The 71,602-nt window shown below is 34.2% G+C and overlaps 7 protein-coding genes across 9 annotated transcripts; all 7 read left to right on the forward strand.

Annotated features, from left to right (window-relative positions):
* The first annotated feature begins 1,626 nt into the window (after positions 1 to 1,626).
* LOC126654424 (transcription factor bHLH145) lies at positions 1,627 to 4,721 on the forward strand. Its single transcript, XM_050348266.2, has 4 exons — positions 1,627 to 1,776; positions 2,184 to 2,758; positions 2,942 to 3,101; positions 3,203 to 4,721. The coding sequence occupies exon 4, from the start codon at positions 3,220 to 3,222 to the stop codon at positions 4,336 to 4,338; it is 1,119 nt and encodes a 372-aa protein (XP_050204223.1). The 5' UTR covers positions 1,627 to 1,776; positions 2,184 to 2,758; positions 2,942 to 3,101; positions 3,203 to 3,219; the 3' UTR covers positions 4,339 to 4,721.
* An 8,892-nt stretch (positions 4,722 to 13,613) lies between these two features.
* On the forward strand, positions 13,614 to 23,255 carry LOC126664313 (protein ALTERED SEED GERMINATION 2). Of its 3 annotated transcripts, none has more exons than XM_050356656.1 (20): positions 13,614 to 13,951; positions 14,676 to 14,744; positions 15,063 to 15,140; positions 15,869 to 16,003; positions 16,104 to 16,211; positions 16,361 to 16,489; positions 17,273 to 17,388; positions 17,474 to 17,591; positions 17,765 to 17,870; positions 18,263 to 18,408; positions 18,521 to 18,691; positions 18,792 to 18,902; positions 19,466 to 19,577; positions 20,462 to 20,808; positions 21,137 to 21,218; positions 21,781 to 21,876; positions 21,972 to 22,042; positions 22,120 to 22,247; positions 22,739 to 22,849; positions 22,966 to 23,255. In XM_050356656.1, the coding sequence occupies exons 1-19, from the start codon at positions 13,877 to 13,879 to the stop codon at positions 22,824 to 22,826; spliced, it is 2,286 nt and encodes a 761-aa protein (XP_050212613.1). In that variant the 5' UTR covers positions 13,614 to 13,876; the 3' UTR covers positions 22,827 to 22,849; positions 22,966 to 23,255. The 3 variants fall into 3 exon arrangements, with proteins under 3 accessions (XP_050212613.1, XP_050212611.1, XP_050212612.1); XM_050356654.1 differs by having other exon boundaries at positions 13,616 to 13,951; positions 21,137 to 21,227; XM_050356655.1 differs by having other exon boundaries at positions 13,617 to 13,951; positions 21,137 to 21,227; positions 22,745 to 22,849.
* Positions 23,256 to 28,064: 4,809 nt separating this feature from the next.
* On the forward strand, positions 28,065 to 29,043 carry LOC126677188 (uncharacterized). The gene is made up of 2 exons (XM_050371696.2): positions 28,065 to 28,366; positions 28,450 to 29,043. Exons 1-2 carry the CDS (start codon positions 28,239 to 28,241, stop codon positions 28,886 to 28,888), a joined length of 567 nt encoding a protein of 188 aa, XP_050227653.1. The 5' UTR covers positions 28,065 to 28,238; the 3' UTR covers positions 28,889 to 29,043.
* Positions 29,044 to 44,312: 15,269 nt separating this feature from the next.
* LOC126665437 (serine/threonine-protein kinase-like protein At1g28390) lies at positions 44,313 to 46,271 on the forward strand. The gene has a single exon (XM_050358259.2). The coding sequence runs from the start codon at positions 44,671 to 44,673 to the stop codon at positions 46,171 to 46,173; it is 1,503 nt and encodes a 500-aa protein (XP_050214216.1). The 5' UTR covers positions 44,313 to 44,670; the 3' UTR covers positions 46,174 to 46,271.
* A 4,565-nt stretch (positions 46,272 to 50,836) lies between these two features.
* LOC130015185 (uncharacterized) lies at positions 50,837 to 52,010 on the forward strand. Its single transcript, XM_056104891.1, has 2 exons — positions 50,837 to 51,933; positions 51,992 to 52,010. Exons 1-2 carry the CDS (start codon positions 50,837 to 50,839, stop codon positions 52,008 to 52,010), a joined length of 1,116 nt encoding a protein of 371 aa, XP_055960866.1.
* Positions 51,920 to 53,554, forward strand: LOC126674126 (uncharacterized). Its single transcript, XM_050368510.2, has 2 exons — positions 51,920 to 52,563; positions 52,641 to 53,554. The coding sequence occupies exons 1-2, from the start codon at positions 52,014 to 52,016 to the stop codon at positions 53,465 to 53,467; spliced, it is 1,377 nt and encodes a 458-aa protein (XP_050224467.2). The 5' UTR covers positions 51,920 to 52,013; the 3' UTR covers positions 53,468 to 53,554.
* A 79-nt stretch (positions 53,555 to 53,633) lies between these two features.
* Positions 53,634 to 55,825, forward strand: LOC126673261 (serine/threonine-protein phosphatase 7 long form homolog). The gene is made up of 5 exons (XM_050367377.2): positions 53,634 to 53,830; positions 53,929 to 54,695; positions 54,784 to 54,871; positions 54,967 to 55,362; positions 55,457 to 55,825. Exons 1-5 carry the CDS (start codon positions 53,732 to 53,734, stop codon positions 55,697 to 55,699), a joined length of 1,593 nt encoding a protein of 530 aa, XP_050223334.1. The 5' UTR covers positions 53,634 to 53,731; the 3' UTR covers positions 55,700 to 55,825.
* Positions 55,826 to 71,602: the final 15,777 nt, after the last annotated feature.

Genomic DNA, 71,602 nt, shown 5'->3' on the forward strand with positions numbered 1-71,602 from the left:
TTTCTATTCTTTCACAAAAGTCTTTCAAACTTTGAACTAATTCAAGAAAGAACTTCCAACAAACATTTAAGAAGATTGTGATATTTTTAAGACCTTGTAAACAATAAGAATAGTTTGAGATAGTCAAAAAGATCTCAAAGTATGATTATCCATAAAAATTATAAAAACTAAAAATGCCATTATTATAGCTGGATGACTTAATTTCGCGTTGCATTTCATTAGAGGGCGGGATTTCAACCCATCCTCTAACAAGAAGAGAATTGTTTTTCAAAAAATCTATTTAAACTATAATTAACTCTTGCTAGCCTGCTAATCATGCCTCACTTAAAAGAATAAAATAAATATACATATGTATAATTAGAGTGTAATCAAATCGATTCATTCAAAATAATGTTAAATTTATATTCAATTTGATTCTAAGTTAGAAAATAAAATTAATTTCAATTCAGAATATTTTGATGTTTAACATGGACTCAACAATTAAATCGAATAATATCAATTCATAAATCTGATGTGTATGAAACTCGATTGACATTGGTAATGTAGTTTTGATGATCAATTTGAAATTTTAATTAAAATTTTATGAATTCAATATTATAGGTTTTCCCCCTCCCTTATACGAAGAAAAAGAACAAAATTATTTTTGTTGATTAAAGGTCGGCAAATAATTATGTTACTATAAATTTATTCAACAATTAATATTTTATATACGACTATTATTTTTTATAATGATTTAGATATTTATTGTAAAATATTTAAGGCATCTCTAACAATAATCCCTTTTTAGACTGTAATAGCATATTCACTCCTTACCCCATATGTTAGGGGCATATTTGCTTTTTTTTTTAATTTTGTAAATTCTTTGTTACTTATTTATACAATTAAATAATAATATTACAAAATTGCCATTATTTTAATAACATGCCATTTTATGATAGACTTGGTCTACAAATGACGTGATGGACTGAGTCTATTTAAATTTTTTTTCATGAGATAAAAAAATGTCGCATACAAATAATGTTGAAAAGAGTAATGCTATATAACCCTCCTTTTTAACCCACCTGACGTGGCAACAAACTAGTGGATGTGTTAAAAGTTGTTTTTTGAGATATACACTTTTGGAGGGAAATTTGACGAATTAAATGCTGCCACGTAAGGAGGGACAACGAAGGAGGTATAAAATGGTGGGTTAAATAGCATTTTCATATTGGAAATTATAGCTGGGAATGGGATGATGAAATCAGACCCTAGAATAAGGTATAAGATTTTTGGTTCAACCAACAAATACTAGTAGTTAACTAAATCAAGTTGTACAAAATTATAGTAGTAAATGGTTTAGTTGAGATATATAGAAAGATAAAATCCAAATCACCATAATCCATAAATAAGTAGAGTAATAATGGCAACACCAGACCACTCCACACGGAGAGAGAAAAATGGGTTATGATACACTACATCATCATCATTCTACACTTATACCTTGCGTGCAATCCTCACGCACGCACGTATCCAAACTATATCTCTCTCTATTTTTCTCTTTCAATATAATTATAAATAAAACATTTTACCAACAGCAGGCTAAGGTCATTTCTGTCAATTTAGTTTCTATATAACTTTAGGTTGCTAGCTTCCGTGCATTCACATCAATTACTGCTCTTTCTCACTCCTCTCTCTACAATTGCAAAGCTAAAGTCTTGTTCTAGAATCTGTTTGTGTTCTTCGATCTGAATTCTTGGTGTTTCATTGGCTTCAATATATAATCTTGGTTCAGTCACTGTATGTTCTCTTTGCCCTCTTTCTTGGTTTTGTGTGCTTCATATTTGTTTTTTCTTTTTGTTGGGCAACTGGGTTTGGATGTGAAAAGATAAGGAATTTATATTCACAGTTTGTAACGTTTTGATCTTTTCTGTTAAGTTAAAAATCAGATCTTTATCTATAGCTGACAGCAATTATCTTCTTGTTTTAGATTTGGTTTCACTCTACAACTTAATAGCTCTAAGCAATGAGCTTTCTTCTTTATTATAATGTCATCAGTAGAAAATTAAAGAAAAAAATTTCATCATTATATTTTCTTTATGGAACTCGCCGATCAAATTCAATCTGAATATGAAATTTAAGATTCTACTTTTTGAGAATTTGTTCATCAGATATGTTACTGACGCTAAAAACCCTCCTTTTTGCAGGTTTGTTGTAGTGGGTGTTGGTTATCCAGTGGCTAAGTGAAACATTATGCGGTGGTTTTTTACTCTTTCTATAGACGTATATCGGAAAATTATCTCCCTCAACCTCTACTGCAAAGTTATTCTCTAAATTATTCTTCCAATAATCAATTAGCTTCCTTCAAATTTTTCACCTTTGTTATTTATTTACTCTACTTAATATCCATGGGATCCACTGTTTTCATTGTTATGCCCTGCTACGTCAGGCAGATTAGCTGAACTAACGATCTCTGTTTGTAATCTTTTTTTTACAAATCACCCAACCATTTACTCTTCTTTGCTTATTGGTCCTCCCTCTAGCTTAGTTTATTGGATATCTTTTTCTCCATAGTTCTGGGTTTCTGCTGAAAAATCATTGTCCTCTGTAAGATCGAGTTTTTGCTGTTATTTTTTTCTTTGACAAATTGAACGTAGTTATGGTGTGTCAAGCTGCTGGCAAAACAAATTTTCGGACATTGAAACACGAAAATGGGATTGCTGGGAGTGCTGCCATTGTAGTTAGAGTTATAGCATGCTTTCAACCTCTTGAAGATTGCCAGGTGAGTTTAATACACATTTTGTTCTTTTCTATAAGAATCTGATACGTTTTGTTATTCTATTGTATTGGTTAATTTCATTGAGATTCCTTGTTTTTCTCTTTAATTTGTGATCGTGGTTAGAAAGTTTATGTGGTGGTGAGTTTTTACTAATATATGTTTGTTCTTTCTTGTGATGTTTACCAGGCTGAATATTTTCGTCATTTGCTCAAACCTGTAACGTAGATTTAGATTTTGCACCTCGTTTTCAAGATTAAGCTGGAGTTTTTGTTTGTTTTATTCTTTTGTTACTACTCAAAGAAACAAGTGAATAGCCACTGTTACTACCACCACAGAAATCCTTGGGGTAAGTTTTGTTTACCTAATTTGTGTATAATATATTGAAATGAATTCTTCATATTGTTTTTACCTTGAGCTGCAACATCATTTTCCCTTGTGGAATTGTAGGTGATTGTTTTAATTGAATGGGTGAAGACCGGGGATCCTGGTTTCCTCGGCATCAATTTGATTGGCTGCAACCCAATTCCAATTGCTTGGGCAAGCCATTTGACGCGGCGGATCATCATACGCTTCCTGCGCTTATGAATCCTGCCAGTAACATGGTTTCGATGAAAGGGGCTTTGCCTGCATATCCATCCCCTGAGCCACCTTACTCACATGTTGAACAAGTGAATGAACCTCATGGTTGGTTTTACTGTTTGCCTCGTTTCCGTCAGGCTTTCACGCCTGCTTTAAACTCTGGTCTAATGGAGAAGTTTAGTACTACCCTTTGCGAAAATGATAAGAAGGCCAGCACGCCCAAGGTAGAGTCTGGGTGTTCTCAGAAGAGATTCCTTATTTTCGACCAGTCAGGTGATCAGGCGACTTTGATCTTTAGTTCTGGGATTGGGGCTCCAGTTCCGTGTGTAACTTCATTGGGTCCAAAACCAATTGCTGCCTATGATTCAAAAAGGGAAAATTTGGGAACTCATGAAAATCTGAATATTAACTCGGGGACAGTTACTGTGGACCAATTCGGTCAACATGATGAAGATGATTTGGAAAATGATGCGCACGAGGACACAGATGAATTGAATGCCCTACTTTACTCTGATGATGATAGCGATTTCACTGATGATGATGATGTTACGAGCACAGGTCATTCACCAAGTACCATGACAGATCACAACAATCAAGGCTGGTTTAATGGAATCGCAGAAGAGGTGGCCAGTTCTAATGGCTTGCCTAAGAAGAGAAAAGTGTTAGACGGAGGTTACACCGAAACACCAGCTCTAAGGGACACTGCTAGTTCTATGAAGCCAATCCAAAGTCACAGATTCGAGCATGATGCTGAATCTATATGTGATGCCGGGACTGCCCAGGAATCTGAATTGAGCAACAAAAGGATAAGAAAAGAGAAGATTCGGGAGACGGTAAACATTCTGCAGAACATAATTCCATGTGGAGAAGGAAAAGATGCAATTGCGGTTATTGACGAAGCTATAAGTTACTTGAAGACATTGAAGGTGAAAGCCAAAGCTTTAGGACTACATGCAGAATTAGAACGACATGATAGCGGAATTAAACCTCCTCCATCATCTTAGTCACAATTGGGTTTGAATTATAAAAATTATGCAGCAATAAAGGTAGTAAAATGATTAAACCGGGGCTTAGGGCCTAGAGAAAGCAGTAGCACTTGAAGTTGAACTTGACTTGAGCGTGAGGTGAATGAGAGGACAGTTTATCATAAAGGGACCCGGCTGAATGCACGCTGCTTCGGGTCCCTCTGTCATTTCATATTTTCTTGCATATTATTTGATGGCCGATGAGTCATTTTGAAACGTATTAAGTGACTTTGCAGTATTGTTTGTTTGGTTGTAATTTATATTTGGTTGGTTGTATTGTTGTCATTATGCATATGTACATACGTAGCATGCACATATTTATTACTACTAGGACAGCGATGTTCTCGCGTGTGCGTGTGATATTTGCTTTCTCTTTTTAGTATGATTACTTCAAAAAATTTAGTATATAATTTTTGAAAAGTTCAATTTAGATTAAATTAAGTTTCTCCTATATATACGAACTTTTAAAAAAAATCTAATATTTGATCAAATTATTAATATCCTCTCCAATTGACTATATTAGTTGATTTAATTAAAAGAATTTATTGTCGCAAATAAAATTTATTTTGATCTTTAAATTTACTTGTAGGATTTAATATTTTAATGACTTTTTTATCATTAAAAAAATTAATGGATTTAAATTGTAATTACAATTATCAGATCATTTGATTAAGTTTATGGAGAGAGTTTATGGGTGAATTAGGATGGCTCAATAGTAGCCGCGAAGTCCACTTTTATTTCTTTGGTAAACGAATGTGTATTTGGATGACTCAATAGTAGCCGCGAAGTCCACTTTTATTTCTTTTGCTTAAGATTGGTTCATCATCTTCAGGAGATGACCTTTCTTCTTATATATTTATATATTGCTATTTTTGGCAAAAAAAAAAAATCTAATTTGAGGAGATTAAATTAGTTTGTTTTAGTTTGGAGGGGATTTTAGTAATTATAATTTTTTTCTTTACTTTTCCGATATATAATATTTGTGGCATTTGGAAAATTTTTTTAGTCTATAATATTTATCATTTTAAAATATTAACAGAGCATTAATTGCTATTTTTTTATGTTTGTTCTCTATTAATTTATTGTAATAATATAATAAATAAATATAAATAATAGTTATAAATATAAATACGTTTCAATTTAGGATTAATTTAGTAAAGATGTTTATAAATTAAGAGATATTAATTGTTCATTTAATTTGTGTTAAAAGCAAATACGATAATGTATGAAATGGAGGTGGTAGTAAATAGTGTATGGATTTTGTGAGGGGACCGCAATTAATGTTTGCATTATTTGGAGAAGGAAATAAAGATAAGTCCATCATGTGACTGGAATTGACTGAATGCTTCTTCCAATCTTACCCTTCTCTCTCAAACTGCTCCCCCCACAAACCCTAAAGCTCCACCCGCCGCACATCTCATGGGAGGTGATTCTTTGACCAATTTTTGGTCAAAAATCACCTCACTACCTTCTAAATTTCTTTATCTTTCAATAAATAAATGGTATCCCCATATATCTATATCTTTATCTTTTTATTCTCTTCTCCCTTATGGTTTCATCTACCCTATATGGGTTTCTATTCACCCTAAATGGGTCATTCTTCTTCAAATGGGAAGCTTTACAAGGTATTTGCTCTTGATTTCAACATGAAATCTTAACACTTATAATCCTAATTTTGCATCCTTCAATCGCTTGGTGGTTCTTCGTTTAGAAGCCGATCAGAACAAGCGCCGACAAAATTTGAATTTTCTTGTGCTTCCTTTTGCAAGATTAGTTTGTAAATTTAATTTTTACAGCTTGAATATTACTCCCGACGATATGTGTAAATCTAAGGATTTCTTGTTGTAATTTTTAGATTTATAAATTTGTACCTATTTATCTAGATTTATTTTTAGATCTAGATTTTTGGTATTTTATTTTGGCTGACACATTATGTAGTCAAATAGCCTCTATATTGTAATTTTCTAGTCCCATTTACGTGGCTAGATTTGAGACTCTCGTAGTCGTTTTCTAATCTATAGATGAAACCATCTTCCGACAAAAAAAAAATCATGTGACTGGAATTAGGAAATCCGGCATTAAGGGGCTTAAACTTTTAATCTTTCAATCGCTTTCACTTTACCTTTCTTCCTAAATTGAACGCATGCCTTTAGAATTGATTGAAACTTGAACAATTGAATTATGGCTATTTATTAATTATTAATAGGAGTGACCTTTTTGAAAATATATTGCTTCATGATGGAAATTTTACTTTTTCAACCTCTTTGGAGATTGAATTTTAGTAATAATTAAGTGGTGGTTTGATTTACTGGATTTTGAGAGAATGATAAATCTTGGTTATCATTCACTTATAAAACCACTTACTTTTATTCTCCCATGTAATTGATTATGCATATGGTAATGCGATTCTCTCATCAGTAAAAATCAGTTATTTTTATTCTCCCATATAATTTTTTTTTAATAACTGGAAAAGAAACATCACATCGCTTATGGAAAAAAAAACATAAAAATATTAGCAGTTTGCTGCCCAGCGTTTATATTATTTGAGTTACATCTTGTTGGTAATGTAATAAATTATGTATGTATTAAAATTTCATTTGTATTTTTCATAGGATCAAACAACATTATAAAATTGATTACTGTTATTCTAATTTTTTTCATTTCACTCCAATTTTTATTTTTGTTTTAGACTTTAAAACAAAACAAATCTTAAATCATGCTTGAATTATATTACGGGTTGCATTTTTATTAAATTATCAATCAAAACAAGATATGTTTATTCAATGAAGATGAATCATAATAGACGTAGACGTCAGTGAATATTTGTTAATGACGTAGATGTGAACATAAAAATTGACGTTTTTATAATTTTTTCACTGTAAAACTTTGAAAAAGTTTTCCTCACCGTACTTACCATTTGACCTAAAGTTTATTAGCATAAATGGTTGGTAAAGTTTTTTTTTTTTTTTAACAAAGGCTAAAATTTTCATTGATGAGAATGAAAATTACATAGATGAATGGTTCTGCAATAAATTAAGAGAACTATTCTAAAATAATGATGAGAGCTGTTAATACAGTCATCGATTAGGACTTTTTCCAACCATCAAAAGGTTACCCAAAACATACATGGTTCAAATTGAAAATACGATCTTGAAACCGCTTGATTCTTGAAGTTTCAAACTCTTCAAATTCCATCTTTAATATAGATCAATAAGTGATCTCCCAATTTTTAGATCTATAAAAACATAGATCTAAAGTTCGAATAGATCGAAGAGGAGATAAAAGACTTCAAAAGTTTATTCAATCAAAATAAAATTCAAACAAACACCTTAAAAAAAGACTTATTGATATAAAAAGAGTAGATCTACGATTAATAGTACTATGGGCGGAGAGAAAATAATTTTGCAGTTAACCAGAAAAATCATCTTCTCCCACCCTTAAAGAAGATGAAGAAGAAAAAGGGCTTTTTGATTTTAGAGAGAAGAGAGAGCACTATTTTTAGAGAGATAATTTATGTGCAATTTGAGTAGTGTTGTTCTTGTTGATTGAGGGAGAGGATGATGGGAAAACATTATGGTTGTAGAGATAAATCATAAATAGATGGTGTGACTTTTGACAAGGGTGTCCTTGTTTGCATAACAACAAATATTGCTTTCCTTAATGTTGAGGTTTGGTTTGTTCAAATTTGATAACCACACCATTCATTTTTGAAAAATGGGTCCAACCCACTTTTTCATATTCGACTTGAACATTTAGTTTCACCAACTTTATAAGTTGCTGCCCATTTTTTGGTTGGTCATACATATAGTTAGGGGTCTATAAAAATCAAACTAAACCAAATTGAAATTGTAATAATCATTTGAGTTTTATAGGATATAGTTTGGTCAGATTTGTATCTTTATAAAAAGTTAATTTTTATTTCGATTTAGGCATTTAAAAAATCTAAATAATTGAAAATCTGAACAAACATATCAAATAATTATTATTATTACAAAATTTAATATCAATACAGGTCTATATATTTTTTTGAGTAATTATTAAAAAAAATAGAATAATAAAGTTAGTTATTATATATATAGTACATTAGTTAATAACTTAATATAGAATGGTACATGTAATAAATATTTTTAATATTTTATTTATAGTATTTTTTTTAATATAGAACCTTCATATTTAATTCATATATTAAAATATTTAATTATGAGAGTCAATCTTTTTTATATATAATATAAAGGATTTTTTTTAGTTAAATAATATTTGAAATTTTAAAATAAGTCTTTATTCCTTAATTATTACTAACAAATATGATAATAAATAAAAAAATGATAATAATCATATATGTAATTAGATAATAATTTTTTATTTTTTAAGTAAATAAATAAAACAAAATTAAAAAAACATAGTTATTTACCTAACAAAACAAACCAAACATTCTAATAAATTTTGATTCATCAGTTTCGGCCGATTCTTAAATAAATGTAAATGAATTGACCGATGCACATACAAAACTATAGTTACTTGACGCCGTCAACGTCTTAATTACAAATTAGATTATATAAACTTTGAGTATCAAAATTGATAATATCTATAAAAATAGATTAACTCTAAACTAATTTACGATCCTTTCATAAAATAATAATTTTATCACGTCTTACTGTTTCATTTATCATTGATTTCTTGTTCGTCCTAGAATTGTAAAATATAATGGACGGTGATAAAATTGTTATTGTAAAAGGCGAGCGACAGAATCGTAATTTTCTATAAAGTTTATGAATTAATTTATAAGTAACCGTTAAAATAAAATAAATGTATTTCACAGGTGGATGTTGAGTTTTTTGTTATATGAAATTATGGTGGCTACGGAATTTGAGATGATGTTAGAATTGTAAAAAAACACTAAACGGTGAATGAAATTGTCACTTTAAAAAGTATGTGATAAAACTATAATTTCATATAATAATCATAAATTTATTTAGTGATAGTTACTATTTAGCTAATGAGTTTAAATATTAGTACGTGACATTTAGAAAGCCAAATCTCTCCGACATTTGATCAAATTCATCATTTCCCTATCCGTCAGTTAATTTTGTTAGTTGAATTGGTCAAAGATTTTATTGTCAAAAATTAAGTTCAATATAATTTTTATTTTTTGTTTCAAAAAACTTCATAATTATTTGATGCTTTAATTCAACTAATGGACTTAATTAACGGAAGGAGAAAATAATGAATTTGATCAAATATCAACAAAAAAATAATTAACTTGTAATATGTCATGGGATAGTAATATTTTGGTACTAAATTTATGGAGTAAATAGATTATTCCATTTATTTATAATTAATCCTAAAAAAAAAATTGTTCCATTTAGTGGTTTGTAGACTCTTTAGCCAACTCTCGTACAGTCGTATGTCACTTCTATGCCATTTATTGTGCGAAAGTTTTTTTTCCACTTTTTGTGGCTTTATAGAAATTGATTCATCTAAAAAAAATCCTAAAAATATTTAAGCTGCTAAATAACTTTGCAATCCTTACAGCTTAGCGTATCGCGGTCTATCTTTACCATACTTTTCTCCCTTTTTGGATTTTCTATCTTGAAAATATAAGAGAAATATGATTATATAGTTATTAAAGAAACGATTTTCATCTACAACTCTAAACCTAAATACCACAATGGATAGACGTGCGTAACACATTTTTAAGTAGGGCTGAAGTAATTTAATTTACTTGTAGTTTTAATTTCGGCTTTTTATATAAAATACTGTTTTTTCTCCAACATTTACTTTTTTACCATCACTTCTAAATATTTACATTTCATACCAACTTTCTTTTCTTTTATACTACTTTTTGAAGAAAACTTTACTTTTTAGATTAACTCCCATTTTCCAACATTTTTTTTCATCATTTTTGATTTTTTTTTCACCATTATATTCCTGCATTTAATATTTATCACATATTCTAATTTTAAATTTTTTTAATTTTTTTGACTTTTTTTGGATTTTGACTTTTTTTACTGTTAATGTTTTTCGCCAGTTTTAATATCAATATGAAATCAACACGAAATCAACATATGTAATAAACTAACTAATTTAAATTTTTCAATCTTCTTTTACAATAATTTTTATTTTTTTAATATTTTTTCAATTTCTTTTATTTTATTTCACATATAATGTGTTCTTTTTCGTTAATGATAAAATCAACTAAATATCAACATAATATCAACACAATATCAACATAAGATCAACATTGTAACATTGCATATCATTATTTTCTTTTTCAACAATACTAAAATCAACAAAATATCAACCGAAAATCAACACAATGTCAACACTGTAACATTATAATAATTCAACTTCATTATTTATCTTCTTCTCCGATACTATAATATCATTATCTAGTCTCAATTTAATTTAATTTAATTTTTTAGTTTATTTCACAGACAATATTATTTTATTTGCCAAAGTTAAAATAAAAAAAACAGTTGATATCAACATAATATCAACACAAAATCAACATAAAATCTACAACACTGTGACATTACAATAATTCAACAATCAATCATCATCAACAAATCGTTCTGCAGAATATAAAAAAACGCAGAAACACAAGAAAAATGTAGAAATAACAGAATTTTATTCCATAAAATCGCAAAATTATTCTACATAACATGAAATGAGTATTAAATTCTTTAAAGATACTCTTTATACATGTTTAATGGTGAAAAAACAGTAAAAAAATTAACAAATTACAGATCTGAAAATGAAAAAATTAACAAAAAATTCCAAATCTGAAATCAAAACGATAAAAGAAAGATGACAGCGAGACGAAGACGGAACGGCGGAACGACGGAGGTGGAAAATGGAAGAGAAACGATGAAAATGGAATGACGGAGGCGGATTGGTGCGAAGAACAAAAGGTGAGTTGAGAGAGAGAAATGAGAGAGAAATTTGAGGAGAGAAAAAATTATTTGGTTTATGAGGTTTTGACTTGGAGCAGTATATATATGATGTCCGTAAAAAAGTAATAATTTTCAGCGTTCATGGTAGTTTTCATATTGAAAACTGTGACCCGTATAAAAGTTATATTTTTACAAAAGATATATGTTTATGTAAAAAGCCCTTTTAATTTTTGATAGAAAAAGTTATGTAATCTTTTATATCATAAGAAGTAATATGATATGAAATTTTAGTAATATATGTACAATTTTGCTAGTATAATTAGTTAAAAAAATTAATTGATATAAATAAATTACAATTTAATCGCTAAATGATTTGAGAGTATTCTCAAACTATTCTATTTTCAGAAAATAATTCTAAATATTTGGATCATGAATTGCTAATTATATTCGTCATCCACTTTCATAAAATATTTATAAAAATACCCTTTTGTTATCTAATGTTTACTAATCGTAAATACACATAAATATACTATGAAAATACTATAAATACACAAAAACACACACACTATAAATACACTGTAATTATACCATAAAAATACCAACAAAAAATATTACAGCATAAAGAGTAGTTTTAAAATTAAAAAGGTAATTTGGAAAATAAAAAAGGTGTGTGATATAATTATTTTCAAAAGGTGGGTACCACTGTAGCTAAAATTTTAAAAAGGTGTAAGAATCAAGCGGTTTTAAGATCGTAGTTTCAATTTGAACCATTTATATATTTAGATAACTCTTTGATGGTTGAAAAAGTCTTATTCGATGACTATATTAACAGCTCTTATCATTATTTTATAATACCTTTTTCAATTTGTTAAAGAATCATTCATCTATATAATTTTTATTATTATCAATGGAAGTTTTAACCTTTTGACAAAAAAAAATAGTTTCATTTATATATTTTATTTTATTTATTTTATACATATATTTTAAATAAGATACTATTATTTATTCTTTAATTGATTTTGTCCTCGCTTGTGAGGTTATTATCCTCTTTTATGGGTTTTTGTCCTCCTTTATGGAGTTTCTGACTTCCGTTGTGGGATTTTTGTTCTCAATTGTAGGTTTTTGTCCTCTCTCGTAAGGTTAAACGTCCCCCTTCATCAGGTTATTTTTTCATGAGATTATTTCTCCTTCTTTATAAGCGATTCAGGTATATTAATGAACGTGCTCATTACCTGATAACAAAAAAGATTAATTTCAAACTAGTTTTTAATTTTAAAAACTGCATATACGTGGTTAGTATTATTGTATATTATTTTAAATTCTATTATTCATTGCATTATTCATTGTTTTTCAGATATAATAACATTTGAAGTTGTTGTAGGAGATGTCTGTAGTAAAAGGAAAAGTTAGATAATTAGAGACAACTTACAGTATTATATTAGATATCATTCGCTTATCATTCATCAATTTTGTTAAACGAATGTAATTCGATGGCCTATTAAGTGCCAAAAATGTCCATGCATTATTTTTAATTTGGCTTACAAACTTATTGCGTACCTTTTTCGCTATTAATAAACACCAATTTTGGAAAAAGAAAAAAAAAACTAAATATTACCGCTTTCTATGTTTTCTTGCAAATAAATTGAGAATGGCACTTCATGTTCAAAAATAAATAAAATTGGGAATAACACTTTATGTTCAAAATTTGGGCCGCCGTTTCTGTTGAATTGCTTTAGTTTAAGTTCCACGGCCCACATTCTTTTAAGAATGCGAATGTCCAAATTTCCTAGTGGTCATGTATTTAGTCTTCATGCTTGAAATCCCACATATAAATCCAAAGGAAAAATAAATTTTAGAAAATCCGAAAGTGTTTTTTCATAAGTATTTTTGATATGTAAACAAAATTAAACAGCATAATATCCATATATTTTTTTATCTAAAATTATTATTACTAGCACATTTGGTTACTTGTTGTTACATCAAATTGATGGGGCAATGCAATTTATAAATTACATATTTAAAATTTATTAATTCAATTAAATAAAAAAAATTGTGTGAGATATAAATGTTGGAAGAAAAATGACGATCCTAACTACATTCCGCCGTTTCTGTTGAATTGCTTGGCATCCAAACGGAATGGGCTTGGGCTTAGGGATCATAACAAATCATTTGGGGCTTTGGCAACCAGTCAGAAGCCCATTACAATCCAAGACCAGCCCACGAAGATATCGCACATGTCACATGTGACATGTCCCACCACCCGTATCTTCTTTAAAAATGACAAAGCACCGTTCATCGCAACATCAACGGTGCTTAATCGTTACGCTAACACCGCCATATCCTGGTCCTTATCTCACTGTACACATACTCACGCAAACAGTATTGTAAATAAAATACAGTAGACGAGAGGAATGTAGAAATGCAAAGAAATTGATGACTGGTGCATCACCGAGCTAGAAAATTATTATTTAAGTCATTGGAAATATAATAGCATTATATTTTAGTTATTTATTTTCTTTGCAAACACTGAACACTAGCGTAAACATTGGTGATCAATCAATTTGTTAGCGAAGTTAGGGTTTTTGGAACATCGTTGCTGATTGAAGAAGAAAACGATCAAAGAAATGGAAACTTGCGGTTTTCACGACGGCAATATTTTTAATTTTCTGGAGACTAGATATTATGATGCAGCTCGTCATGTACACTATTTCTCCTTTTAATTCTTCTGATTAATCTTTTGTATTTGCTTATTTTTCAATTGATTTATTTTACTGTTTTATTTTGGTGCTGTTGTTAAGAGTGCTTGTGTTTTCAATTTCTGAAGTTTAGGTTAATTCTGGATTACTTAATAGGTGACCTGGTAATGTAAATATTGTTTTGGTGATTGGAGCTACCTTTTTTTGAGTCAGAATTGTATTGCAAATGCTGCTGGTTGTCTGTTGAAGCTGATTTTTTTTAATGGTGATTATTGGAGTGTGTTTAATAGAGAATTGAGAGTTTTTGTGCTGTTTCTGTTTTCATTCGGCTGATACCTATTTTTAACTTGTATCTTAGTAATTCAATGTATTAAAAAAGAACTATTTTGGGATTGAGGTTGTCAATCATTTTTATTATTGTTTTTTTAATTAACCTAGCCAGTTTGTTTTATAGTTTTGAAGGGAGTGAAGAAAATGTATTTGGTGTCTAAATTTTTTACTCTTGCAGTATATTTTTGCCTTTAAATTTGAAATGCTGGTAGAGTATTCTGTTTTTTGAGTGATCGTCCAGAGTGATCACTGAATTGTGATTGAAATTTAATATCAATGTAACTTTTTGCTCTCACAATTTTATCCGTGAAGCATCAAATTTTTGAACAATGACATGTAAGGAATGTTCATTTGAATATAGCTCTAGCTTGAGGCTGCTGTTTTATTCTTTATGTAGGATATTAATCGCAGTTTACAAATGCATTCCTCACTGGTTAAAAGACTCTCTCAGGAAAGGGAATTGCAGGTTAGTATATATGCATTTTCATTATTTGTTCCACATGATTTCATTGACTTCATATTACTCTCACAAGACACATCTTAGACTTAGAAAATGTATAAGGAAGTGGACTAGGTTTTTGACTTACATTGTTTAATCAGAAATATTGTTTTAAAATCATTTTTTTGTACATGTAGCAATGTTGCTATCATGGGCCATGATCATTATTTATCTCTTCATACTATGATGAACTCTTTTCATATGATGCAAGGATATTTTCATAAATGTAGCATCTCTTGCCCATCAAATGTCATATTAAGAAACTTTTCTCTCTCCTACAAACAGGGGCATCAGGGTTGTGTCAATTCTGTAGCATGGAATTCTACTGGTTCACTCTTGATTTCTGGTTCAGATGATACTCGGGTATGGTACATCTATAATTTTATTATTTAAGCATAAATGTCGGAAACAAATTGAAGCTATTTTGTGTGTGTTCATATTTTACATTTGAATAAACTTTAAAGTACCTATCAGTCCTGTCCTGATGATTAGGATGGTATGCATAAAGGCTCTGGCATGTGGAATTTTATCCAGTTTGGTGCTGTTGGCAGCAAACTCCAACTTGGAAGACTGTAGCTTATTTGATTTATGTATGCCTTGTTGTGTAAAGTTTCCTTGGACCCGTAACTTTGACCATTTTCAACTATCAATAAACTGACCTGAACATTATATGGGATAAGCTATACTCTTTACGTTACTATCGAATTTATTGTTTAGCTCTTAATTTTCAACTACTTCCCATGCCAAAACTCCAGTATCCTGCTTCTTTCTTTGTATTGTTTTATTTTTTCTACAACTATGACCACCTTTCTCCTCCTTGCTGCACAAGCTGCTAATATTTGGGAGTGGATATGGAAAAACTGATTGAAGCATATCCTTATTCCTTACCTAAAATTTCAACGTAATAGTTTCCCTACTCTGTTGCATAAATGCAAGGTTTGCTTGTTATTTTGTCCTCTCTCTCATACGCAAAGGCTTGGGCACGTGTGCCCTGCCTCGTGATTACTTGCTTGTGTGTCCAAGTGCTCTTGCTTATGTGTAAAATGAAAGCGATTGCACATTGCCATAATGCTTTCAAATTGTTTTTGCAGATGAACATATGGAGCTATAGTGGTCGAAAGCTTTTGCATTCTATAGAAACTGGGCATTCTGCAAACATTTTCTGCGCAAAATTTATCCCTGAAACTTCCGATGAGCTTGTGGTGTCTGGAGCTGGAGATGCAGAAGTAACTTTTTGTTTTACTGAAATTTCTAAGAGTATGTTATGTGTTGACTATATTGTTTAACCTCACCTTTTTTTTTTTGCTATCTTTATCTTCTCTTCAGGTTCGGCTGTTTAACTTATCTCGTTTAAGTGGAAGAGGGCTAGACGACAATGTCATTCCCCCGTTAGCGTTGTTTCAATGTCACAGTAAAAGAGTAAAAAAACTAGCGGTATGGTGTCTTTGAATAGATGACGGAATAAAGTGATTAGATTCTGAAATGAATAAAGTGAACATGAAAAATCAATTTTTTTTTTGGTCTTTTGATATGCTAGATTCATAATTGTTTGCTTACCTTTATCTGCATTTTCTTGCATTTAGGTTGAAGTTGGAAACCCCAATATGGTTTGGAGTGCAAGTGAAGATGGGACACTTAGACAGCATGACCTTCGGGAGGGTTCTTCTTGTCCGCCAGCTGGATCTTCTCCCCAAGAGTGTCGCAATGTTTTGGTGAGTTTCTAATTCTTTACTGCCCTCTATGCTGAGGATTTGGCTTTCGCGCTGCTTTGTGTGGTTTGCATCTTGGCTTTTAGCATATCTAATGTAGCTTTTTATTCTGGCCTGTGAGTTTATTATTACTTAACACCTTTGCTTGATTCTTTCTTTTGTTAATATGGCATCTTTTATTCTGTTGTAACTATTAAACTAAGTTAAATTTCTTGCACTTCAGTATCATAAAAAGAAAGGAAGAAAGACACAAATTCTACTAGCATAATCTAGATCAACATGTTCAGTAGCATGAAACTTGTACTATGATCTCACATCTTCTAAATATATTTTTTCTTTAAGTTTGAAAATTGACATATTAAATATATATACCTAGGCTGCTTCAACTCTGGCATTCTAAGAATAAAAACTCGGAATTTCTATTGTCCATGTCCAACTTAAAAGGTAGTTGACCATAATGTCCCAATATTTCAAGTTTATTCATCATTATTGGCAACTATTATTTAATTTTAAAGAAACTTTCACATGCATGAGTGATTTATTAATTGTCTCAAATGCCACGAGACTAATCTTTTGAGATACTGGATCTAACGCATTTGATTTCTAAGTTATATGGAATTTATTTGCGTATTTGATTTCGGGTAAATTGTCAGTTATCTGCAAGAATGTTTATGAAGTTCCGTTACCCTTTAGCTTCTTGTGCATTTATTCCTTGGCACCCTGTTTATGGCGATTTTACATGTGATCATATTTATAATTGTTTTCACATTTAGTATTCGATGACAGCTTGACTTGCGATATGGCGCGAAGAGGTCACTAGCTGATCCTCCTAAACTGACCCTTGCTTTAAAATCTTGTGACATCAGTGCCAGTCGGCCTCATTTGCTCCTAGTTGGTGGGAGGTGCTAGTTTGATGCTCATTGTGCAGTTGTTTAGCTTTATTACCATCATTGTTTTGGCTAATATATCACTTTTTAATACTTGCAGTGATGCCTTTGCTCGTCTTTATGATAGACGAATGCTTCCTCCTTTGACTTCCTGTCGCAAAAGGATGTCACCGCCACCTTGTGTTAACTATTTTTGCCCCATGCATCTTTCTGAACGAGTTAGTTGTCTTTCAATTTAATGAATTGATATTGCGTTTATTTCTGATTGAATGTTACTATTTTTTGTTTTATCTGTATGTTTTATTGGATGGGTAACAGAATTGGAATAGAAAAATGTATATTTGTACTTTTCTAGTTAAGGATGAGTTAGTTAGTCTCTTTTCCTTCCCAGGGACGCTCTGGTTTGCACCTAACTCATGTTACATTTAGTCCAAGTGGAGATGAGGTTCTACTTAGCTATAGCGGAGAGCATGTTTACCTCATGAATGTAAATCATGGTATGCTTCTTCATGTTGTGAAGTTAAACCTTTTTTTTTTGGCAATATTTTGGTTTTGATATATGTGCAATTTGTTTTTCTTTGGTGTAAGGTTTTCTCATTTCTTGATATTGGTGATGGATTCCTTTTTGCAGTATTTAAATAATATCTGATTCCTGGAGAATTAACCATGTGGTATCGATGTTTAAGTTGGAATGCCAACTTGAAATATGACCTACAACATTAAAATGGGTTTGTTTGTTTGAGATGGATTATATGTATCATGACTGTTTTATTTAGCATTCACTGCTTAATTTCTTATGAGATATCATGAATCTTTTATGGAGCCAAACTGTTGTTTTGTTTTTTTCCACAGGAGCTTTACATGATCTAATAAAACTGTTAATTTGCAGCTGGAGGGAGTGGTATGCAATATACTACAGGAGATGCTTCAAAACTGATGTCCTTCACCCCTATCCTCAATGGGTTAGAATTGCAACCACCGCAATCAGATGCATATAAAAGCAGCTTTCGTTTTAGAAACAATGTTGCTTCCACGGTATTCATCTTTACATGTTCGTTTATTCTTGCTATATGTGTCATGCTGATATTATTGAGAAAGCACATTCTTCTGTCTGTTTATGTATTGGGGTCTAATGTAATTGTTACAGATTAAAAAATGCAGGAAGCTGCTTCAGTTTGCTGATAAATGCTTAGAGGAGGGTGAAAATATTTTCAATGGCATTGAAGCATGCAATGAAGTTTTGGATGGGCATGGTCATGATATTAGTCCTGCGTTAAGGCATGACTGCCTCTGTACACGTGCATCCTTGCTGCTTAAGGTTCTCAAGACTTGTTTTGGACACACAGCTCTCATTTCTTTTATTGGATATCTATTTTGGTTGGACTGTTAAATTGATTTTTTTCCTCTTGTGATTTCAGCGCAAGTGGAAAAATGATGTTCATATGGCCATAAGAGATTGCTACGGTGCTCGTAGAATAGACAACTCTTCGTTTAGAGCCCTTTATTACACTTCTGAGGCTTTCTCGCTGGTAAGATTGTTGTACAATCTTATGTTGCCGAGTTCAAGTACTGCTGGTGTTGGTGCTGGATCACTTCTCAGTGGCTTCCAGTACTTCAATTCTTTTTCATTTTTAGAAGGGCTACAATATTTTCCACTTAAATGAAGCCACATCTCGTTTAGATTATTTGATCATGATTGAAAAGCTACTGGGAAGTGGGAAGTAGTGTTTGGATATACAAGCGTAACTTGTTTGTTTTTTCAGATTTTTGATTATGTTTCCTTTTTAACTGGAATTATTTTGTTGTGGACGTGCTTGTTCTCTTTTATTTATACAACATTTATGTCTGCAAAAATCATGCACAAATGACAATGTTCAAAACAGGTGGTCTGAGTGTTTGTACCTGGCAACACTGTGTCTAATTAGGCAGTGTCTGTTCAGGACAGGGGCTTAGCATGACTGACTGAAGTAATAATGCTTGGGACTAACTAGAAAATGGCTTTCTAATTAGTCATTCAAATATCAATGAAATTAAAGTTGCTCATTATTTTTGGTTAGTCATTATCATAGGTTTTTACTATTTGCTTCTGCAGTTGGGAAAACATAAAGAAGCTCTTGACTTTGCTGTTGCTGCACAATCTGTGGCCTCATCTAATAGTGAAATCACAGAATGGCTGGAGAACATGAAAAAGAACCTTGCTCAAGGTTTGTGTTTGCGACTTATTGTACCTTTCATTTTGCCCTTGTCTCATATCTAGTTGACTAATACCAATTAATAACTAGGCAAAAGGTACAAAAAAAAACCTCGTAGTTTTTACAAAAGTACAAATCAGCCCTTTTATTTTTTTTGGGTATAATTAAGCCCTCTTGGTTTTCAAATAGAACAAATAACCTCTTTCGTCCAACACTATTAGAAACACACGTTAATGGCCGACATGTCTCTCATAATCATATAGGAAAAAAGTTTAAAAATAATTTTATTGTTTAAAATATTTACCGAAAATTTGAGGGGGTAACTGTCCCAAAAGTAAACTATAAGGGTTTATTTGTTCGATTTTAAAACGAGGGTTTAATTGTTCAATTATAAAAACACGAGGGCTTAATTGTGCTCAAAAAAAGTAAAAGGGCTGATATGTACTTTTGAGAAAAAATCAAGGGTTTTTTCGTACCTTCTGCCTTAATAACTATTATGGATTTTCTTACTGATATAGTTATCTATTTTTTGTTCTGGTGTAAAGTGGCAATTAAAGTTCTTTTTGTGATTGTAATTTTATCTTGTTTTCTGACTCTTTTGTCCATCTATTAACCTGAAATATGTTTTGAATTGAATTTTGCTTACTTTAAGTAAACACGTAATTTTTTGTTAGAATGTCATTCCAATTGAATGCTTTGTAACCTTATTTAACTCAAAACTTTGATGAACAAAAGTCTTAAAATCTCGGACCTTCTGTTTTCTTCTCAGTGTTCAGGGTTCTCTCTCCTTCTCTTTCCAGGGAAAGGAGAGGAAAGTTGATCTCTGTTACATGCAATAATTTAAGTACATCTCTGATACTTGGGAAGCTCATCTAATTGCATATTTGCATGACTAGCTGAAGCTGAAAGGGCTAACAAGGCTAATGATGGCGTTCCAAGGTCTGAATCTCGAAGTGGAAGAGCATTGTCATTAAGTGACATACTGTACCGCTCAGAGGCTACCAGTGATGCTTCACAAGATGGGCCGACTGAAAGAGAAGATTCCGACTATGATGAGGAATTGGAGTTGGACTTTGAAACATCAATATCTGGTGATGAAGAGCGTGATATTGAACCCAATACTCTTCATGGAAGCTTAAATCTGAGAATTCACCGAAGAGGTGATTCAAGTAGGGAAACAAGCTGTACAAATGGCTCCTGCGGGTCACCTTCATCATCACATTATGATCGGACGCCTTATCAGGTTAACAATCAGAACTTCAATTCAGTTCTTGCATGCTGTTGTGTGTCATTCTTTAAATGGAATTGATCTTTTGTAAATTTGAACTTGCACAATTGAAATGCTACACTATGGAAAAAGTGATTACTGTCTTATGTGAGATATAATGTGTCAACGCCTGGTAGTCTATATATCCTCGATCATATTCATCAGCTCCCATCATCTCTTTCATGGGCCTGTTGAGTGGGCTATGGAATATTTTATATGGCAAGATTATGGAAAATTAGATAACAAAATAAATACGATCTTCCTGCCCTTTGTCAATTAATGCATGCTCATGTTCACATTGCAGCCAGAGACGGTCATTGATATGAAGCAAAGATTTATTGGCCACTGTAACGTTGGAACTGACATAAAACAGGCCAGCTTTCTGGGTGAGAGAGGTATTTTACTATGCATGCTATAAGAGTCAAATATACCTCAATGCAGAGATAGATTGGCTTACAAGGGCTGTTTGAAAGTTGACCCTGTATGGGAGTGAGTTTGATTTCACATTGCTAAATGTTTGAATTTGAATATTTGTTGTACTGCATTTTATTTGCTTCTATTGGAATTGTGCGAGTGGATTATTTCTATTTGATGTATGCTGATAATGGCCGCCCTTTTTAATCTATATCCTGCATGCATGACCACGATAAAATGCATTTGCTCTTGAAATATTCCTGTCTCCGACCCTTGTACTGTGGAGGGATTCCTTACATGTTCAAAGTTGGGCCTTATGACTTGAGTAATATTTACTACTCAGGTAGTTAATATTTAGTGCACAGTGTTACTTAAATTAATAATGCACATCTGCACCTGTAACTGCAAAAGATTGCTCTATATGGTTATTGATTGTTTGATGATGTCTTTTAATTTAAATGCAGCTGGGAGTCTTTTTACATACTCAACATTTATTAAAAAAGTGAGTCGAAACATCTAATAACTGATTTACAGGAGAATATGTGGCCAGTGGAAGTGATGATGGTAGATGGTTTATTTGGGAAAAACAAACCGGCAGACTTATAAAAGTGCTTCTTGGAGATGAAGCTGGTATTTTCTTGTCCTGATGGCTATAAGTGAGGTTTATTTTGATGTTCTGCACTCTCTTTTTCACCGCCCTTTGATTTATATGTTTCCCTGTACAGTTGTGAACTGTGTGCAGTGCCATCCATTTGATTGTGCCGTGGCAACAAGTGGGATTGATAACACAATAAAAGTGAGTTCGGTAAAAGTTGATTTATATTCAATGGAGCTATCATGATGCAGTATCCTAATTTTAGCAACATGTTATAGATTTGGACCCCAACTGCTTCTGTGCCATCAATTGTGGATGGAGGATCAGCTGGACCTGAAACTTCTAATGTGTTGGAGGCCATGGATAGCAATCAGCGTAGACTAAGCCATAATCGTGAAGTCATCCTGTAAGAATCTGAAATTCCCAAGTTATTCTGAGGATTTAATATTGTTTCTAAAATTTATTTTTTAAATTCTTTCCCTTCCCCGTGTTCTGTTGTTTCCCTCTCTGGCTATCTCATGAAAACTGGCTTATGATTGATTAAAATGTGAGCGTTTGGATTAAATGAGCCTTCAACCTTTCTCAAACAACAGCTTGTACTTGACCTTTCTGTTTTAGCTTATTAGTTGCATGGTGTAGCCTGCAAAATCTTATAATTTTCATCTTCTTATCCGTCTCTAGGACCAGCCACTTGAGCATTAATTGTGCTCTACACCTTGATCTTTTCTCGTGTCACTGCAATTTTAAGCATACATGCATTTACGCTACAGGATTAGCAGTAAGAGCCATTTTTGCTCAAAGTCGGTCATTTCTTTGGTCATTGATTTTGTTTTTTTCATGTTTAAAGAATTTATGTGGTCCCGTTTTCATTGTTTTTAAAAGGATTTACAATGTTAGTTGCAGCCCTTTTGAACTACTGGAGCGTTTTCGGATGCACGAATTTACGGAAGGAACTTTGCACCCTCTTGAGTGTGCTCAGACCTAATCATGATCTTGTTGAAGCATCCAGTTAAGTCTCATTCTCTCTCTTTTTTTCAAGTCTTTTTCTCTTTTTAAGTTTCACTCTCTTGCATGCCGTGATTTTTGACTATAAACCGACCGATTAATTGTCATGCCATTTGCAGATATCATGTGGTGAATTATAAATGGTGCAGTATGTGTATATGCTTTTGTAAAATTTTGAATATAAAGGCAGGTAGTGGGGCAGTAGGAAATTAGTTTACCATGTAAAGCCTTTTGGGTCCCTAAAAATAAGTTAAATTCTGAATAAAGCACTGCCATTGTGAAATCATTTTATAGAGCCTCTTTGTAACTTTTTTTTCTCTGTTGAGAATTTGTTAATATTTATATGTATATATGTCAATAAAGTGCCATGTACAGATGATATTTTGTTATATTATTGATATTGTGATTTTATGGGGCTTTTAGTTGCTGAAAGTTTCTGTTAGGAACCTACTGATGTTGACTGCCTTGTCTTTTTTAATCCGTATTTTCTTGGCCGGGTCCGTCCGCGTTTGAAAACAAGTCATCATTAAATTTGTATTATATAGTGGAGTAACGTGGTTGGTTCGGGCTCTTTTATTTAGTACCTTAACCAATTTATATGATCAGTGATTACTAGCCAGCTAGCTAGATTTTCTGGTTTGCTTGTCATTGATATGATATGAAGCCCAAATTGTTATTGTTTTTCGTCCTTTGCCACAAGAAACTACTTACTGAAGTAATTTAATTCGGCTTGATTTTTGGTCAGAGGTCAAATTGACTTGTGAATAATGGAGGAGTAAGACCTCCATTAAAAAGGTCAATCCAATCCATCTTTCTTATTAATTTTTGTGAGCCTAAAATTAGTGTACTACTTTAAATGTATTTTAAATAAATTGTTCTGGTAGCTAGAAATCATTATCCATTTGAAAATAGTCACTTTAGCTATTTTTACACAAATTAAAAAAGCAATAAATATGTCTAAATTTATAAATATTTTTACTAAATTAGCCCTTCTTAAAATTTGTTGATATTTATTATTATATTTTTCTATGCTTTCAATGTTTAATAAGGGTTATATACGGAAAAATAGCAATAAATGCTTTATTGATACTCTAAAATGACAACTATTTTGAAACAAAAAAATTCTTTTAAAGCGACCATTATTTCAAAACAGCAGGAGTATGTAATTACTATTCAATTCAAAGCTTAACCTTTGGTTACCCAAATATTTAGAGTGTTGCCCATTTGCTGGTAAAAAAATAGGCGTTGATTCAGACTGCCCTGAGTTAAAATTAATTTAAGCAATGGTATTCAATTATTAGATAAAACAATTAGTTTATTGGTATTAGACGGATTCATATAAAATTAATATACTCTTTCTATTATTTTAATTGTCTATTTAGCAAAATATATGTCTCCAACTAGTTGTTTGTTTAGAGTTTTAATGCGACTTTAGCTATTAATCTTTCAATTTTTTTTTAATAAATGACTATATAAGTCAATTTATAATGTATTTATTAACTAATAGGATTATATTCGTATTTATTTTATAATTTACAAAACCAACTTAATTATGTTTTGAAATATAATTAATTACTTTGTTTATCCCACATGTAAAGGACAAAATACTAAAAGCACGTGGCACACATGTGAAGGATTACAAAAACTTTTATTCGAGAGAGCGACCAAAAGAGAGACAGATGTTAATTGTAAGAGTGTGTTTAGTTGTTTGTTTGGCCATGTGGTCAGGTGATCTTGTTTAGGTGGGCGATATGGTTTGTTATTTGGTGTAATTTATTGGTCATTAGTAGACTCCTCTCTTTTTTTTTTATCAAACAGCAGCTGTAGTATATAGAATAAATTATCAGTTTACAACAGGATATGAAGAAAGTATAAAACGTTTAAAAGAAGTAGCTAAATTATGAGCTAACATATTAAACTCTCTACGAACAAAACCAATCGAGCAAGAAAGAAATACATCCTTGAGACGTCGAATATCTTGACAAATTCCTCGAGATCTGTAATCCGTAATGATATCCGAATTTACAGCTTGTGAAACTTGAAGAGCGTCCCCCAACAAACAAACCCGATTCCATCCACATGATTGAGCCCAGTTCAGACTTTCCCGCAGCGCAAGAAATTCTAATATACCCGGATCCCAAATGTGACGATACTGAGCATTAAAACGAGAAATAATAACACCATTGCTGTTCAGAGCCACCGCACCAATAAAACCACAATGATACAATGAAGAGGTAGCAGCATCATAATGAATTGTAATGGTACCTGATGGTGATAAAATCGCAGATTTAGTATTAGACAACAACTGACCAGATGAAGGAGACCACTGTGAAGGCTTCGGTAATGCTATGAATTCTTGATAAGCTATCACTGCTGCAGTCCCCACCTCAATTTCAGTCTGATTAAGCCTCACGGTTCTCCTCTCTCTTAATGTAACTAACTAAACACTTTTGAAAGTACGACATCAGATGCCAAATATCTTGACAGGTACCCCAGTTCACTGCCGAGAGACAGTGATTCGAGTTAATTGACTGAGATACCAGGTTGGCGTCGCCTTCAAACCTAACAAACGACCAATTCATATTGATACACCATATCATAACCTCTCTTAAAGCAAGAAACTCCAGAATTCCCGGATCCCAGATTGATCGAAAAATTTCTGAAAAGCGCCCTATAATTTTCCCATTTGCATCAAACGCAATACCTGCCACCGATCCAAACTTTAAAGATTTATTTGTGCCCGCATCATACCTGACTGTAATCAGTCTAGTGTCTATGTCTCGCTGGCCATTAGTGCCTCTGTCCGATACCCCAGCCGTGTAATTCTCCAAAATTTCCTTGTCTGAGGCCGCTTGTTCTGCTATAGAGAATTCCTCTTGGTACCACCTTGCTTGCTGAATTGTTTCCTCCACTGTCCATGCAGCGTCCTTGAAGACTTTAGAATTCCTCGCCTTCCAAATTGCCCAATGAAACGACTAGTTCATTTGGTATATCTATATATTTATTAGGGTAAAAAGATCTTATTTTTAAATTGTTTATCAAATGTAGACTACAAATTAACTTTTTAAAATTATATAAGATTTTATATTTTATTTTCTCTTAAATATTATTAAAAATAATTCTATAGCTAGAACTTCATCTCTCGGCTTGAATTTTTTAGTGAATCAATAATTAATTATATTATTATTTATAATTTCATGATAAATTGATTGAGTCCTGATTAATTAATCTTCATTTGTGCATGAATAATGCACTGTGCACACAAGCTAATAAAAATCGAACAATGCCATTTCATAGTTATATATATTTTTGGCTTATGTCTTAAAAAAATTCAGGTGAGATTAATTTTAGCTGATTTTTTTTAAAACACCAATTTAAATCAATTTCAAACAAATACATTTCAAATTTAGCCAACCACTCATTATTTTTATAAAATACTAATTTTTTTATAAAATTTTCAATCGTAATCAAATCTGATTTGTTTTTTCATTTGAAAAATATTAATCGAAATTCGAATGTAAATTATAAAATGGTTATAATTGAAATAAATTAATTTTTTTTTAAAAAGAGTGATTTGATTAAGATTGAAATAAAAATCAGTTATAACTGATATTTTTAAAAAAGATAGTTAGAATTGACCTTTTTCTAACACATTAAACATTTTCTTTAAACATTAAAGGGTTATTGATTCTGGGAGTCACTGTACTTTTCCAAAGTTGCAAAATGGTCACCGAACAATTTTTTGTTCCAAAATGGTCACTGTACTTTTTGATTAGTAACTTCCGGCGATCACTAAATGAAATCCGGTGACTTTTATCCTATGTGGCTTGCCGGAAGCTAACTCACACCTTTATTTTTTCCGAAAATATTTAAAAAATTAGGGAAGAAGATGATGATGTATAAAAATAAGAGTGATATCGACAATGACATGATAAAGAGGAAGGTGTGAGTAAGCTTCCGGCAAGCCACGTAGGACAAAAGCCACCGGATTTCATTTGGTGATCGCCGGAAGTTATTAATCACAAAGTACAGTGATTATTTTGGAACAAAAAATTGTTCGGTGAACATTTTACAACTTTGGAAAAGTACAATGACTTCTAGAATCAGTAACCCAACGTTAAATGTACACGTAATAATGTATCCCATGATTTGAGTAAAAACTATAGGATACTTTTCGTGGTAAGGAATGCAAGTACACTTGGTTTCTTTCTCCTCCTCCCCTTTTTCTAACAAATATCTACCACACAAAACTACATTATACTTTTATGTAATACATTAATTAAAAAAAACCTTACTTAATATTCTATGTCTGATGTTAATATTTATATTTAGTTTAAAATAATAAATATGGTCATTTTTATTATTTTAAACATTTTATTATTTAAAAATAATAAACACGCTAATGTATAAATATTAAATTTTGATTTAGAAGTTAAATTTTATAAAAAAATTTAGTTTTGAGATATTATTTCATAAGGGAGAAGGAATATACTTCTTTCGGTCCAAATTCAAATAGCCTAATGTTTTAAAAAAATCCAATCTTTTACCCCTTTTCAGTCCTATCTTAACATTGAAAATCAGTCAATTTTACCCTACTTTGTATTTTTTTAATTTTGATTGTACCTGAAGCATAAAATTGATTTTTTTTTTCATATGGCAAAAGTTCAAAAAAATTCTCTAAATTAACCCTTTTTGTATTAGATTAATTTTTTTATATTAAATTAACCATTTTTGAAGAATTTTTTTGAACGTTTGTCAAATAAATAAAGGTCAATTTTATGTTTCAGGGTACAACTGAAATGAAAAAAATATAAAATAGAATAAAATTGACAAACTTCCAAAATCAGGGTAGAATTAAAAAGAGGATGAAAGATCGGAATTTTTTTAAGACACTAAGCCAATCCAAAATATAACCATTCTTGTTTTTATAAGAAAAAATTGTTATGCCAATTCAAAGTATGATTATAATCTTTTATTTTTAAAATAAATAAATTTAATATTTTAATTGGAGTAAATTGTTACTTTTATTTGTTAATTAAAGAGAGAATGTTTGCGTAAAAATTTAAAACCACGATCTAATAATTTACTCTCTAATGCTTATATTATTTGAAGTGTAACCCATTAATAAACTTTTTTAGATTTTAATAATCTATATGGAGGACAAATAAATATGAGTGAGGCAGTATTTGCGGGACAAACAGGATATTAAAAACATTTTTTTTCCAACACGCTACACCATAAGTTTCATATCCCGAATTAAATACAAGCATAGCAGCTGTTGAAATGAATTTATATTACGGCCATCTGTCCAATCCACCACTCACCTCTTCTTTAAATTCCTTCATCTCTGTCTCCTTCTATCTCTGAAACAAAACAAAAAACAAACGTTAACATGATCACAGCACCACCAAAGTTAATTCAGTCTCCGACAACCCTAATTGAATGTTGCATGTGTGGAGATTCCGGCCTTTCTTCTCAGCTTTTTCAATGCAAAATTTGCCAATTCAGATCACAACACAGGTATAATCTCAATCAATCACTTCAATTTCCGTTCCGGGTTCTTATCAAATTCATGTGTTTTTTTTTTGTAATTCTTGGAACAGATACTGTAGCAATCTGTACCCAAAAGCTGAATCGTACCAAGTATGCAACTGGTGTTTGAGTAATGACCCAAAAGAAAAATCTCAAAATTCTTCATCGTCGAATAAAAACAGCAGTGAAGATGATGACAGCAAGAAAAACAGCCAGAACAAGAAAAAAACCCGAGGATTATTAAAGACCCATCAATCACCAAGAGGTAATTTACAGTTACAAGTGATGAATAGCCCAATCAAGAAACAAAAATCACCTGAAAGATCATCACCAGTACCAGTACTACAGTCAACTACTCGAAGAAGACTGGTTAGTAATGGGAGATTAGAAGAGATAAAGCTGATTAGAAGGACTAAATCAGAAGAGATTAATAAAAATAATGGAATCATTAAGCAAGTATTTAGAAACAAAGTGAGAAGATATAAGCTTCTTGATGAGGTTTCGAGCTGATCGTTTTGTAAATCAATTGGTATTTTATATGGTTTGGTTTTTATGTTCTTGATCAGTGTATCTTGATTCTTGATTATCAGGTTAATGATGATACTGATATATGATCACTGCCGTTAAAAATAATAATAGTAGGGCATATAATTTGTTGCAGCCAATCATGGGTACAGTTAATTTAATTTCAGGAAATGATTGATGGATTCGTTAGGACTTACTAAGGTAAGGTATTGGAATTTTTTAGTGGTACGCGTTTATGAGATGACAAAAGTCATTGCTATTATGACTTTGAGGTCAACCACAATATATAATTGAGTCTCTGCCATGCTACATTTACTACAAGACAATGAGTATTTGTGTTAGAATTTTTTTTTTTATTATTTAATTTTTTTATTATCAATTTTTCCACATGGCACATTTATATTAATGTCCTTTTTACTTTATAAAATTAATATAATTATTAATTAAAAACTATTAAAATAATATTAGAGTTAGAATATTAACTAAAATAAACTATTATGCTAAGATAACTATTAAAATTAGAGTACTAATTAAAATAAACTATTATATTAAGATAATTGTTTATAGTACTGACTAAAATAGACTACTTAAAATATTTTTTAATTATTTTTTAATCATATGTAATTTTAAATAAGATAAACTACTCTAATTACTATTTTAATTATTATTTAATATTTTTTATTTAAATTAATGTTAAACTATTAATAAATTATTTAAAATATTAAATAAAATAAATTATTGCTAATTAACTACTATTTTAAATATAGTTTGATAATTTGACGAATCATACTACGAGCCACGTGTGAAACACGTAAAGCGACACTAGTAACAATAAAAGCTCAATCATACTTTTAAAAACGGAGATACGGATTTTGAATCGAGCTAGAAAACAAAGTTAATTGTCCAAGCTTGTTATATATGCTTTTTATGTTGCTGAATATTTATACATTTTTTATCCTAATATTTAAATTTACTTTGCCTCCGATTAAATTAATATTAAAAAGATGATTCTTTATTTGTAATTTATTAAAAAAAAATTAGAACTTTTTACTGGTTTAAAAGTACTGATATTCTTAAAATTTGTTCCTAAAAATTTGTATATTTTTAAATTTAAATTTGGATGTAAACCAATACTTCAATTTATATAGAGTAATGTGGATAAATCCTTATAATACCATAAATATTAACAAAGTTGGTATGAATGGCAAATTTGCACTGTCTTTAAAAAATCAATATCGAATTTAAATTTATTAGTCTAAATTAATGTTGAGTAAAATTTGAGGATATATCAATACTTTTTACCTTTATGTTTCATTACATTTCTAAAATAAAATATTCATGCGCATCATTTGTGTATAAATTTAAAGGTTAGGTTGAACCAAATTTGAGATTAGGAGTTTAAATATTCTTTGTAGAAAAATTCTAAAGCGCTTAGTATTATTTGGATTTTTAATAATATGTTATATCAAAATACTAGCAAGGATTAACTTTTTTGGCAATTCTATTCTTTATAATAATACTAAAACCCTTCTTCACGGCGTTACAGATATACACATTTCGTCCAAATTAAATATTTGGATTTCTTCCATTTATGATATCTTATGCCAAGGGTTGATACATATAAAACCTTTGATTTTTTAGAGGTCAAATATAGTAATTTTGTTTTTAGAAAAGGTCAAATATAGTAATTAATGCATGTAGTAGCATAATATGTACTACTAATCTATCATCAATTTCTTTAAGCACCTTTTTTTTATTAATTTGAGTCAGTTTGAAATATTTACGACACCATTTTGACAATTGTTTAGTTCATAGAATGAAATAGCATAAAATAAAATAGTTATTCTATAAAAAATGAAATAAATATTTTTTATTTTTTAAGAGGAATTTTTTTTAGAATTCATCAAAATTTCATTTATCGAATATGAAACGGTTATATTTGTAAATTCGGAAAAATTCAAAAACTAAACCCGATGACTTGATATGGAACAGACAACATGCTGCCTGATTCGCAGATCTACTTACGAAAATAAAAAATAAATTATGTAACTGTTTCACCAATAAAGTGCCATCTTCGCTCAATTTTCACCATCACCCGCAAACTGATTTATAAAATCAAACAGCCGTGAAATCAGATTCAACCAATACACGAAAACTCTTTAAAAAAAAGGACAACAACCTTTCACGTATAAAGGACAACAAACCCTTCGTATAGAAAGGACAAAATAAATTTTTTAAAATAAAATACAATAAAAAAACTACTATAGCCGATAAACAATTTCATCTTTATTGTTGAAAGATCTCTAATCTATCTTCGATTCTTGATTTATGAAATTTTGAATTGAATTTGCGCTTCGTCAATAAATGTTAATCCATCAAGAAAAAAATGAAAAAACTTTGACTACTTATTATATTATATGAAATTAAAATAACATAAAAGAAAAGATAGCTGCCGTCAACGGCATATCTAAACCATTGACGCAGCCGAAGAAGAATTGAAAAAGAGTTATGAACGGCTAGGGTTTTTTCAGAGAAAAAAAGAGAGAAGAGGGGTAGTTATTTTATAAAATCATGAAATAACAATTTCATGGAGTTGCTATTTCATGAGGTAAAGTGAGGAATAACTATTTAATACGGAATAGCTATTCTCTTACAGACTTATTTCATGAACCAAACATGGTCAAATAAGTAGTAGATTGTTCTTTCATTAGGTATATGGTAACCAAAGTTAGAGTGGGCCGAAATTTGCAGGTCACATTAATCAGAGATGTCGAAAATCAAGCCCAGTCCTTTACACAGTCTTCCATATCAAGCTTGCTTGCTTCTATGGTGACTCGTTAATCCGTGTACCCATGGACGGAACTATGAAGTGGGCGGCCGTCTCCTAAACCAACATTCATTCTCACTTTTCTCACTGTGTTGTAAAGTCTACTAGCGCAACAGGACGTTTAAACAATAACAAATTTACAATTTACAAAAAGAAAAACAAAAGAATTTTATCGAATAAACTTTGCATAAGAATAATAAACAAAATAAAAAAAATAAAAAATTAATCACGTAAAAATACAATAATTTAACAAAATTCAGCACTGAGTACTTTCTTCGGCAAGTTTGCTGTCATTGGACTTCTTTACAAGATTGATCAACCCGATGCTTTCCTCTCCAAGGTTAACATAAAATTTATCGAGTTCTATATTTGGGCATTCAGGAAAAAATGAGAGAACTCTCTCAAAATCTCAGGGTTCATCCCTGCTCCCTCCGGGAGACCCTAACCAAGACTAGTCCAAACCGTCAATCATCTTGCGTGTTTACTGGTAGCGATGTCCCATCAGCACTTATCCTTCTATCTTCTGTCTACTTTTACACAGTTTTCTATCGTTATTTATACACCCCCTTTCTCCAGTTTTGTTTCTACCTGCTTCACCCACCCCACAGCATTTACTCTACTTCTTTCTCTTCCTTTCCCAACCCCTTGTTAGCATTTATGGCGAACAACTCAGATTTGATGTCCCAGGTACCCCACACCACTATTAATGAGATTACTTCGCGCACTGCTAATCTTAATGTCTCGGGCCCTACGATTCAGATGGTGGAGGAAGACGAGGGCAAGAGACTGGTCCTTGCTGGAAGATTCAAAGGTACCAAAACCTTCAATCCTTACGTACTACAAGAAATCCTACCCAGGTCTTGGAGGCTGAGATCAACAATAACTATCACCAAGGAGTCGGGGTGCTTTGTTTTCGGTTTCAGCAATGAAGAGGATTTTGAAAGGGTCTGGAAGGGCAGACCCTGGTGTGTCTCCAACAACCTGCTGGTTCTCCAAAAGTGGCCGGGTGATATTACGATTGATGAACTAGCTTTTAACCTCTGCCCTTTTTGGGTCCATGCAGTGGGACTTCCTCCGAACCAGATTAATATCCAAAATGCAGCTAGGGTTGGGAAAATGTTTGCTATGCTGTTATCTGTGGGTAATACAGGAACCCAGAAACAATCCCATCAAGGGGTGATGCGCCTCCAAGTGCTCGTAGATATGGAAAAACCCTTCCCCTTGGGTTTTTTCACACCGCTCAAGGAAGGACAAACAAAGTGGATCCAGCTGCAATATGAGAGGTTTCCGGACATTTGTGGTAATTGTGGTTTGATGGACCATTTTACGTATGCTTGCAAGTCTGCTGAACCGGCCAGGATAATGGTTGAAGGTGAAGGCTTTGGGCCATGGATGAGAGTTGGGTATACCAGGCAGGCAAAACGATTACCGAAACAGGAGAGCACAATTATGGGGCCCTGTCTGAGTTTAGACGGTACCAGAAGACCAGCTGAGGAAGACACGGTGATGGGTACTGCACAGGGGGATGCGTTGGTAATAGCCAACCGGCCGGAATGTGAGCCACACAGCTTGATGATGGGACAAGATACTTCCGGGGAAGATGGAGTGCCACGTGTTGGTCCTTTAAGGAAAGACAAAGGGAAACAGGTCTTTAACCAGTGGGTTGAGAGGAGAATGCCTAATGCCGACCTGTCAGATGGAAAAGCTGCAGTACAAGGTTCAGAGGATAGGATAAGAGAATCCTTTGTCAAATACGAGGTTAGGGGTCAATCTGGACAAGAAAGGGACTTTTTAAAGTTTTTGGGCGGGTCAGAATATGTGGTGCAGCGATCAGCTACTGCTGAGGGAGGATCAAAGACGTTGGAAATAGGTGGGGACGCCAAAGCCATGGGGTCTGTTAACACAATGCCTCTGGGTAATACACATCACCCAGATATTCTTAAAGCCTGCGAATGGGAGGAGCACAGCAAACGGGTGCGGCCCACTTACAAAAGCCCACAGACATACAGGAAGATTAAGCTTGACCCTATCCTGATGGGCCCGAACCCAAGTGTTAATCTTAACCCATCAGGGGTCACTGGGATTCAATGCAGCACACGTGTTTTGGAGGAGCTGGGCTTGCTACACTTTGTCATTCCCTTGCCAAACCCAGTCCCCCCATTTTCTAACAAAATTACTACCCAAGATGATCTTGTGGGACAGGCACCTGGGTGCCATTTAACCCCTCTCCCAGATTCAGCTACACCAAGCCCTACGGGAAAAAATCTAAAGAAACCTGGGAAACCTCCTAAGAAGATCATCAATGATCTGAATGTTGCACCACCGCTCCACCCCGACCTTAACCTCCCACTGACCACTGCCACTGAGGCCCCGGTGCTTTTCAACCTCGCTCCTTTTCTCAGTGATAACCAGGTGCTGGGGATAAGAAAATGGAAGTCTAGGGCTCGACATGAACATGCCATTACTGGAGGTACTATAGAGGGGACACTAGCTGCTGTTCCAAGAGATGATGCAGGTCAGCCTTCTGGACTTAGGGTCCCAGGGAAGAGGGAAGGACCGGAAGCTGAAACACACTCGGCTAAGAGGGTGTGTGTTACCCACGAATCCAAAGAGGTGGAGGGCGCCAACCATACTGGGCCCCAATCCGATATATGAAGACTCTTTTCTGGAACTGTCAAGGGGTGGGGAGTCCCCTGACAGCCCATAACCTTAAGGGTATCCATAAGTCTTCGTCCCCGGAAGTGGTTTTTCTATCAGAAACGAAAAACAAAGCGGAAAATGTCCAAAAGTTTTTACGCAAGTGTGGGTTACGTAATTTCGAGTTTGTAGAGTCGCATGGGACCTCTGGCGGTCTAGCTATAGCTTGGGTGTCTACTTGTAATGTTAGTATTGTTAGTCGGAGTGAATTTTATTTACATTGTACTGTTGTTAATCTTGATGACAATGTTGTGTGGCACATTATTGGAATCTATTTGTCAGTTTCTTATGTGGACCATGTTTCTCAACTTAATTTCTTAGAGGAATATGTTAATCATTTAGATGGCTGTGTGGTGATGGGTGGAGATTTTAATTGTGTGTTGAGTGGTGCTGAGAAGCAAGGAGGCACTGTTTTCAATTCTAGTAGGGCGGAGGAGCTCAATAAGTTCCTTCTAGAGTCTCAGCTCCTAGATTTGGGTTTTGAAGGCCAACCTTTTACTTGGAATAATAGGAGGGGAGGTCCAAGTAACATTCAGATGCGTTTGGACCGTGTTCTTAGCTCTGTCGAATGGCTGAACCGCTACCCTAGGGGTAAGGTTACTCACTTGCAGGAAATGGGCTCCGATCATAGGCCCCTTCTACTAGATTCCAGCCCACGGGTTATCAAAGGCAAGAAAAAGTTTACCTACGACAGAAGATGGGTTACCAGTGATGAAGCTAACATGATAATTAAGAACTCGTGGGAGACTAATGTGGGAGCGATGGGCCATTTAAACAGAACTGAGAGGGTTGGTTTGGGAGAAGTTCAATCCAAGCTAAAGATGTGTAGGCAAGGGTTGTTTGCGTGGTCTCGGGCAAAACAGAATAACGCAAATAGAAACATCAAGGAGCTGCAACAGGAGCTAGTAAACTTGCACCAGCAGGGTTTTCAGCAGAATGCCCTTGAGATCAAAAGGGTGGAGACAAATCTTGCTATGGAAGTAACCAGAGAAGAGATCTACTGGCAACAGAAGGCTAGGGTTAACTGGCTTCGGTGGGGTGATAAAAATACGGCTTATTTCCATGCCACGGTGGTACAACGTCGGAGAAGGAATCAAATCAACCAACTTAAAGACAGCCGGGGAAATTGGCGTGGCGAACAAGAGCAGATTGGACAAATTGCAGTGGACCACTTCTCAAGCATTTATACCTCCTCTAACCCATCTGGATTCAGGGAAGCGCTCTCGGGTATCCACAATCGGGTTGATCCACGAATGAATCAGAGTCTAGTAAGGCCAATCTCTGATGCGGAGATAAAGAAGGCGGTCTTTGGTATTGAGGCAAATAAGGCTCCTGGCCAGGATGGTCTAACAGGTTTGTTCTACCAAGCAAACTAGAATACCGTTTCACAGGATGTGTGCTCAGGAGTGAAGAGTTTCTTCGAAGGGGAGGGGCTGCCTCGGAGCTTGAATCACACAACCATCACGCTTATCCCAAAGGTGAATAATCCTGCATCTATGTCAGACTTACGCCCTATTAGCTTGTGCCCCGTTTTCTATAAGATTATTTCGAAAATTCTTACAAACCGGCTCCAAAAGTTCATGCCCCGTTTAATTAGTGAGCATCAAAGTGCGTTTGTGAAAGGTAGGAACATTTCCGACAATATTCTTGTGGCCCATGAGCTTACCCACCATTTAAAGACACGCAAAGGGCTGTCTAGATTTGAATTAGCCTTAAAACTGGACATGAGTAAGGCATATGAGCGGGTTGAATGGGTTTTTTTAAAACGGATCCTTCGGAAGATGGGTTTTCATCACTTGTGGATTCGATGGGTTATGGAATGCATCACCTCGGTTACATACTCCATTAACTTGAATGGTTCCTCCTACGGGTTTATAAAACCTTCGCGAGGTTTACGTCAAGGGGACCTGCTCTCTCCCTTCTTGTTCCTCATTTGCTCCGAAAGTTTTTCATCCTTAATATCGCAAGCGGAGACAAATGGCCTGATTGAAGGGGTGAAGCTGTCGATGAGAAGTCCTAGTGTGTCGCACCTCCTATTCGCTGATGACGCGTTACTCTTTTTCCAAGCAAATGACATACAAGCTGCTTGTGTCAACAACATCCTACAGGTTTATGGCAAGGCCTCCGGCCAAGTTACTAATCTGAGTAAATCCACGCTACTGTTCAGCAGGAACACTCCTCCTCAACTACGAACCCACCTCGCAAATGTTCTTCATGTGATTAACGTGGGTGGCCAAGACAACTACCTAGGACTGCCAGCGGTGGTCTCTAAGTCTAAAATGGCTACTTTCAAAGAGATAGTAGGGAAGATTCGGCATAAGGTGGCATCTTGGAAAGGGTCCTTGCTGTCTCAAGGGGGAAGAGAAGTGCTCATTAAAAGCATCGCCACTGCCATTCCCGTGTACACTATGGCGTGCTTCTTACTTCCGAAAGGGTTGCATAAAGAGATCAATAAGATAATCTCTAATTTCTGGTGGGGGCAACGAGGCAGCGAAAGAAGGATGCATTGGGTGTCTTGGAAGCGAATGTGTCAAGCAAAGGAAGTGGGAGGCTTAGGATTTCGGGACTTAGAACAGTTTAATAGGGCCTTACTTGCAAAACAGGGGTGGCGACTAATTGATAAACCTGAATCTCTTGTGGCCAGAGTGTTAAAGGGGAAATACTACCCCCATTGCTCCTTCCTAGATGCCCAGCAGCACTCGAATGCCTCATGGGCATGGAAAAGTATCTTAAAAGGGAGGACTCTGCTCTTAGATGGGGTCCGGTGGCAGGTCCGGTCAGGTACAAGCTTATTCATCTCGGAAGATCCTTGGTTACCCATACAACCGCCTTTTAGAGTCATTCCTCATACGGTACTACCTCCTGGGATCCACCGACCTCGTGATCTTATGGTAAGTAATAACCAAGGGTGGAATGAGCCTTTAGTTCGCTCACTTTTTTCTACGACCGAAGCAGAAGCAATCTTGACGCTTCCCATTAGTAGGACGGGGCAGGAAGATAGGTGGATTTGGCACCACACCCGGAATGGTCTATTCTCTGTCAAGTCGGCCTACCATCTCGCTATAGGAGGGACTTCAGAAAGAGCAAGGAATTCGAGTCCCATAGGTGACTTCAACTGGAAAGGTTTCTGGCAGATTAAGTTACCTCCTAAGGTTAGATGCTTCCTATGGAAAGTACTCAACAATGGTTTGGCAACAAATGATAATATTCGATCTAGATGCCGGGATAGAGCTGGCCTATGTTCAAGGTGTAATAAAATGGAGACTACTGCCCATCTCTTTTTCCACTGTCCATTTGTGGAGGTCATCTGGATGGGATGGGGAAGTACCCTCGGAATTTTGATCCCTGAGGAAGGGAGTGTGGTTGATTGTTGGGTCAGCATCTGTAAACAGCTTGTGAACTTGGATAATGGCAAAGCCCTTATGGCAAAGGCAGCGTGGGTTCTTTGGGCGTCTTGGTTGACTAGGAATTCACTTATCTTCAAGGAGGAAGACACTGATCCGCCGGCGGTGCTTGCAATGGCTGAGACCCTTTATCAGGAGTATGTGGAGGCAGTAGAAAGGGAGGACAGTTTTAATCCGGTTAACTCGAGACAACCTCCAAGCTCAGATCCAGCCCTATGGAGGCCTCCACAGTTAAATGCTACCAAAATTAATTTCGATGGGGCTTTCATACCCCAATCTAGGACTGGAGCAGGGGCATGTGTAGCAAGAGATCATACTGGAAGAGTCATTTCCTCGAGTGCTTGCCGGATTGTACACGCCTTGTCACCAGCAGTTGTAGAAGCTACCGCCCTCAGAGAAGCCATTGCGCTTGCGTTGCAATTGAAGCTCCCAGACCCTGTTTTCGAAGGAGATGCGAAGGAGATAATTGATGCGATGAGAGATGGCTGCACAGTGGATGTTAATGTGGATGTCATTCTCCAGGATTGTAGGGACCTCTGTGCTAGACTGAGAGCCTTTTCCTTTTCCTTTGTAAAACGCAATTGTAATTGGGTGGCACACCGAGTGGCCAAAAAAGCTCTTAGAGATATCGATTTCTGTAATGACCCGCTAGCACAATTAGCGTGGTTAAACTCGAGACTTTTGTAAAGTCGTTTCCCATTAATGAAGTATCTAATATCTTCCGTTAAAAAAAAAACAAAATTCAACAATTACTTACATCTTTTTTTTGATGAATAATTACTTACATCTTAAAAGCAGCCATATAGAGTTTCACTTATATCAAATCATTAGTTATATAAAACTTAAAATAACAGTGTTTGTATATTAAAATTCTAACCTATAAATAGTTACATGTTTGTACATATACTTCTATCCAGTAGAAATAAAATTTGATAACATATCAAATTACCAAAAAATCAAAGCTCCTTTTAAATTACACCTTGATTTTATAAAATCGCTAATTTTATCTAAATTGCACCTTTGACTTTCAAATTGACCAATAATTTTTAATTTATGACAGATTTTTTATTCAAGGGATACAATCATTCAATAAAACTAAATGACAATATAGTATTTTCACTCGGAAAAACTTAAAATTAGTCCTTCACATTTTAAATCTAAAACTAATTTCAAATAAAGCTTCCTTCCAACCCGTCGTCTCCCCCGTACGAACAGATCCGAGGTTGTTTGTCTTCCTCAAGACGAACTCGACCTAGGTTCGTCTAGAGGAAGACGAACTGAATTAGTTCGTCTTCCTCAAGTCTAACCCATATCCGATCGGGTTCATCTTGAGAAAGGCAAATTTGAGCATTCGTCTGAGATGAACATAAATGGCGTCTGGCTTCGTCTGAGACAAACCCGATCAGACGAATCCAACTCTAACGACGTATTTTTGGGATTTTGTTTAGTAAAACGACGTTGTTTTTTAATAGGGCATTTTTTCTTTTCGATCATACCTATTACTGATAATTAATTTATATTAAATAATAACATTATTATTATATTTTTATTTTTTGAATTTGAGGGGAAAAGGGCTTTTTAGTACCATTAATAACATTAAAAGCCTATTTAGAGTATATGCTAATTATGAATGATTTAGTCGGACATTTTTCGCATGAAAAAGATGTCAATTTAATATTTTAGTTTCCAATTGAAAGTCAAATGTGCAGATTTGGGTAAAAATGGCGATTTTATAAGGTTAGAGTGTAGTTAAAAAGGGATTAAAAGGTGTATGTTTTTAGGACATTTTGCCATTTACATTCTCAAATTTCTTTCCCTTACTCAATATACTTTAAATATGAATTTATAAGTAGAATATTTTCGAATTATAGTTTTCTAATAATAAGATATATTTTGTTAACCCACAACTTTGAATAATATAGTGCCTCTGAAATACAAGAGTTGTCCATTTTTTTATGGTATACACTGATTAATTAATAAAATATGTATATCTTTTTGATTATATCATTTTTAAATGTCTATAATTTGTGTTTCCTTCAAAATAACCGACGTGACAATTTTAGATATTTCCATAGCACATCTTTTTTTATTTTGAAAACAAATCACTAAACATTTTTTTGTTGTTTAAGAAGAGATTGAATGTCATGTGACAGACACATGATATTCATGTCAAATCTTACGTAGAATGAATGGCTTAATACATCATTTGACCCCTAAACTATACCATTTTATTCTCTGCGACCTCTAAACTAATTTCGTATTTTTTTGGACCTCTTAACTCTTTTTTTTGTTCTATTTAACCCCTCATTCGGAATGTGCACACCACGCGCGATGACGTGGATAAAATTGCTGACATGGCTTTGCTGACATGGGGTTAAATAGAATAAAAAAAGTAGTTAAGAAGTCCAATGGAACACTAAAATAGTTTAGAGGTCATAGGAAATAAAAAGGTAAGGTTAGAGGTCAAAAAATATATTAAGTCTAAATACTTTTTTTAATTTAAAATAAAAAATGATGTACTTTACATATTATTTGAAAAAATCATTTAAGGCTTTAAAAGTCATAAAATTTAGCGTGTTTTCCAATTTTAACATAAATTTTAAAAATTCAGAATTGATTTGAAAAGTTTGAAATTGTAAAAAATTAAAAGCTGGTGTATTAAAATTTTTATAATTGTCAAATAATTAAAATTTTTATAATTATTTGACTAAAATTCAATATTTTTTTATTTTTCTAGAAGATTAAATGGATAAAAGTTAAATAATTGTATTTTTGAGAAGGTTAATGGGTAAAAATTAAAAATTTGAAGGTGCGATAGGAAAATAAAATAAGTTCAGGGGTCAAATAGAACAAAATAGTGTAGTTCGGGGGTTCAATCGAACAAGTTATGCATTTTAATTATCCTTCACGCGCTTCAACACGTTTGAAAACACGCGTTTTTGCCACGTTGGATGAAAAAGGTCAGATCGACAAAAAAATTACAATTGACGGGTTAAATAGAACAAAAAAATAATGTTAAGAGGTCCAATAGAATATCAAATTAGTTTAAGAGTCTCAGAGAATAAAAGTGTATAGTTTAGGGGTCAAATGATGTATTAAGCCTAGAATGAATTAACGGAAAAAAGAGATGACCGAGTGCGCATGTACAGGCCTCCTCCTTCCTTTCTGCTGATCGTTAGTTCACCTTGCGTTGATGGCATTTCGTTGTAGGTACTGAATGAGTGAAATGAGTGGAGATTTTCCTTCTCCCTTGGAGCCTTTCCAACAACTTGTGTTTGACTGTATTGAAAAACGTAATTACATGATGGAAACATTATTCATTAGCTGGCAGAAGACCCGTATGAACTCCTTTTGATTGACAGGAACTGAAAATATAATTTCTCTTGATGTGTTTAGTAAAATTATAAGAAAAAGAATTTTTTGTTAATAAATATTTATGTGAGTGTAATGTCAGTCCAATTTAATAAATATAGATATATATATATATATATATTAGCAAATTGTATATAATTATTATAAAATTATTACTTAGATATATTTTAAAATTAAAATTAAAACACCGCATTAAAAATATTAAAAAGATTAGACACCGTCGCTATAAAATTATTTTCTGAAAAAACATGAATCAAACTCATAGATAATCATAATTTTGGGTAATAGATTTTGAAGGTTAATGAAATTTTTCCTAATTGTAATTTGGTGACTCAACTTTAATTCGTTACGAAATGGTTATTGTACATAAAAAGCTGACATCAGGGGTTTTCAAATGAATTCCGACTAATTCTTAAATGAATTCCGGTCAATAAAAAGGCCGACTTTTGGTAATTTCTAAATGACTTGCGGGATAATATTGTGAAAGAGGAAGGGGTGACTCGGACTCCGGCTGCCATATTAGAAAAAAATTTGGAATCCATTTAAGAACCCCAAAAATTGACTTTTTATTATACAGTAACCATTTTGTAACGAATTAAAATTAGATCACCAAATTGCAAATTGAGCAAAGTTCAGTAACATTCAAAATTAGATTTAATCACTCAAAAGCCCTCACCTTTAAACTTCTTTTCAATTGCACCCCGACGTAGGAAATTCTCTCAGAACCCCTCCACCTTTAGATTCTTTTTCAATTGTACCCCAAAGTATTAAATTGACATCTTTTCACATGATTTTTTTTTAAAATAATCTTTCATTTTTAATCTATATTCTAATTAAACACTAACATTATTAATAATGTAAAAAATCATTCTTCCTAAAAATATATCCAATAACTTTTTAAAATTAAAACTATAAAAAATTTCAATTTAGGGTATAATTGAAAAAAAATCTAAAGGTGGGGGAATTTTTCTACGTCAGGGTGCAATTGGAATGAAATTTAAAGGTGAGAGGGTTTTGAGAGAGTTTTTCAACGTCAGGGTGCAATTGAAAAAAAAGTTTAAAGGTGGGGGGTTTTTGAATGATTAGGCCTTCAAAATTATTGCCCCAGTATTTTTGAATTATTTTGCCTAAGCCAACAATAATAGTATTGATATTCATATTCTGCTACTTTTATATATAGATAATCGATACACACCCAAACTTCAAATTAGTGCACTCCACTTCCATTAAAATATTTTTAGTTTAAACTGGGATTCATAAAAAATAGTTACACTTGGGTTTTGACTTTTGATTAGGATAATTTAGTGATTGTGTAAATCCAAATTAAGTCAAAAATCATGATAGGGCAATGATCTAATATATTTTTTCTTTTTACAAATTCCAAACTTATACTTATATCAAATTCAAAGATGACTTAATTGCGTAATAAACCTCCCACTCTTTAGTAGATTTAGGGTTAGGGCAAAAAGAAAAAACAATTAAAGCACTCGGTTACATTTTTTTTAGGCTTAATTGCATAAAAAATCACCAACTTTCGCGTGTTTTTGGTATTTAACATAATCTTTTTTTCTTGGCATAAAAAATCACCAACTTTCATTTTTTAGCATATTTGTCCACGGGATGTGAAACGTCGCCGTTTTGAATGTAAAACGGCACCGTTTTGCGCTAAAACGGCGTCGTCTTACACTTAATTTTTCAAAGAAAACGGTCATGTGGACAAATATGCCAAAAAATGAAAGTTGATGATTTTTTATGCCAAGAAAAAAAGATTATGTTAAATACCAAAAACACGCGAAAGTTGGTGATTTTTGGTGCAATTAAGCCTTTTTTTTAACAGCAGATCATGATATTAAGGAATTAAATTTGAGTTACAATCTAAATGTCGAAATATGTCGTAGATTAAGATTACAAAATATGAAAAATAAATTGAAACCCTATAATCGTCTATAAAAAGAAACGAAACAAATCAACAACAATAGAAATTCAAATGTACAAATTCTACAGGTGATAATAAACAGAATAAATTCAAGTGTTGAAAATTATCCGCCATCCATTGCACCCTTAACTTTTATTGACCGCTTGTTCTGCTGCTAATATATTTCAAATAATAATATCAAAATTTTAAATCTTCAAGAACTTGACTTTGAAGTTTGAACAAACGCTTAAAAGTTTTGAACGATACAATGATCTACACAAATATATTGCAAACCTAACAAAAACACTCGAAAATAAATCTCCAAAAAACATAGCAATTTATTCAAGAAAAAAATAAGGAAAACATTGAAATAAACGAGATTAAAGACGATGGTTTCCGGCTAAAAACCAAAAAACCACTATCTCCCGGCCTGCACTCGAAAACAATAGAAAGAAGACTTTTTTTCTCTAAGATAAATTTTTCTCTCTAAACTGGAGAGTTGAGACAACCAATTTTGGGTTTACATGAAAACCACCAAATTATTACCTTACACACATCATAAGTAAAATTTGAATCAAAAGAAATCTAGAGTATGATTCTTTTGGAAATGTTGGTGTGAATAATTTTCAACAGCAGATAATCATAATCTATTAAAAGTATTTAATTAGGGGAGATGGGTTGATAGTCATTTGTTTGAAAATAAAATGGGGGAAGCATTAAAAGTCCAACTTACTGTTGATAGGGGAGATGGGGTTGTTAGTCAAAGCACAAAAAATCTCCACCTCTCAACTCCCAAAATCACCAATCAGACAATTAGATTCTTAACCCCACATTCTCATTGACATTGAGTGCCGTTTAAGCCAGTCAGAACTGGCCTACTCCCCACTCTCTTTCAATTTTTGCATTCATTTCGTGGTTTCAAACTAATTAAACTATTTCTACTGTTTATGAAACATTTAAATACTCTAGTAAACTTTCTTCAGCTTTCACATTATATATATGGATTATTCATAGGCCAAGATTATCAATACCGTAACACGGCAGCTTAATAATCTGTAAGTTTGTATAATGATTAATATTCAGTACTGTACAGTTAAACATCATTATATATAATCACATAAGAAAACTATTTAAATTTGAAAAGATGATATTAAGGAAAACAGCTAGCTATAACTAAGATTATCCCCATATTATTCTCCAATTATCAACATTAGATTACTCAAAAGCAAAAGTAAAAGTTGAAATGAATACTTCACCCCACTCCTACCACCTTTAAAATCCAAGCCCACGAAATTCCTCAGAAGCTGGCACGCTTTTGCATTGTAATTTTGAAGTTAAACAAAAAAATACTTAAACTTCTCATATTTTAAGTTCAAGCTTTGATTGTTTTCACATCTCTCTGTCTCTTTTATTTTATCACATCCAAAGCTGTAAACAGTACACGCCTTTACACTTTCTCACTTCTTATTTGGACCAGTACTAATTATGGCATTTGCCGCTATTATTTCCAATCTCAATTTTCTCCCAAAGCATCACTGCCACTAATCATTCCATGGGTTATCTTTCTAATTGCAATGCAGACTCTGCAATTGCTACTTGCGATCCCTACACCTGGCCGGAGTACCGCAGAAGTAAACGGAAAAACAAACCCAAAACCACCAGATCGTCATCCTCATCAAACAAACCCATTCCTATCCGACACTTTACCTACGATCAACTTGTTAAAGCCGCCAATGGATTCTCTGCAGACAGCTTTCTCGGCAAAGGAAGCCATGGTACTGTCTACAAAGCCGTTCTTGACGACGGCAAACTAATAGCCGCCGTCAAAAAAGCATATCCGAACCAGTCAATCACCATCCATTCCAATCATAACTGTAACAGTAACATTAACTGCTCCACGTGTTCTACACCAGCTGAAAACGAGATTGAGATTTTGTCCAAAATTCAACACCCGCGTCTCGTCAATCTCATTGGCTATTGCTCCGACGCCAAACATCACCGTAAACTACTTGTCGTTGAGTATATGCAAAATGGTAATCTATGCTCGCTTTTACACTCCACCTCCAAACCCCCCGGTTGGACCAGGCGGATCCGGTTCGCTCTACAAGTGGCAAAAGCGGTTCAGGCTTTACACACGGCCCGACCGCCGATTATTCACAGAGACATCAAATCATCTAATGTCTTAATAGACGAGAAGATGAAAGCACGGTTGGGTGACTTCGGGCTTGCGCTGAGAGGCCACGTGGAGGATGTGCGCGTCAAATGCACGCCTCCGGCTGGTACGTTAGGATATCTTGATCCCGGTTATCTGGCTCCCGGCGATATAAGCTGTAAGAGTGACGTGTTTAGCTTTGGAATCTTACTTTTGGAAATTATTAGCGGTCGAAATGCGATCGATGTGAAATACAGTCCTCCTTCCATCGTTGACTGGGCGGTTCCGTTGATAAAAAGAGGCGATTCCTCAGCGATCTGTGATCATCGTATCGGTTCGCCGGTGGATGCCGGAATGATAAAGGTTTTGAGTGTTTTGGCTGCCAGGTGTGTGAGATCAACGGCTGAGAGGAGACCTGGGATGGGAGAAGTAGTGGAAGGATTAAAATACGTGAACAGAAGATATAACGCGCCGCTGTTATGGAATAGATTGAGGAGGCGCGTGGAAGATAAGCCGAAGTTTGATAGAGTTGTTGATTTAACAGAAGAGCGTGTTAATGTTAATAAAACGGTGAGGAATGGGAGTAGGAGAAATAGCAAAGTATCGAGTGTAGAGTATGGGAAAGGAATGATTGGTGAGCGGGTAATGAGATCAAAATCAACCGGGTCCCGATCTGATGATTATTACCATGGAAGAATCAAGGCCGGAGGAGGCGTGGCGGTCAAACTTCCGATGATAAAACTTAGCAAGTCAAGGTCAGTGGGTGTATTGCAGAGTCCGACCGTTGTACAATGCAGTAGTAATTATTGTACAGAAATTGAATCCCCTTTTTCAAAAATGCTGATTGGATCGGACGAGAATTCTCAGCTAGAGATGCAGGGGAAGCCATTAATTTTCATCTAATTTTATTTTTTCAGAAGACAAAGAGTGAAATTTAAATTTTAAGTTTATTCTGTTCAAATGTAACTTTATTTTGAACATGATTTTATATTTTACTGTCAGATTGGCTCCATTCCTTTCACTCAACGGATATTAGAAATTGGTTTATTGAAGAGTCTAAAAGCAAAACTAAAACATGAGGGGTATATTTGCACTTTAGAGTAAACATTAAGACCATATTTGCAGATTTTCCCTCCTCATTATGACGCCGTCATGGTATCAGTTGAGATTGAAAGTTCAGATACTGTGCCTGGAATGTTTGATGATGCCACACATCGGTGGTGATTTATCATTGTCTACGTTGCTAATTATGGTTTAACATAGATTTCTATTATTGTATATGCCACAAACATTCACCCATTACATTTATGAATATAAAAACTGGCCTCTTATCCAAATTTGATACATGTATTGCAGCAATAGAAGTAATAAAAAACAGTGAGTTTGAGTTTGTGGATACACAGGGGCGGACGCCCTGCCTCACCGGCAATACTCTAAGGATCTGAATGAGTACCCGATTTTCGCCCCCTTTTGATTCCACCATGGATGTCCCTAGTGGAAGCTTCATGAGTTGCAGTGCTATTTTTCAACGCTACAACTAATTTTTCTTTGAGTTGGAGGGGCCAATCCACAGGTCGTTTGGCACTTTCATTACAATTTTCAAATAAAATATAATATACATAAACTTTTAAATAGCTCTTTTTAGGGGTGAGCAACGGTCGGTTCGGTTCGGTTGAAATTTTTTCGCTTTTTTCGGTTTTTGGTTTAGAAAATTCCCAAACCGAACCGAACTTTTAGTTTGAGGTGAAAAAACCGAACGAACCAAACCAAAAAATTTGGTTCGATACGGTTCGGTTAAAACCGAATTTCACTATTTTTTATTTTTTAAAATTTTTTTATATTAAAATTAATTGAAATATTAAATAATTAGAGTCTAATAAACTTCCATATATGTTTAAATAATAATTATTAACTCATATATCAACAATTATTAAGATATAAAGACAAAAAACATATAAATATAAGTATAAGTATATATGTATATTATTTTTAAAATATATATATTTTATATTAAAGTTCGATTAATTCGGTTTTTTAGTCGGTTCGGTTTTCATAACACCCAAACCAAACCGAACACCGAAACTTTCTTATAATAGAAAACGAACCAAACCATTTTCACCGAAAATACAAACCAAACAACAAAGTTTGGTTTGGTTCGGTTCGGTTTTTCGGTTTGGTTCGGTTCTCGCTCACCCCTAGCCCTTTAGTTTTTCATATCTTCTTCTATAAGTGTTTTCCGTTTCTTTTTCTCCACCTGTTTTTAATTTTTTTTAGTTCAGTGAAAAAAATTTAAAAAAATTAAAAGGATATAACATTTGTCCTAATTGTTCTTTTTAAAAAAAGTTGCTGAACGGTCGTCATATTCTTTTTCTTAAATAGCCCAACAAAATCCCCCCCCTAATCAAAATTCTGATTTCACCACTGTGTATATAAATATATTATCAAATTAAATTTATGAATATAATATTCTATTATTCAAACCCATAATTGTAGAAGTTATTTCTCAGTTTATATATATTTCAAAAATTATAAGAATTAAAAGAAAAAATAATGTAAACAAAGAAGGCATGAATTTAATATTGAATATGGGGTGAAATGTAAAATGATGTAAACTTGGATTAGAAGAATAATTCCAAATATTACAAAATGCATGGAGATCTGATCGATCTTGTTTGATCATCCATTCCTTCATGATGAAAATGAATCTTCTTGAATGTCAAGCGCTGCAATTTAAAGATTTTGCAACTTCATTCTTGTTCAGCTAGTCACATAGATGAGGAGATGACTATTTCAGATGGCAATATTATCAACATGAACAGGTTACATGCGTCTCCTGCAGTGATTTCCACTGCGTTGGGATTGATGTTGAATTTAATAATACTTGGAGGATCGGCTTTGATCTAGGATTATTTAAACTTGAGGATAAAACAGCTATATTGGCCGTTCTATCGAAGAGGATGCATAAGGATAGACAGTGAGCTGAGGCTCCACTGTCTCGAGGTTTTTCTATTTCTTTAAGTCTTTGCCTCTTACTTTTGTCTCTTGAAATTGTAGGGGTGGTGTGCTAAATAGCAAGAAACAGAAGTTTATACGGAATTTGGTTAATATTCTCAATTTATCTTTTATTGATCTGGTTGAATCTAAAAAAGAAAATATTGATGATCTTTTTGTTAGAAATTTATAGCGTAATTTGGATTTTGAGTATGCTTGGGTCCCTTCTATTGGTGCATCAGGTGGTTTGATTATTTGAAATTCAATTTTATTGCAAAATGTGAATATTTTGAAGAATGCTAGATAAATTGCTTTAGATTTTTTCTATTATAGTGTTTGCTATAAACACATTCTTATTTATGCCAGCAACATGATTTTTGAGAGATTATTGTTATGAAATGAGCTTAGCAGTTTATTGGGTTTCATGGGTACAATGTCTATTAGTGGTGATTTTGACGAACATTGATTCCGGAAGAGAGGTTGAATGGTGTTAGCTTCACTGTTTTTATGTTGACGCTTCGTGATTTTGTTAACAACTTTGAGTTGTTAGATTTACTGCTCCACGAAAGGCTTTTCATTTAAATAAAGGGTCAACACGCCACCTGAACTTGTGACACGGGGTCATATAATCCAATTTATACTTTTTTGAACAACTAATCGCAAAACTCTTCATTTTTGGATCAAATAACCTCATAATTTATATTTTTATTTTAAAAAATAGGTTTAGAATAATTATATCGCAACAATTAGGGGAGATATCTAATTACTTTTTTTCATCACTCACCTCCGATTTGTAATATACGCTTTTTAAAAATATATTTATGGGGTTATTTGACCTAAAAATGAAGAGTTTTCGGGTTAGTTGCTAAAAAAGTATAAATTAGATTAAATGATTCTGTGTCACAAGTTTAGGGGGCGCGCTGACCCTTTACTCCTATTAATTTGGTAGAATTCTACCTCGAAATTCCAAATTGACAGATGCTTAATTTCTGCTTCTGTAAGTTCTAACTTGGCCTAATATAGTTTGATCAGCTTTGGAGTCGTGATCATTTTCGCTCGTTAAATTTTTGGTGGGAGGATGATAAATTCGGTTCTTTTATTGCTGAGAATTTGAGTGTAGTCTACTCTAGCACTGAAGCTTTCTCATCAAATTTTAAAGTTAACAAATCAAAAAAATTAGAAAGAAATAGAGAAGAAAAAGACAGGTCGCAGGCAACACCGCTGGCAGCTAAGAAAAAAAGAAGACAAGTGACAAGTGAGAGAAAAGAAAAAGTGAAGAAAAATAATAAGTGAGAAAAATGGAGAGAAAAAGATACACGTGTTTGTTTAAAAAAAAATATTTAATGAACTAAGTAAAACAGTTGGGTCATTAAGTGTAAAGCATAAAATGGGGTTAATGACGTTTTTATTTTGAAAATTAAGAAAATTTCTAAAATTAGCTTGAGATTAGCTAATTTTCCCAATTTATACCAACCAGACCGCGGAACACTTCCGCGGTTTGTTGTAAACCGCGGAAGTGTTCCGCGGTCTGCAGACGTGGCTCCATCTGGACGCAGATGGGGCCACGTCAGTGTAAACCGCGGAAGAGTTCCGCGGTTTACAGTGACACGTCACTGTAAACCGCGGAACTCTTCCGCGGTTTACAGAGGGAATTAATTCCCTCTGTCAGGGAATAAATTCCCTGGCTGAGTAGTTGGCAGCCAGGGAATTTATTCCCTGACTGAGTGGTTGTAGACCGCGGAAAATTTCCGCGGTCTACACCACTATATAAGGGGGAAATTTTTCCCCCTTATTCACTCACACTATTAAAAAAAAACTATGAGAATAAAATGTAGAGAGAGGTTAGAGAGAGGTTAGAGAGATAAATTTTGAAGCTTTTTCGGGATTGTGAAGAAAATTTTACGGAGTCTATTTTCGGAAAGGGATATTATTTTTCGTGGCGGATATTTTTTGCACGGAATATTATTTTTTGGCGGAGAATATTAATTTTTGGCGGAATTATCGGGTGAGTTTTTTAAATTTATGTTATTTTTAATTATTGAATGTAGTTAGATTTAAATGATGTTTGAAATGTAATTAGATTAAAATAGTGTTTGAAATGTAGTTAGTTAAATGTAGTTAGTTAAATAAATATATATTATAAAATAAATTAGATTAATGTGTAAATAAAATTAGAATAATGTGTATAAAGTTTATATAAATGTAAAATAGAGTAAATTAAAATTAGAAAATCGAATATATGAAATTTTTAGAATATTTTTATATTAGGTTGGAATTAGTGAAAATATTAAAATTTATATTTTATATTATATAAATAGATTCGATACTAAAAAATTAAATATAATAGGTATTTGTTTTTAACAGTATTTAGAGAAAATATAATTTTTTTATAACTGTAGGTTTGGGGAAAAAGTTAACATAAAATATTCGTATTTACATTTAAATCGGCTAATTATTAAAAATTTGAACTTGACATGTAGAATATTTGAATTATATTTTAAATGAGAGTAACCCTCTTTTTAATGAGCTGTCAGCCCTAAAAATGTAGTTAAAATTATATTTTTTTAATGTAGTAATGACGACAAATGAGCTGCCAGCCCTAAAAATTTATTGGGATGGTACAATATTATCGACTCCGGGTGGAGTTGATTATGTTTCTGGTAAATCAGAACTGGTTCAACTGACGAGTGTAGTGAATTTTGCACAACTACAAGTCGTAATTAGAAGGGTAATTGGGCTGAAGGATGGTGACGAGATAGTGAAGATTTATCTACGAGTGCCTCGGTTCGATGAACATGGAAGATTTCAAAAATATGATGGTTTTCCTATGGAGACAGATGTTCATATGCAAGCAATGTGGCGTAATGTTTCGCGGACGCCACAAATGAGGGTACTTGAGTTTTATATTGTGTACAATCCGTTATCTCAAGTACGTGCGGATGGAGACGACTGTGCGGATGTAGACGACTCTGTAGATGTAGACGATTGTGCGGATGTAGACGACTGTGCGGATGTAGACGATGGTGATGATTTTAGTGATGAGGATGAGGAAGAAGAACACTTCTACGGGGCCGTTGCTGATGACAACGAGAATGATGATGATGATGACATCGGTGGTGATAATGGAGATGGCACCCATGGTGAGAATGTCGGTGGTCGGTCGGAACAAAATACAGATCATTTTGAGTCGCGCCTTCCTCATGAGTACACGCATCAGAATGTTGACGACATGTGTGTCAATATGAATCTGTGGCCTAAAGAAAATGCAATATGGGAAGCAGGCAAAGAGTTTGAATTGGGGATGGTTTTTAGTTCGAGGTATGCTGTCCAGACATGCGCGGCGAGTTATCACATTGCAGCTAATAAAGAATACAAGAGCAGTGAAACAACTGGTAAAACAATAGTTCTTGTGTGTGTGAACAATGACACTTGCAATTGGAGGTTGCGTGCGTCGCTTTTAAAAGGCGAGTCAGACTGGATGATAACAAGATATAACGGCCCCCACCAATGCAGCGGCCAATCAATGAACCAAGACCATCGCAATTTAAGAGCGCGACAGATAGCTGACCACATCGACACGCAATTGCATCTGCAACGTGACATTAGGATTAAAACGCTTCAAGAGGGCATTTTTCAAAAACTGCGAGTTAGGCCTGGATACAAAAAAACTTGGTATGCCAAGGAAAAGGCCATTGCAAACAGGTTCGGACAATGGGACGACTCTTTCAAGGAGATTTGCAATTTTATGACGAATGTCACCGTTGCTAATCCCAGGACAGTCTGGCATGCCACCGGTAATTTTTTTAAAAATTTCGACTATTAAAAATATGTTCGATTTAATAATTACTAATAACGGTGTATGCACAGGTACACCAATTGAAAACAATCCACAATTCAGAACTTTCAAGCATATGTTTTGGACTTACGAGCCAGTGGTGAAGGGTTTTCAGTATTGCAAGCCTGTGGTGTACATCGACGGCACCCACACATATGGAAAATACGAAATGACTTTGCTGATTGCTTCTGCAATTGAAGGGAACAATCACATCATGCCGATAGCTTTTGCAATTGTGAAGTCAGAAACTGCCGCATCCTGGAGGTATTTCATGAGGATGTTGAAGAGGTATGTTTTGGGTGAGCGAAAGGTGTGTATCATATCTGATCGCGGCTCCGGTATTATGAGTGCCATGGAGGGCCCTGAGTGGGGGGGTGATACCCACAAGTGGTGTATTAGACACCTAGTGAGCAACTTCCACAATGCCTTCAAGAAAAAATATCTCAAAAAGCTTGCTGAAAAAGCTGGTAATTTTCTTGTTACTTAATATAATACATACATTTTTGGTTGATGGGAAAATATTGACGGTTTAATCGACGTGTAGGACGCGCATACCAAGAGCATAAAAGAGATCGGTACATGTCATTGATAGAGGCGGATTCACCTGAGGGTTATGCGTATCTTGACCGCCTTGATGTTACAAAATGGAGCATGAGTGGCGACACGTCTGGAATGCGGCATGGTGTGATGACAACAAACTACGCTGAGTCGGTCAACGCGATGTTAAAGAACATTCGGGGGCTCCCTATCACAGCCATGTTGGAAGCAATATTTAACAAGGTCAACTCCGTGTTCATCAAGCATGTGAACGACTACAAAATGTGGTTGGCATCCGGTTTCATGTGGACCCCAGTCTGTGCACACAGAATGGAGACTTGGGAAAATAAGTCAAGGACTCATACGGCTTCACAGTTCAACGTTGCACAGAAGGTATTCAATGTCTTGACCCAGTTGGACAATGTAAGACAAAAGGGTGGCAATACACAACAAGTTCGTCTACTGGACGGGACATGCACCTGTGGAAAATTTCAACAGTGGAAAATTCCGTGCTCCCATGCGATAGCTGCCTGCAACCAATACGGAGAGAACTACCGTGACTACATTTCATGGTATTACAAATGCGAGTACGGAATCTTAGCGTGGAGCTCTGTTTCATTTGAACCCTTATGGAATCGAAAGCGTTGGATAAATTCCACTGAAATTCCATTTGTTCCTAACAGACAGTGGATGAGAAAGAAGGGTAGGCCGGTTGAGAGTAGGCGTAGGAATGAAATGGACCAGACATTTAGGGACAGGCGGAATAGCAACTACTGTAGAAGATGTCTTACATATGGTCATAACCTTAGTTCATGTCCTTTTAGAGTTCAGTGATGTGAGAATTTCTGTTTCCATTTATCATGTACTAAGGATGTTGTAATTCCATTTGTGTTCTATTAAAATTGAAAATCTGGCAGCTCATTCTATTTTGTGTTTGTTTAGTTATTTAGTTTAAATAACAAACTCTTGTAACACTTTTACTTGACCGTTTAATTGATGAAGTTATTTTTAATTAATTGTTTCATATTATCTGTGAACAAGTGTTTGATATTATTATGATTTAATTGTTTAATAATTTGTATTCAAAAAATTGCAGGCATGGCAGCTGCTCACGATCACATGCAGCCGGGTCCTGAAAGACCGGCGCTACTTTTTTTACAGCATGACCATATCTCTCAGGATGTCTGGGATGGCACGGTAACTTACGTTTGGATTTTTTAGCGATTTATGCAACTTCATTAAATGTTTGCAACTTCATTAAATGTTTGAACTAACTTAATGTTTATTTTTTTCAGGGATCTGACGAGGGATTTCTGTCTCGCGCTAGCTGTACGACTAGAAGGAGCGCTGTTCTGCCGTTCGCTAAGTTGGACCACCGTATTCGGTCGATGATCGAGCCTACTGGATTTGCAGGCTGTTTTGCTATGCGTCACTACAACGTCGACATGCAGCTGATCACAGCCCTTGTGGAGAGGTGGAGGCCGGAGACCCACACTTTTCACTTACCCGGCGGAGAGTGCACAGTTACACTACAGGACGTGGCCATTCAGACCGGACTACCAGTAGACGGTCATGCTGTTACAGGAGGTATTGTACATGATTGGGCTGCAGTGGCAGAGAGGGTTTTGGGGATTCCTGCGGGCAGATATCCTAAAAAGCCTGCAAATTCCACAGTCCGGACTTCTTGGATCCTAGAGAGTTTCCCCGACTTCAGTGCATTACCAGACCAGGCGACTGACGAGCTTGTCCATCGGTACACACGGGCGTATCTCTTGCTCGCTGTCACAGGATTGTGCTTCACTGACCTCGGTAGTGGAAAGACTTCGTTACGGATTCTTCCACTTTTAGAGGACTTGGCGGCAGTTCGGACCTACAGCTGGGGATCGGCGACACTGGCTTACTTATATCACGAGCTTTGCTCATGTTCGTTGCGGTCTGCGAATCGCCGCAACATGGGCGGGCCGTTGTGGATACTGCAGCTGTGGGCATTGGACCGACTTAGAGTTATTGCTCCCGCTCTTGCCGATCCCACTATTTCACCACATCTACCACTGGGCGACAGGTGTGTTTTACTGTTATTTAATATTTTTTAATTTTATTCTATTTCTTAAATACTGACGGATTAATGTGTTGTTGTTCTTGAATAACAGATGGGGAGGCCGGAGAAACGCCAGCCGTGCGGCTCGACACTCGCTGCCTGACATCCGTGTTCGGCTTGACACATCTCGCTACGAAGATGTAAGAAATTATGTTTCGGTTTTATTATCTCGTTTGTTAAATAGCTCATTGTGGGAATGTTTTAATACTAAATGTCTTGTATTTTATACATGCAGTTTATCTGGCAGCCGTACACTGATGATATGCTGGACACTATCCCAGCGTATTGTTTAGATGGGCGCGCTTTTTGGCGGGCCACGGTTCCACTTATTTATTTTCATATTGTGGAGTGGCACCAGGCAGACAGAGTTCTGCAGCAGTTCGGACTGCAGCAGGGTATTCCAGACGCCCCACTTCAGGACCACTCACTACACTCCCTTACCCTGAAGAGCAGCTCATCTTGGATCCAGACACACTCTCACTACATTCGTGTGTGGGACGACCGACTCCGGTTTGTAATTTCAGGACAGCCCCTCCAGGACCCACCTCATTATCATTCCGAGTATATGGATTGGTTTCGGTATGTCACGCGTCGCTGGATCACACGACAGGGCGCTGAGCTCGGAGCACAGGTATTTTTTTAAATTATACGTTTTTCAATTAATTAATCAATAAATTGTGGGTTAATTTTCTACTTTTTTTAACGTATTATATCGTTATTTGCAGGCCGATTTTGTGGAGCGTGTACGTAGGGATGCTCCTGTTGACACTGAGCTTCGGCGGTTCGCAGCCAGCACACAGAGAGGCACTAGAGAGGACCGCCGTGATGTTACATCGCCCCCTATCGAGCCTTCTATACCGCCGCATCGACTACCAGTCATACCTGACGCGCCGATAGATCCGACTACACTGCGACATCGACGGCGACAGCGGCGTCACCCCCCCTGCACCACCTCAGCGTCCGACTGATCCTATGCCTCCCCCAGTGGTTTTTCATCCTTTCAGAGGGCATTACTATTACGCGGGGTCCAGCTCTGCACCGCCGCCCTTTTCATCGGGTCCTCCTTCTTCTTCTGGCCAGTTTTACGGGGATTCGGCACATCACTATAAATTTAATATAATTATTTTGTAGTATTTTATAAATTTATTTTTGTAGAATGTTAAAAAAAATTAACTAATTCAAATGTTTTAAATTTAAAAAATTCAACAATTAAAACGTAAATTTTTTTTAATAAAAAGTTTTCTCATTTTTAAATTTTTATTTAATTTTTTTTTAAATGATTGGGAGAAAACCTCCCAATCATTTAAAATAAAATCAAAATGATTGGGAGAATTTTCTCCCAATCAGTGCAGCCAGGGAATTAATTCCCTGGCTGCACAAAAGCAAACCGCGTAACACTTACGCGGTTTGCCACGTTGGCAATGCAAACCGCGTAAGTGTTACGCGGTCTGCTTTTGCCTATGTGGCTCCTCCAGCGAGGAGCCACGTAGGACAGACCGCGGAACTGTTCCGCGGTTTACATAAACCGCGGAACAGTTCCGCGGTCTGGTAGCCATAAAATGGGAATTTTATCATTTTGGGTGATAAAATTGGAAATAATTAACAAAAGTCCAATTTAATGGTCATTAACCCCATAAAATGACATAAAATGTACAGATTTTAGTAAGTTGTCATTTGAGAAAATAAACACAGTTTTTCCAATTACTCTTTAATTTTCTCCCAAAATTACAGTTTGAACAATGAATCATTTGATTTTGGATTAAAAAAATTAAAAACCTTAATTGTTAGTCTGCTTTTCGATTTCAAAAATTATAAATCAACAAAATTAAACAAACCGGTATATAAATCAATGGGGCTACATTGATGAGGATTGTTGTGTGTTTTGTAATTCTGACAGTGAGACTATTGGGCATCTTTTTTTCAATTGTAGAGTGACTAATGCTGTCATGAAGAAGGTTTTCTGCAACTGTCTAATTAACAAAGAGATTTGTAGCTGGAATCGAGAGTGGTCTTGGTTTAACAAGAAGACTAGCGGGAAGAGCATTCTTGCTAGAATGAGAAGAATGGCTTTCATAGCTGCCATTTACCACATCTGGAAAGGAAGGAACTAGATAATCTTTGAGACGATTATGATGATTGCAGATGATATTTTGAAGATGATAAGGAATGATGTTCTTCTGTTGAAGCTATTTATGAAGAAAACAAATTCTAGTTTATTAATTCAATTATATGAAAATCGAAGTTGTACATAGCATAGATGCAGTTTTGGCCTTTTCGCTTGTATAGTTTTTGGTGAATTTTTATAGTCTGCGGTTGTTTGGTGTTAATATAAGCTCCGGTACCTTTTATCAAAATAAAATAAAATATATAATTAAAAAATTTATGGGCTAGTTCTGCAGTACCACCTACCCTTTTATACCATTTTTGAGATTAAATTGAAGTGGTATATATAGGTCACTGGTATAGTAGAATGATCCAAATGTATGAGATACTTTTTAATTTGTTACTCATTATTATTATTTATCATATAAATATACACATTATTTTCATGATCAATAGATAACTTTTTTATTATTTTATTTTAAATGATAAATAAAATAAAATAATTATTTAACTACGGTTTGCACTGAATTTAAAGAAAAAGTTATAAAATCAAACTTACCGGTTTGTTATCTATATGGTTTTATTTTCGTTTGAAAATTTATTAAATCGGTATTTTTAATTTTGACTAAAATAAGAGTTAAACGAGTCAAATCAAACTATCTTGGAAAAATTACAGAAAAATTCAAAAAACGGGAAAAAATTACAAAATACATGCTTCTCAAAATGTTTACATTTAATACCTAAAAAGTTTACAAAAATACGAAATAAGTTTTCACTTTTTACGTACGGTATAGATATGTATTGATAATGTATCATATATGTATTAAACATGTATCAAAAATGTAAATTTTTTACAGTAAAAAAATATGTATTTTATGTAAAGTTTTTCAATTTTTTGGTAAAGTGGACTAAGTATGTATTTTTGTAATTAAATGATATTTTAGGGTATTTTTGTAGTTATCCCAACTATCTTGACCTCTAATTTTAGCCCATAGAGAAAACTGTCGAGTAATCCCCAATTGAACGATTTCCATGGCCCAAAAGGCCATTTGATTGACTGATCAAACAAACAATGAATTTGTTTTTTCTGTACCTAAATGAGTTATATATGATCATTCTATTATGAAGTATGAAATGAACAATGTTTTAGGCTTTTAGCTAGATCCCATTTCACATTTTGCTTCGGTTCAAATTTGGGCTGGCGTTGCATTTGAAAGCTTGGCCTGATGGCCAAGTCCTTCGGTTTGTATGAGGTTAGGGTTTGACCTCTGATTTTTTTCAGACTATGGTTTGCCTGATTTAGCTTTAAAAATTGCATGCTAATTTTTACTAACTCCCGCTAACAACTAACATAGAATAGCTCTACCTCTGATAAAAAAAATGGGCTGGCATTTGTACCACTGAAATCTAGTAACAATTCCTCAGAACCTTCGAGGGTAACAATGCATTAAAACATTAACACCTGAAACTTCTGTAATTGGCTGCTACTTATATATTAAAAAGAAAAAGGAAATAATATATAGGAAGGAAACCAAAAGGGTAGAGTGTGAGACCGCATGGTGACCGTTAGCTATTAATTATCTCTCATTCTACTCTTTCTGATAATATTTTTTCTTTTTAATTTATATTGTACGTACTTCTTTTCTAGTCATCGACTATATTATTTTTATCTTTTTTATTTTTTTTCATTTCCGTCGTCGGATTTAATGGAAAGTTGATAAGTTTAATACAATGAATAATAGATTTATGAATGAGATCTTTATAAAAATACTTGACGAATTATAATATTTGTAAAATTTAACCCCCAAACTATAACTTGAAGGTCATTAATCCATTGCATCTCATATTTTATTTTTTATTCTCGAACGCTGGTTTTCTGCTCCAAATCTATTCCAGCGTGTTCAAAAAAGTAATTGGAAACAATTTCAAACGGTTTATAAGAGCACAATATACAACTGTTTAAAAAAAACTATTTCTTTACTATTTCTAAAAGAATTTTCAAAGGTTTTGAAACAGTTTTGTAAACAGTATAATTTGCAACCGTTTTTAAAACAATTAAAAGAATTATAGTATTTTAAAAAATTTAGAAAGTACGAGTAAAAAAATTTGAAAATAGAGTAAAAAAATTAATATTTAAAACCGGAATATTTTTTTTACAAATTTTCTTTATGAATTTGGGTACATGCTTGCAAGGGCCTAGGTGATGTACAGTTAGTTGGACCAGCCCAAATTTTGAAATGACATCCTCAAGCTGTGGGCTAAGATCGCTTCTGTGAGAATTTAGACTTTGGATCAGAAAAATAGATTCTTTCTTAAGAAGAGAAGACAAAGATAGTATTAAATAAATGGAAACATATGAGTGAGGGAAAAAAAAGTCTAATAGTGAAACTAAATTAGGATGGACAAATAATAATTAGAGAGTTGATTAGAGAATGATAAATAAAACCTGAAAAGGCTAATCTTGGGAGAGTACTTTCAGGTTTAGGTTTGGACATATGTTAAGAAGAAGTGATTTACATTAGTAATGAACCTTAAATCAATATAAGACATTGAAAGTAACAACACATAAGCATCCAAAACTTTTGGTGGTCCCCCTAATGCTTGAGTGGGCATTGGTTGGTGAAATGGCCCATTACAAATATAGACTTGATTGATGGACGGTGATACATTGTATAATTAGCGGTGTTTTAAAAATCCAATCACATGTATCAATTCAATTACTTGGATCCAAATTTTTTATTAAAAAAATAAAAAAATAAAAATGTAGTTCCATTTCTTATTTATAAATATTTATAAATATCAAAATTACTAAATCTAGAAAATAAATAATTATTTATTTCTTAATTGGATTGTAATTTATTTTCAATTTTTCAATTTATTTACTAACTAATTTTTTATATATGTTTATATGTTAAAAATTCAAACACGCTAATTATCCAAAAAAATTAAATTTAAAAGTACTACGATATGTCCAATCAACGATTATCAAAACATCATTAACAAAAAACATAGCCATCATAAAATTTTAAAGACAAATTAAACCAATAATAATCTAAAACATCAATAGTAACTGCGTATTTTTTTATAACACTATATAAATTAAAAAAATGTATTATATTAATTTTAATACGAGTTAGTTCGCGAACTCTTAATCGAGCTTTTACACAAGCATGTTCGCGAATTATTTATCGAACCTTTATATGAGCATGTTCGCGAGCACTTTATCGAACTTAAATGTGAGCTTGTTCACAAATATTAAACGAACTCATTTATGAGTTGTTCGCGAACGTAAACAAGCCGAACATTATTTTATTCATGTTCAGTTAGTTTAACTAAATGAAAATGAAATCAAACTCGAACTCGATATATTTAGGATACAAATGAACACGAACGGAGCTTTTATCAAGCTGGATGCCGAGCAGCTCGCTTCGTTTGTAGTCCTAATTGGACCGGTTGAAAGGAGAGAATCAATGTACATGTAATTTTGTAGAACACTCATAATTAGGATGCAAGATTGCAAATTTGAGCTTGACTTAAGATCAAATATAATTCTACATTTGTTTTTAATTTTGAAAATATATGAAAAGGCTGCCAAAAGGCATGGAAATGGAAATCAAGATGAGTGGCCCCAATACTTAGCCCCACACTCCCACTCTTTTCTTTTTCCGTCTTGTCACCATCCATGTCGCCTTTCATTTCTCTCACTCGCAGAGAAAAGAAAAAGAAAGAATCTCCGTTTATCAAGAAAACGGAACGGAAATTCATAGAAATTCAGGAACGACATCACACGTGGCGGCCCCTTTATAAGAAGAGTAACGCTTTAAGGTAACGGAGGCGATGGTTGGTTTGTTTCCCGCCAGCTGACACAGAGAGCGAAAGGAGTACTGCAAGGTCAGTGCATCGCGTCAGATAAGCTCCGGGATTAGCTTTGCTTTGGACTTTAGTGCTACTAAATAATACCCCACCCTTTTTTTATTTTATTTTTTTTAATCATCGTACCCTTCCAATTTCAGTTTGCCTTAACTTGCTTTTAGTTTAATAGATGTATTTTTCATTTTATTTTTAAGATGTTAGTATGATTTAAATTTCATGAAATTGGAGATTTATATCTTTTCATAAATATACTCCCTCCGTCCCAATAGAGTTGTCCACTTTGAGAAATTTTTTTGTCCCAAAACTCTTGTCCACTTTCAAAATGTAACTAACTTTTACACTTAGTTTTTCTATATTACCCCTATTTAAAATAAACTAATGAGTAAATTGCAAGCGGGTCCTATATTAAATAGGGGTATGATAAGGAAAATAAGGAAAATTTTATAAAACCTATAAACAATAATTGCTTTTCTTAAACTGTGTGATAAAGCAAAGTGGACAACTTTATTGGGACGGAGGGAGTACAACACAAGAGTTGTGCTACGTAATTCGTGCAACAAACTAATGAAGCGTTAGCCATGTGTAAATATTTAATGATAAAGTAATAAACAATAAATAAAGATATTTTATCGCAGATGGTTATTGACTTGTTGTAAAAATAACGTGGCACGTCCGTTGTGTGGGAAAAACATTCTCTTTTCATTGCTAAAATTGAGATTAGGATAATTAATACTGTAAATTATATTTTTTGGTGCTCTTAAAAAAACATAACCACTTATAATCATTTCTTTATTTTTTTAGCTACAAGCAATATATAAAAAATTGAAAAAATTGAAATTAAAATTCTCTCAAATTTATTTCAACTTAAATAGTCAAATTTAATGAATCTACACTGCTCGTTATAAAATAAATAGTATAGATTAAAAAAGTATAATTCTAAATAAATTTAGTCTATACCGTTTATTTTATAATTAATGGTATAGATCGTAAATTTTGTTTACCATTGATGATAGCAAATCTCATTTTTATTTTGTATCTTTTAATCATGCTAAAAAATAAATTGTTTTCTCCTTTTACTTATTCTTTATCATAGTTGAAAGAGTTAAATTTAGGCTAAACTCATCTAGAGGCCCCTATATTTTATACTTTTGTTTCCGTAGATCCTTATATTTTCTTTTTGTATTATCTGATCTCTCTACTTACCTATTTTTATTTTTCAGGTCCTTTTTGAGTTTTTTTCAGTCATTTTGTGTGACTAGAGGAAAAGAAGATTGTAAGTATAGGGACTGGAGGAAAAAACAATTGTAAGTAGAGGGACTGAAAAAAAACTCAAAAATGACCTGAAAATCGAAAATAGATAACTAGAAGGACCAAATAATACAAAAATGAAGTATAAGGACCTACGAAAAAAAGTATAAAGTACAGGGGCCTTTAGATGGGTTAAGCCTTAAATTTAAAAGAATAAAATTATTTATAGCTAAATATGTATTTTTTATTTTATAATAATTCAAAAAAATTATTAACATTTTAATTAAGTATTGTATTTTTTTTTATTTTGTATTCCTTAATAAATTTTTATTTATCTTTTTATATCTTAAGCTTGAGAATTGATGGAGTCTAGACACTTTCGATGCCTGAATCAGTCTAGGCTCAGCAACGTGTATTTTCTTGTCGAAACAGTTATGTTGGTAGGTATATCTCATGTCTTTATATATGTAATACCCCAAAATACTTAATTAGCTAATTGGACCACGTGTCCAGTTTTGATTCGCCAGAATGGTGATATCAGAAGAATTTCTGAAAAAGATAAAGTAAATAAGTTTCAAGTAGGTCGGTTTTGAGAAATTAACTATGAGAAAATTTAAAGTTATATTTCAATTCCCAATTTAGAATTGGAATTGAAAAGAAAAATGTCAAGAAAAGTCCAAAATAAAGTTCAGGGACCAAAGTGGTAATTTAGCCACATTGTGTCGGAAATAGAAATATTGAATTTTGACGGCAAAGTGTTAATATCGAGTTTCGTATTATTTATTGGACATAAATAATACGTAACAATAATAATTTAAGAGTTTATCGATTTAGTTACGGACTAAATCGTACGATTGAAAAGTTTAAACGATAAATGGTAAGAAACAAGAAGGACAAGGACTAAAATGGCACTTTAGCCAAATGATATAAGAAAGAAAGAAATTGAATTAGAAGCAGAGAGAGAGTTCGAGAGAATTGAAAGAAAACGATCGATACCGTTGTTTCGCCGCCGTTTCGCCGTTCGTCGTCCGATTCGAGCGATTTTCGCGGCGATTTCTTCAGAATCGAAGCCTCTATCAACCCTAAGCATCAAATCAAGGTAATAGGTCGGTTTTTAGCTTGATAATGATGAGTTTAAGGGCTGTTTTGAGTTAGGATTTTGTTTGGATTGAATTTGACGTTTTTGAAGTTATTATAGCGTTTTAATGAAAACCGAGATGCGGGTTTCGTATAGTTGGATGTATAGCACGTCGGGATAGCTGAAAAGCCCCGGAAAACGACTTTCCGGGGGGCTGTCATGAGTGTGCGTTCGCACACATTGAGTGTGCGTTCGCACACTCTCTAAGTTTTAGGGTGTGCGTTCGCACACTCACTGTGTGCGTTCGCACACTACCCTAAACTTGGCAGATTCAAAATCCCAACGGTCAGTTTATAGATTTGCCTCTTAGGAACGCGTCCGTCAAATTTCAGCTCGATCCGACGGTTCAATTGGGAGAGATCTTCGTTTTACTAAACAGTGTCAGTGTGCAGGCAGCACCTGCGCACTGTCCTGAAAACTCCTTAAAACTTCATCGAAATGAAACTAAACCTTAAAACTTAAAAGCATTATACGTATAGGAATACGAGATTCACGTCTAATCATTAAACATTAATTATTTATCAGACGTGTCAGAGCAGAGAGGTCAGTAGACGTGGGATAGCAAGGGCATATCATTTCATCGACCATATTTGTGATTGGATTGCGGTCACTGTGAGTTGCTCTTTACTTTCGTGTATTATACATATAAAGTTATTTTATATTGATATGTATACTGTTTTTACGCATCGCATGTTAGATGATTTGATTAAATATTATATGTTTCTATCAAATGTATATACGAGAACTAGTATGCGATCCGAAGAAACTAGCTACCTATTGGGTGTCAATAGGCTGTGTGATCACCAGTATCGAGTCAGTCTAGTATGTTTGCATTGAGAAATGACTTGACACAGCTGGGAGCTGTTGATGAATATGATATTTACGATTGGGTTATGATTTCGATACGCAGAGTGAACTCGGCTACGGTGTAGCCTGGAAGTCCCCGTATCGAGTGGCTGGGCCACCAGCGAGTTGGACTCGCAATTGATATTTACGATTGGGTTGAATGATATATGATTATTCGAGAGATGTGTCGCATGCTAGGATATTAGTTTCACACGGATCGAATACATGTTTATATGTTTTATATTATTGTTTTCTTGAGATGCGATGCTATGTTTTTAAATTAATACCGTTAGTAAAATGCAACCTCACTCAGTATTTTCCCAAATACTGACCCCTCACCTTTGATGTTTTCAGGTACTTAGTATGTGGACCTAGCTAGAGGCCAATTTTAAAGTCCAGAAGTCAGTTGTATATGTTTAGTATCTGACTTCTGTGAATGCTGCAGTAGTGGTCCCGTGTGACAGAGTCGTAGCCTAGACAGCAGTACACATTGAGTGTGCATATTACTTGCTGCCCAGTTTATATGTTTTTGTAGGCTACGTGTTTTATATGTTGTGCACGGCACTAGGTGCCAGTGATATGTTGGATACACTAACTGAGGTATATAGTACCGCGAGGCCAGTTCGTACGAGGTACGGTAACCAGAGCCCGCGAGGATAACAGAACAGTTAGTGTGAATGTTTGTGTATACATGTTATGTATACTTGCTTCTGTTGCTTTATGTTATTTGTTTATTATTTGCGAAAAATTAATAGTGATTTAAGGCTTGCTACGGGTTCCGGAGCTACCACTCCCGTTCCCTAGCGCCGGTCGCGGCTCAATAATTTGGGTCGTGACAATTGTGGTATCAGAGCAGTTGGTCCAGTTACCACTGCGAGTTGTTTTGATGATTGTTTGAGAGCAGTTGGTCCAGTTACCACTGCTAGTTTGTTTTGGATGTCTGTCTGAATTGTGAAACTCTGTCAGTAAGTAAACCTAGGAACTACTGCAGCAAGAGAGTCAAACCTTAGTTGTTTGCATTTGATTGATGTGTGCATTATTAGTAAGTTCCATAAAGCGTGCGAACCGAGATGGTTAAATGGAGAAGTGATGAATATTTGTGTGTATGAGCGGATAAGGCAACTAAGTGTTTATTACTTGTGTAAGGGATATTCAGTGATTACGTATTTGCGAATTACGTATAGATTGATTTGAATTTACTGTTTGTGATGCCTTACGAGATGATATTGAAGTTAAGCAAGGAAAAAGAGGGCTCAGATGGTCGCTGGCATTGGAGTTGTTTCTTTTTAGCATGTCTGGGCAGAACGGAGCTCAGTCACATGCTGCAGAGGAATGGGAGGAAGCACCTCCTATCTGTCAAAATGGATTTCACAACGAAATAGGCGGACCATCTGAAGTCCACCAGAATGGATTACACTCAGATGCTAGGAGATCACCTGAGATATATCAGAATGGTTTCATGTCAGTATCAGAAATTGATAGTTCTTTTTGGGTTAGAGGTAGAACTCACTTGCTTGAAATGGAGTACAATGAAGAAAGTGAGGAAGAATCAGAATAAGTTCATCAAGAAGAGGACTTTGAAGAAGAAGAGTTATCAGGTAAGTCAGACGTCGAGGAGTACCGAAGTAAACATTTCTGGTCCAACGTGCGGAGGTACCGCAATTTGAGAGAAGATGGAGGGCTAGTAAATGGCCAGGCACAAGGGGTTTTGAATCAGGTTAGGAGACAAATGCGCTCCTTTTCTGGAGGAATACTACCAGTGGGACTGTGTTTCACTGACTTTTTACGTATGGTCGAGGGAGTCCCAGATCTAGATAAAGATAATGAGACAATTAATCGTAGATATGTCAGGAGATTAGGACCAGAGTTTGATGAGCTATACGAGTATGTTCACGAGCACTTTGGAACGCTCACTATGATGGCCCGTAAGATCGAGGTTGACCACGAGTGGGATGGCAATCCTGTTCGACCCTACTTTTTCAGATGTACGTTCTATCCAGATTATACTTGTCAATCCTCTGGTATTAGGACTTACCCCCACTCCGTGCATAGAGGCGGAGTCAACTCCAGTAGAAGAGTTAAGGGTCGACACACTGGAATAGTTATTAGGAAACCTAGCGTTCCACATCAGGCACCCTTAGGCATAAATGATTAATATGCTTTGAGTATTTGTGTTTATATGTTGCATTGTTGTGTATATGTTTACTGCATGCATGATAGAGCATAACGAGTAGAATGTACCTATAGGATAATACCTCAGATAGGTAGGGCCTATAGGAAGCGATATTGACAAACACGTGCTTAAAGAATGAATATATAAACATAATTTACAAAGACAATAATATAATAAACGATAAATAATACATTTATCGCGAACGTAATTCCTGTATTACGTTCTAGAAGTTGTGAAGAAAGAGATGGGTTACCAACAGGGAATCGATATGAAACATCGGTACCTGCGTTTGTACAGGACATAACATGGTACAGAGTGTTAAAGAAGTGGTTGTGGTGATTACAGCAGTAGAAAATGTTGAATTAAATTAAGTTATCGGAGATATGGAGAAAGAATTGATGTGATAGGAGAATAGTCAGGAAAATGACAGAAGGTGACAGCAATACAAAAATTTGAAATGTACTCAATAATAATAAAGAAAGCCGTTAATAGTCGCAGAGTGTACAACCTGGAGTAAACTTATGTTTTATGAAAAGTATGAAGAATTCTTAAGATTTTTCAAAGTACGATTGTGCTCAGACATCGCATATGACATTGCATAATCACGATAGGAATACATAAGAAAATGATTTTCGAAATGTAGATCATGCATCATATCTTTACAATGATAAAGAAAAATGCGATTTTGAGCAACTCTTTGGTGATGAGAGGTGTCATCACTCTGAGCTACAATTGTACTAATGATTTCAAACGATTTATGAAAAGTGATTTAAAAGAGCTGGCCAGCCAAAAGATGTTTTGAAATCTTTTATTAGTAAGTGAACTCAGATGTGAAACTCTGCGACGGATAATAAAATGTTCTTAGTAAATAAGAATAAAAATATAAAAGCAAATCCCAATAACAGAATAAAGCCCTGTTAATGATAATTGCAATAATGTTAAGGGAGCTACAGTGAAATGTGAACGAGGAGTTATTGCCGGAGAGCGAACGCAGTCAAGATGCAATGCGCTGGCAATATTTAAGGATATAGTAATTATCCTTATGATAAAGTAAAGGATGAAATGACAGAGAGTCATATTAAACGAAAGAAATACAACGAAAATGCAAGAATGAAGAATATAATGAATATCATTATGTTGAGATAAGTAATACTGCGATCGTGAGTCATATCGGAGGAGAGAAATTAAAAGTATAAAAGACGATAATATGAATGATGAACATCAAGCGATATTTTAAGGATATATAACCTTATCAATATCAGTGTTTGAAGATATAAAAGTAGAAGGAGAAGGAATACAAAACGACGAAGAAGATAATCTTGTAAGACGTGAAAGTTTGAAAGTAGATAGTTCAAAAGATAAGTGATGCTAATTGACTGATATTAGGTGAAGTCACTAATATCAGCATTAAGAGTTATAAGTTGTGTTAACAGAAAAGAGAAGAGTTAAGTTATGAAACTCTAGTATAAGGACAAAAGCACACGTATAGGTATACATGTCAGTAAATATAAGAATGATGGATAAGATGAAAGAAAGTATAATGAAGGGACTCATATACCCTTAAGATTTAGTAAGATGAATAGAGAAGTGGAAAGTTCTAGAGATACGTCAGAAAGATTATCAGAGTGGAACAGCATTAATTGAGCTATTATAAATGAAGGAAAGACGTAGCGAATACAGTAAGCAAAGGATGAGATGATACTTCATCGCTATTGGATAGATAGGAGTGAATTGTATCTAAGGAGCCACAATGTCATAAGAACGAGAAAGGGTATAACAAGTAAGAGACAAGACAAAAGTCGGTATTAGTATAAAGAGATCAAGTTGTTTAAAAGACAATTAGAAACGCGTTATAAGTGCTAAGGAAGCATAAGGAATGTAGGACAACAAGAATCGAAACTATTCCCTAATTTTGGGAGTTACAAAGTCAAGTGCAATCTAAAATGTTAAGAATAGTCGGAAAACACTTCAAGAAGGAGATGAAGGACAAAATAAGATAAGCTGAGGAACGGTTATAATCAATATTAAGATAGAATCTTAACGAGCAAAAGTAAAGTCGTAGAGTTAATTGGAAGTAAGAAACTGAAGTGTAAGATAAAAGAGGAAATTGATTATACAGTAAGAAGGATTCTTAAGAAATTTAAATATTAAAGAAATGTGTGAGATTATTATGAGGTCATCATGGATAAGGAATTGTGACGTAAAGGAAAAACAGCTTTGACTGATAAGTCAATAAGAAATTTGAGTACAAAAGTATATAAAATATTAAAGGTCTGTTGAATCAGTCAGAGATTAAGGTGATTTAAGGGAAGAACATCGTAAGCGGAAAAGTCAATAAGAGACTCGAGGCGAACCTCAAAGAAGCAACTAGAGGGAAGTGAAGAGGATAAGAATACGAGTAGTACTAGTAAACAAGGACAACTGTATAAGCTATATAACCGAAAGTAATGTGAAAGGAAACGTTTAAGACAATGGTAAAGGACGAAGGATCACGACCAACAGAACGACGTGAAGTTCACGATAGTTTAAAAAGAGCAAGGGAAAAAGAGATTGAAGATAGTAAAAGATGTAGTAGGCTCAACTACGTTAAGAAACAAGTGAATGTGTTAGACTTGGAGCAAGATGAAAGAGATTGGTTGATTAGGAATGAAGTGCCAGATAATGATAGAAAGGAGTAAGAAATGACGAGAACCAGTTAAGAAAGGAAAGTGATAACTACAGACGATAGGAAAGATCATAACTGCAAGTTATGATTACAAGAGAAAATATTCATAGGAATATGAATAAAGTAAGTATGTCATCAAGATGAATTGGCACGTCGTGACCATTCACATATAAAGGAGACGAGTAGCAACCCTATGGCTACTAAGAATGTAATGATGAAACGAGAAAACATTAGATTATGATTAGTGACAACTAGGTGGCAATGATGTAAGGAATATGACATCAAGAATACGTCCAAGAACCATTCTATCTCGGAAAAGATAACAGATGAGACGAAGGTACCAGTAAGAGAATTCTCAACGATTTAACAGCAAGCAACTATCAAGAGTTGAATAGACAATCGATTAGCAACAAATATGAAGTTATAGCTGTGCATGGAAAACTAAAGTTAAATAAAAGGAAAAGCTGTGATCAAAACGTATTAATGGACGTCAAGGAAACTGTAAGGATAAGTTAAGATCCCAACAAAATTTATGAAAATTCGAGGACGAATTTTTATAAGGGGGGAAGAATGTAATACCCCAAAATACTTAATTAGCTAATTGGACCACGTGTCCAGTTTTGATTCGCCAGAATGGTGATATCAGAAGAATTTCTGAAAAAGATAAAGTAAATAAGTTTCAAGTAGGTCGGTTTTGAGAAATTAACTATGAGAAAATTTAAAGTTATATTTCAATTCCCAATTTAGAATTGGAATTGAAAAGAAAATGTCAAGAAAAGTCCAAAATAAAGTTCAGGGACCAAAGTGGTAATTTAGCCACATTGTGTCGGAAATAGAAATATTGAATTTTGACGGCAAAGTGTTAATATCGAGCTTCGTATTATTTATTGGACATAAATAATACGTAACAATAATAATTTAAGAGTTTATCGATTTAGTTATGGACTAAATCGTACGATTGAAAAGTTTAAAATGGTAAGAAACAAGAAGGACAAGGACTAAAATGGCACTTTAGCCAAATGATATAAGAAAGAAAGAAATTGAATTAGAAGCAGAGAGAGTTCGAGAGAATTGAAAGAAAACGATCGATACCGTTGTTTCGCCGCCGTTTCGCCGTTCGTCGTCCGATTCGAGCGATTTTCGCGGCGATTTCTTCAGAATCGAAGCCTCTATCAACCCTAAGCATCAAATCAAGGTAATAGGTCGGTTTTTAGCTTGATAATGATGAGTTTAAGGGCTGTTTTGAGTTAGGATTTTGTTTGGATTGAATTTGACGTTTTTGAAGTTATTATAGCGTTTTAATGAAAACCGAGATGCGGGTTTCGTATAGTTGGATGTATAGCACGTCGGGATAGCTGAAAAGCCCCGGAAAACGACTTTCCGGGGGGCTGTCATGAGTGTGCGTTCGCACACATTGAGTGTGCGTTCGCACACTCTCTAAGTTTTAGGGTGTGCGTTCGCACACTCACTGTGTGCGTTCGCACACTACCCTAAACTTGGCAGATTCAAAATCCCAACGGTCAGTTTATAGATTTGCCTCTTAGGAACGCGTCCGTCAAATTTCAGCTCGATCCGACGGTTCAATTGGGAGAGATCTTCGTTTTACTAAACAGTGTCAGTGTGCAGGCAGCACCTGCGCACTGTCCTGAAAACTCCTTAAAACTTCATCGAAATGAAACTAAACCTTAAAACTTAAAAGCATTATACGTATAGGAATACGAGATTCACGTCTAATCATTAAACATTAATTATTTATCAGACGTGTCAGAGCAGAGAGGTCAGTAGACGTGGGATAGCAAGGGCATATCATTTCATCGACCATATTTGTGATTGGATTGCGGTCACTGTGAGTTGCTCTTTACTTTCGTGTATTATACATATAAAGTTATTTTATATTGATATGTATACTGTTTTTACGCATCGCATGTTAGATGATTTGATTAAATATTATATGTTTCTATCAAATGTATATACGAGAACTAGTATGCGATCCGAAGAAACTAGCTACCTATTGGGTGTCAATAGGCTGTGTGATCACCAGTATCGAGTCAGTCTAGTATGTTTGCATTGAGAAATGACTTGACACAGCTGGGAGCTGTTGATGAATATGATATTTACGATTGGGTTATGATTTCGATACGCAGAGTGAACTCGGCTACGGTGTAGCCTGGAAGTCCCCGTATCGAGTGGCTGGGCCACCAGCGAGTTGGACTCGCAATTGATATTTACGATTGGGTTGAATGATATATGATTATTCGAGAGATGTGTCGCATGCTAGGATATTAGTTTCACACGGATCGAATACATGTTTATATGTTTTATATTATTGTTTTCTTGAGATGCGATGCTATGTTTTTAAATTAATACCGTTAGTAAAATGCAACCTCACTCAGTATTTTCCCAAATACTGACCCCTCACCTTTGATGTTTTCAGGTACTTAGTATGTGGACCTAGCTAGAGGCCAATTTTGAAGTCCAGAAGTCAGTTGTATATGTTTAGTATCTGACTTATGTGAATGCTGCAGTAGTGGTCCCGTGTGACAGAGTCGTAGCCTAGACAGCAGTACACATTGAGTGTGCATATTACTTGCTGCCCAGTTTATATGTTTTTGTAGGCTACGTGTTTTATATGTTGTGCACGGCACTAGGTGCTAGTGATATGTTGGATACACTAACTGAGGTATATAGTACCGCGAGGCCAGTTCGTACGAGGTACGGTAACCAGAGCCCGCGAGGATAACAGAACAGTTAGTGTGAATGTTTGTGTATACATGTTATGTATACTTGCTTCTGTTGCTTTATGTTATTTGTTTATTATTTGCGAA

Source organism: Mercurialis annua, linkage group LG1-X (genome assembly GCF_937616625.2).
Source record: "Mercurialis annua linkage group LG1-X, ddMerAnnu1.2, whole genome shotgun sequence".
Taxonomy (NCBI): domain Eukaryota; kingdom Viridiplantae; phylum Streptophyta; class Magnoliopsida; order Malpighiales; family Euphorbiaceae; genus Mercurialis; species Mercurialis annua.

What these genes read in the sequence shown, in the direction of transcription:
- LOC126654424 (XM_050348266.2), top strand. Translation starts at nt 3,220, where the DNA reads ATGGGTGAAGACCGGGGATCCTGGTTTCCTCGGCATCAATTTGATTGG.
- LOC126664313 (XM_050356654.1), top strand. Translation starts at nt 13,877, where the DNA reads ATGGAAACTTGCGGTTTTCACGACGGCAATATTTTTAATTTTCTGGAG. An exon ending in AAAGAGTAAAAAAACTAGCG is followed by an intron (nt 16,212 to 16,360) that starts GTATGGTGTCTT and finishes TCTTGCATTTAG; the next exon opens with GTTGAAGTTGGAAACCCCAA. An exon ending in TTGCTCCTAGTTGGTGGGAG is followed by an intron (nt 17,389 to 17,473) that starts GTGCTAGTTTGA and finishes TAATACTTGCAG; the next exon opens with TGATGCCTTTGCTCGTCTTT.
- LOC126677188 (XM_050371696.2), top strand. Translation starts at nt 28,239, where the DNA reads ATGATCACAGCACCACCAAAGTTAATTCAGTCTCCGACAACCCTAATT. An exon ending in CAATTCAGATCACAACACAG is followed by an intron (nt 28,367 to 28,449) that starts GTATAATCTCAA and finishes TTCTTGGAACAG; the next exon opens with ATACTGTAGCAATCTGTACC.
- LOC126665437 (XM_050358259.2), top strand. Translation starts at nt 44,671, where the DNA reads ATGGGTTATCTTTCTAATTGCAATGCAGACTCTGCAATTGCTACTTGC.
- LOC130015185 (XM_056104891.1), top strand. Translation starts at nt 50,837, where the DNA reads ATGACGACAAATGAGCTGCCAGCCCTAAAAATTTATTGGGATGGTACA.
- LOC126674126 (XM_050368510.2), top strand. Translation starts at nt 52,014, where the DNA reads ATGTCACCGTTGCTAATCCCAGGACAGTCTGGCATGCCACCGGTAATT. An exon ending in AAAGCTTGCTGAAAAAGCTG is followed by an intron (nt 52,564 to 52,640) that starts GTAATTTTCTTG and finishes ATCGACGTGTAG; the next exon opens with GACGCGCATACCAAGAGCAT.
- LOC126673261 (XM_050367377.2), top strand. Translation starts at nt 53,732, where the DNA reads ATGGCAGCTGCTCACGATCACATGCAGCCGGGTCCTGAAAGACCGGCG. An exon ending in CATCTACCACTGGGCGACAG is followed by an intron (nt 54,696 to 54,783) that starts GTGTGTTTTACT and finishes CTTGAATAACAG; the next exon opens with ATGGGGAGGCCGGAGAAACG. An exon ending in GCGCTGAGCTCGGAGCACAG is followed by an intron (nt 55,363 to 55,456) that starts GTATTTTTTTAA and finishes CGTTATTTGCAG; the next exon opens with GCCGATTTTGTGGAGCGTGT.